Source organism: Oreochromis niloticus, linkage group LG3 (assembly GCF_001858045.2).
Source record: "Oreochromis niloticus isolate F11D_XX linkage group LG3, O_niloticus_UMD_NMBU, whole genome shotgun sequence".
In the NCBI taxonomy this organism is placed as follows: domain Eukaryota; kingdom Metazoa; phylum Chordata; class Actinopteri; order Cichliformes; family Cichlidae; genus Oreochromis; species Oreochromis niloticus.
In genome coordinates, this window is record NC_031967.2 from 67,350,338 (window position 1) to 67,422,426 (window position 72,089).

At 38.7% G+C, this 72,089-nt stretch overlaps 7 long non-coding RNA genes across 8 annotated transcripts; 2 read left to right on the forward strand and 5 right to left on the reverse strand.

Annotated features, from left to right (window-relative positions):
• Positions 1-14,468: 14,468 nt before the first annotated feature.
• Positions 14,469-15,390, reverse strand: LOC109199437 (uncharacterized). The gene is made up of 3 exons (XR_002059848.1): positions 15,344-15,390; positions 15,084-15,257; positions 14,469-15,014 (listed from the first exon to the last, which is right to left on the reverse strand). It is a non-coding gene; the product is annotated as an uncharacterized LOC109199437 (long non-coding RNA).
• Positions 15,391-17,974: 2,584 nt separating this feature from the next.
• On the reverse strand, positions 17,975-22,537 carry LOC106097122 (uncharacterized). Its single transcript, XR_001223450.3, has 3 exons — positions 22,132-22,537; positions 20,028-20,363; positions 17,975-19,789 (listed from the first exon to the last, which is right to left on the reverse strand). It is a non-coding gene; the product is annotated as an uncharacterized LOC106097122 (long non-coding RNA).
• A 4,497-nt stretch (positions 22,538-27,034) lies between these two features.
• On the reverse strand, positions 27,035-31,922 carry LOC109199436 (uncharacterized). Its single transcript, XR_002059847.1, has 3 exons — positions 30,349-31,922; positions 28,120-28,455; positions 27,035-27,515 (listed from the first exon to the last, which is right to left on the reverse strand). It is a non-coding gene; the product is annotated as an uncharacterized LOC109199436 (long non-coding RNA).
• LOC109199435 (uncharacterized) lies at positions 28,274-35,377 on the forward strand. 2 transcript variants are annotated; one of them, XR_002059846.1, is made up of 3 exons: positions 28,274-28,357; positions 28,902-29,007; positions 35,345-35,377. It is a non-coding gene; the product is annotated as an uncharacterized LOC109199435 (long non-coding RNA). The 2 variants fall into 2 exon arrangements; XR_002059845.2 differs by lacking the exon at positions 35,345-35,377 and adding an exon at positions 29,484-29,666.
• Positions 32,529-37,533, reverse strand: LOC112846107 (uncharacterized). Its single transcript, XR_003218938.1, has 3 exons — positions 37,352-37,533; positions 33,809-33,893; positions 32,529-32,555 (listed from the first exon to the last, which is right to left on the reverse strand). It is a non-coding gene; the product is annotated as an uncharacterized LOC112846107 (long non-coding RNA).
• A 3,188-nt stretch (positions 37,534-40,721) lies between these two features.
• Positions 40,722-46,210, reverse strand: LOC109199434 (uncharacterized). The gene is made up of 3 exons (XR_002059844.2): positions 45,157-46,210; positions 43,060-43,398; positions 40,722-42,928 (listed from the first exon to the last, which is right to left on the reverse strand). It is a non-coding gene; the product is annotated as an uncharacterized LOC109199434 (long non-coding RNA).
• LOC102079483 (uncharacterized) lies at positions 42,850-44,573 on the forward strand. The gene is made up of 4 exons (XR_001223449.3): positions 42,850-42,934; positions 43,217-43,300; positions 43,844-43,949; positions 44,489-44,573. It is a non-coding gene; the product is annotated as an uncharacterized LOC102079483 (long non-coding RNA).
• Positions 46,211-72,089: the final 25,879 nt, after the last annotated feature.

The following is a 72,089-nucleotide window of genomic DNA, read 5'->3' on the forward strand; positions in this document are numbered from 1 at the left end:
AAGAAACAATAAATGAGAATTTAAGTAACAGAATTCAGGCTCTCAAAACCTAAACATTAGAATCTCAGAATCAGGGTTTTAATAGTTTTGCAATTTTCATTAGTTTTTATTTTTATTTCGTTTTGACTTCAGATTTTGAATTTTATATTAGTTTTAATTAGTTTTTACCAATTGTTTGCTAGTTTAGTTTAGTTTCTATTTTTTTGAAAATCCTTAGTTTCAGTTTAGTTTTGATTAGTTTCAGTTATAGTTTTAGTTGTGTTTGCAATAATTAAGTGTAACAAAATCCCAGTTTCATCATATCAGTCATTCTCTTCTGCTTATCCTTAGGTATGTTGCTATTCCAGCTACCATACCCTGCACCCTGCACAGGTCGCCTGTCTGTCACAGGGCTAACACGCAGAGACAGACTCACATTCCCACCTATGGGTTCTTTACATAAATAAATAAATAAATTAGGGCAGATGAACAACCGTTGATACCAGGCAACTATAAAATGTATATCTTGGCCGCAATGAGACTATTAACTCTTGCAGCACCGGGTGTTCGTAGTTTTGGTTCAAGTGAATTGATATAATTTTTTGAAGGCAATTCACTCACACAGTTATGTAGATATCCCAGTCCTGTTGTCTCGGGATGCATCACGCTGCCTTGCCTGGTGTTAGCTTCTGTTTCTGGGGATGAGGGTTGGGCGCGCTCCCTTACCTTCTCCAGGTAAGCTAGGTTAGCCTTCTTGTGTGAACTTTTCAAGTGCACTTTAAGGTTTGTGGGATTTTTTTCCCTTTAGAAATGTCCCTCATAATTTGTCTCTTTCCACTACAAGACACTTGCTTTATCCAAAACACAGTCATATTCAAAGTAATCCCAAATTGGACTCTGGCGCTTTCTCCTGACTTTTCCTGACATGATTCTGCGCGTGGACGGAGCAGCGACACAGACGACTCGACTAACGTACTGCCACCTGCTGGCATAATGAGACACAGCAAGAAAAAAACCTGGAAACTAAAATTCATTTTCACCCTTGACTATTGTATGACACGCACACATCAACGAAAACTAAACGCATTTTTGCTATAAATTCAGTTAATTTTAGTTAGTTTTGTGAACACTCATTACAGTTTTAGTTAGTTTTCCTTTTTTTGTTATTATTTTTATTTCCGTTAACGAAAATGTTTTTTCACTTCTAGTTTTCGTTATTTCGTTAGTTTTCGTTAACGATAATAACCTTGCTCAGAATTCCCAAAGAATGAATAACAACAATCCAAACAAGCTTGTATCCAAAGAAGTTACCATAATCATGAAACTTTTATCATAGGTAGCGATCGTAGCTCTACATATGGAAGATAATAGAGAAAATGGAGAAGGGAGAAAATAACTCATAGATCAATAGCAATGTAAATATGTACAGAATTACCTGCAAGAACAGCTATCAGGATGGTGGAAAACAACAACGTGGTGCAAAGTCTTGCATCAGCCATTTCTCCGTTATCTGCTGAACTTTCCTTCACTTGTTTTAAATTTCCGAGGATTTTGATATTTTCAATAAGTTACAGATAACCCAAGTTAAAATCTGATGAGAATATTTGAATTTTAAAGTTTAAATGCAAGTTTTAATAAAACTCACTGACTACGAGAGCTGACAGACATCCTGGGAAAAACAGTGATTTGTGATGTGCTGTGATTTGTTGAGACGCTGAGGAGGAGTTGCATATTTACGAGTTGCTTCCGGGACGTAAGTATTTTAAACAGATTTTAAACAGAATCTTTTCTGTTTAAAATAATCTTTTCTGTTTAAAATCTATTAAATGAATGATTTGTAGGACTTTATTCCTTGTTTTAGAGGCTGGACTGTAGGGTAAAAAATAATTACATGGGCAATAAGAAAGGAGGTGGCGTATAAAGCAGGTCTGAGTGTTTCACAGGTTCTGTTCTTAAATAATGTCCACAGAACAACACAAACATAACCAAACTCATCCATCTAACTGAAGGTTCAAACCTGGTTCAGCATATCTACCATGTATGCAGATGAAATGCCATTTAATGCTTTAAACACAAACAGTGTTACTTTATCCTGGATTCTGTAACGCACAGTGAGACAGTGCAAGGCTGCTGTGATCTCTTTTTTGTCCCAGTCAGTAATCTGGCATTTGGCTAATGACTGTAGCATGCAGTGCATTGCAGGGGTCCAGTTTACATGTGAAAAGGCATGCATAACCCTTACCAAGAACATTTTCAGCCTGGTGATTGTTCTAAAGGCTGAAAGACATCACTGTTGTTCTGCAGGCATCTCTGAAACCATCAAGCACTCTTCTGCTCATCAGGAAGGAAAAAATATCCACTAAGAAAAAACAGTGTAAGGTCAGTATACACCTGTTAGCTTTTTCAGGTATTAAGAGAAAACTCATCTTTTGTTCCAGTCAAGCAAAACAATCAATAAAAAGGTAAAAAGTTCATAAATTAAAAATTAAAAAATAAAACACAAGTTTAAAATCTACTGGTAAAGTGGTCTTTACCACATTACCTTACACCCACAAATGCACCTGTACTTCCCTGTCAACCTGTTTTAATGACATGAAGCTGTGTGACATCAAAACCAGTTTTCATGGTTGTTCCACCTGTTTGGCTCTGAGCAAGTTTGACAAATGTTTCAAAGAAAGATTCATTTGATGCCAAATAAAAGAAGTGAAAACAAAGACCTGACAGAGCAGCTGCTGCCTGCAAACATTATTAATGCTCTTTTTTTATTATTGAAGCTCTCAGACACTCAGCAGTGAAAGCATAAACCTGTTTCTACTGCGACTGCTTAGTCCACTACGTCCAGTGGGCTTAAAGCAGATTTCAAAGACTTATCACAGGAGTGGGGCCGTGGTCTCTGCTGCTGTACATAACACATTATGATTAAGGCTTTATTAGAGCAGAGTGTTACTTCTTAGCCAAAAAACTATAACCTTTGTTAAAACTCATCTTTGTATATTTTTTTGGATTAACCTCATTTTGAGACTTCTTGATTTTTCTCCTGATAAATGAAACCTAATAATTGTAAAAGGTTTCTTTCTTTTGCACATGACTACAAATGAATACTTACAAGCACAAACATGCACAAGCAAGACGTTAGATTGACACATAACGGTCAGAGGATCCTGGGATTTCACCCGAGGGACTGAGTTGATTAAACACACAAACACACACAAAAGACTGCACTGCAGTCATTTTTATTTCAGGCTAGGCTAAATGTTGCATTTGTGGAACTATTAAAAAAAATCATTCACAGAACTAGCACAATAATTCTGATATCTTATTTTTGTAAGTTTGTGTGTGTGTGGTGGAAAACTTTAAAGAGACGTATGACACACAGACACACACATCTTTGCATGACTTGAACAGGTTCTTAGCTGCCAGGTTTCTGGATGAGTCAGAGTCTCCTAACATGAAGTGACATATTTGACACTGCCCCCAAACACACACACACACCAGCATCAAGGCCAAGCAACAGCTCTTTTATTTGTGGCAACACATGCACACACACTGTGATTTTTATCTTCTCAGCCCAGGACACAGACACTCCTGGATGGCTTCAGCACTCTTTTCCTGCTTGGCTCCCACTGTCACTGTGGGAAACACACAGTCAATCAATCTGGTTCCAGCCCCGCCCTGAGCCTGTCCCTGCAAGCTCACTGTGTCACCGTTTCACACCGTTTCAACGGACACTAACATGTTGGGACTGGTTAGCATCCCTTTCACCGCGTTGTTACCGTGTATAATTCTCTGCTCTGACTTACTCATACTTACTTCTGTATAAGGAGCAGCTTCAGTTCAATTTAAGCTTTGAATGAGGTGAGACAGAATTAAGGTTAAAATGCTGCAGAAACATAATAAAAGCAACAGAATGATAACACTGAAACTGCAACAAATCAAATCACTAGAAATGTGTTTGTCCATTTCTAAATGTGTTTTCATTCCCAATCATATCACTGATATGAGCTAGTGAACCTGATTATTGTGAAATGTTCCTCCAGCCCTTTCTGTTTAGTACCACTTACTTTTCTAGCCTTTTGTTTTCCACTTCTCCAACTTTTTGAGACATTTTATGACTGTTAAGTTTAAGCTTTTCTCAGTTTAAACATTTGAAATGTTTTCTATGTTCTGTAGTTCATAAAATATGGGCTTAAGTTCAAACTCAAATTCCAATTTTATTTGTCACACACACAACCATACACAGTATGACATGAGGTGAAATGCTTGTAGCTGTGCAATGCAATGCCCGACCATTAAATGACAGTTGGCAGAGAACTGCATCCTGTCTCACATTTACATTTCAGATCAGTTCAGCAGTTTGCACTTTTATGAAAGGACTGTTTTGAATGTGCAGTCTAAATATAATAAACCTCCACAAAAGTGTTGTTTTCATCTGTTGTGAATTTGGTTAAAGGACAGTAAAGGAGAGAGAGAGGAAATGAAATAAAAGGAAATAAAGCTAATTATTCCAGTGAGAGGGAAGCTCGATTAAAAACACCAAACACACTGATTCTGTTTGTATTGTTGTAGTTTATTTTCAGTTTCAGTGTGTGTGTTTAGAATATTTTTCTTGATGTTTAAATATGAAGAGAGTCATTTCAAGGACTGAGCTCTCTATACCTAAGGCTACGTTCACACTGCAGGCGGAAGCGCATCAAATAGGATTTTTTGGACCCTTTGCGACACATATCCAATCATGGTATGACACTTTGAACGGCACTAATCCAATATTTTCAAATCCGACCTAAGTCACTGTCGTATATGGTGCTGAATCCGATACATATCTGCTGTTTGAACGGTCATGTCGCATTAAATCCGTCTTTTACGTCACTGACACAAGACAGACGCCAATTATCAGCACCGGGAAGGACAAATGAGAAACCATGGCGGTGGAAACTGAAGATGGAGCAAGTCAGTGGACGGAACCTGAGGTTTTGGACTGGGGATATGGGGGGACAATTCTATTCAAGCTAAACGACTCAGTGTCCATATATACAGGTCCTTCTCAAAAAATTAGCATATTGTGATAAAGTTCATTATTTCCTGTAATGTACTGATAAACATTAGACTTTCATATACTTTAGATTCATTACACACAACTGAAGCAGTTCAAGCCTTTCATTGTTTTAATATTGATGATTTTGGCATACATAACTCATGTATACACCACACTGTAGTTACTGATGTAGTTAATGATGTATACATGTGGTGAGCACACATTCATTCACCTTCCTCATGGATGCATTCAGCTAGCAACGCACTTTTATAAATGCACAGATTTTCATTTCCACAATCAATGGTGAGCGTAATAATATTTCAGATACATTTTTCCTTAACTTTTCATTTTTAATGTAATTTTGTCCAAATTTTTACTGTCAAAAGATTTTTAAAAATAATTTATAAGAAAAAAATATTGTTTGACATGATTGAAAGTCTTATTAAATATTTTTATTTTACGTTTTACTTTTTATTTCACATTTAGATCAGTGAAGTCTTCACTGAAGACTGCTAGCCCACAAGTTTTCAAAGTGAAAGTGAGAGAGAGAAAAGAAGACAAAACCCCAAATCTGCAGCATCATAACAGGATCAGGTTTACTACCAAAACCACTGAACTCGTGTGCTCAGAGTTCAGATAGGAGCCTGTAAGACTGTACCTCAGAACAGTTTCTATTGTAAGGACTAGACAGACATCAAAATCAGAATCCTTTTATTGTCATTAAATATCAGATGTTCAGCAAACATACAAGTTAAATGCCTCATCTAATTACATGTTGTCCCGAATTCTAAAATATTGAGGGGGAAAACAAAATAACACTGGTCCCGAAGAGTCTGGTCAGACAATGATTCTATTGAACACACGCGCGGGGAGATGAATACGGCACAAACTCAGCATAGATCTCCACCCAAAAATACACAAGCAATTGCTTTTATAATGTCAGGGTTTGCACGCGTTACAAGAACATAATTTGTATCTTAAGAACATTATTTGCATCTTCTACAGACAATTTTCATGCCTCTCCAGCATCTTCTTCCAAATATGGTGATGATCTCAGGCCTTTGAGATCCCCAGAGACTCGACATCCTCTTTAGCACATCTTCTGTCACCTGTTACTAAGTAAACTCAAACGCAACAGGTTGCTGAATAGGTTCAGGCCTTTGCTCAGGCCTGTTTCTATATTATATGCACTATATGTGTTTTGTAAGCGTGTATGCAGTTTTAACCTTCTATAGCTCCAAGTCACTTACACAATAGATCATCAGGACATCACGCCGAACAAAGCTTACAACCTTTAATTAATTGACTGAGCTTCAACTCTTTAATAAGCACAAAATGCAATGTGTGTATACAATGATTATGGTTGCACCTGTAATAAAAAGGTTAATGTGAGGCCAGCAGGTTTTAATGAACCTCTTACTGCAGTATCAATGCTGTAGATTATATGATTAATGCAATGTTAATGATGCAGGATATATTGTAGCAGTAAAATAATTTCTTTAATTCCACAATGTTAAATATCTTATCTGAGATGTTTGTTCATAAAAGTTTCATCATCAGTGTCAACACTTCCTCATCTGTTTACAGTGCAACTCTTCTTCCTGCCATTGCTTAAGGACTTTGACTGAGAAAAATTGATAAATAAATAAAAGCTTTCTGTAATCATTGTTCTGACCATCTTTTGAGCACATTTTACTCTAAAGTTTGAAGGAATTTGTCTTTTCTTTAACTTTCAATACCCTAAAAGCAGACTTTAAATGTGATCCTGAACCACTCCCAGGACAGATGAGATATATAATGGCTCCTGTTTGCTGTGCTGAACCTTTGCTGCTCTGATGTAATACCCAGTTTGACCAGTGGATGGTAGCAGACTTTGAATGTGTGCGAGCTGGTTCAGAAGCTATGAGTCAGTAAGAGCCACGTGTTGATAAGTTTGTAGTTTATGAGACACTGAAACACTCAATCTCTCTGTTTTCATTATAAATTACTAAGTGTTACACTCTGAACATTATTCAGAGAGAAGAAATTTAAAATCCTTTCATCAGTCAAAGAGTAACAATCTGCTAACAGCAATATGGTTACTCTCCTCTGTCTACATATTTGATTAAACACATTTGAAAATGTTTATGACAATTTGCTGAAGTTAAAATGGATAAGTTTGAATTATGCTGGTTTTGCCTACAGCAGTTACATTTTTCAGATTGTAATTCCAAAAGATCAATACCCCCAACTAAGAACCAACAAACAGAAATAAAATGTTGTTCTGTCCTCACTAGATGTGGGCGTGATTCAGCTTATCCAGTTTGACAGACAGTGAACAGAATGAGAAGAAGAGAATGCTTTGAACTGAGATTCTTCTTTACTTCGAACTGCATCTCCAGTTTACATGCCATGTTACTAAGGCTTCTCATACATGGTATCCCTTATCCATTTTCATTGTCTCTCCTTTCTCTTTTCTTTTTTGTAAAACTAAATAAACACAAAACAGATAATTACCTTCTCATTCACTGAGCATACATAATGTACTAATTGAAACTTACTTTTAATGACAACCAGCAAAAACATAAATCTTAAGGTTGCCTAAATTAAACATAAACATCACCTTCAGTTAACTAGCATTATTGCTCATAGCAGGTTAGTAAACACATGCTAACATACAGTCGCTAGCACACAAATAGCTTAACAAATGAGTAATGACTATACAGCTGAAATAGTAGCTCAGTATACTCAATTTACACATGCATCACAAATCAGATAGTTAAGGTTATAGTATGTAATGGAAACTTACAGGCATGCGTGGGCAAAGGTTTCACCTCCACTGAGCACTTGTAGCAAACTAGCTGGGCATAACAACTTCCCAAGTACCAACTGTGGCCACAAGAGGGTGCCAAATCATACAAACAAAAGCATATTATACCAACACAAATGTAAATAACAGTTACATTACTGTTGATATAAAACATATTAAACTATATGTTTGCAGATTTTGCAGCATATGATGAGAATGAAACTGAAAAATGATTATTGAGTCATTTCAGTCTAAATAAGTAAGAAAGCCAGAACGCATAAACATCCTTTTAAGATGTGGATGTACTCTGGTCTGATGTGCTGGAAGTACCGGTTAGAGACCAACAACTGGATGACAGTCATTGGGCCTACTTCAGTAAAGAGTAATAATCTTGCTCTGGCTAAGTGAGTGAATAAGAAGAAGGTAAATAAGCAAGTGCGTTAGATTAGATGGTCTGAATCTGAAAACTACATAATACCGACTGTAGCCTCAGCAAATGTAGCATCTACATTTTCAGCTCTCTTGAGAGGCTGCTACAAGAAAATTCTCAGGATTTTTGCAATGTTAGCTGCTGCTGGTTGGTTTCTGGGTGAAAGTCTTAAATAAACACACATCCTGTACTGAATAATTTCTTTGAAGACTGCAGCAACTGTAAAAGGGTTTTAGTATGGTTTTAGTATGCACTGGGTTTTTTTTCCACTGAAAGCAGGCATCTGTCACTTCGCCGGAACGAACTCAAATTTTCTATGTGAAATTGTTGTGAAACCCACATAACCAGGTGAGAAACACAAAGTAAGATCAAAACTTTATTGATCTTCAGAAAATGAACAACAAACACAAATAAATATCACTAAACTTATTGAGGAGTTAAATACATAACTAAATATTTATATTGTTCCTGAAGGTTATGGAGGAAGATACGCTTTTGAAAATAGGATGTGGTTTTTAGTGACAAAAACACAGGAAACATATGAAAATCAAGTGGAGGTACTGTGGTCTGAGATGCTGCAGGGAGCAGTGAGAGACGAGCAGTGTGCATCAGTGGTTGGACTGGTGGTTGATGAAGTCCATCCAAAGTAGTTTTCAATTTCGCATCACTTCACTGAAGAGTAGATAACATCTGACTCTGGTTTAAAGTGTGAACACAAACACAGATCAAACGGAAGGAAACATGATTCTGTCCCTCACACAGTCCTGACTTTGCTGGAAACCACATCAGCTGCAAATCACAATGTGAATCTGTCGTGCAAATGCTGTACTTCCTTATTTGAGTTTGCTATTGTGAGTGCAAAAGTGCATTCTTCCTAAAAAGCATTGTTACACTTAATGCAAATATCTCATTGGGAGTACTCATAACTGGGACTTCAGCCAAATATTCATAAATTTGAATATTTCACACCTCGTTCACTCACAGCAGGTGGCAGCTGGCCGGATTGGACAAATGGACGAAGCTAAATAAATAAGGACCGTATTCTACTAATGAGTGCTCTTAATTTGCACTTCGGCAGGAAGAAGAGTGGAAGCATAAATAGAAACTGTAATAGGTATGTTCTTTTTCAAATTAAATGAAAGAACTATAAAACCCATCACCCTCTACCTGAGCTTTTGACTCACATGCATTGCACATGAACTGACCCCATTATTAGAAACTTGAACATGAGCTGTATGACAGGAAATGAAATGTCTGACTAAAGATGAAGATAAAGAAAAGCTGTACCTGTGGTCGTCTTTGGGCTGATGGTCGTTTTTCCATAACTGCCAGGTGTTTTTCTCACTGTTGAGTAAACTAAAGCTGAATCATCTTCTGCAAAATAAAGCAATAAAAAAAGGCAAAAAATGGTATTTATGTTTATGTAGCTTTATGAAAAGATGAAATAATGATCTTTATATAACTTTTGTAAAAAGCAGCAAGTTTTCAAAAGGTTTTTTTTTTTCACTTCTTAAGATCGTGAACCAGCAAAGAACTGGTGGGTGTTCGTGCGAAAGGAGAACATGGACGACCACAAAGCCTTTTTTTGATGCAGGCTGATGCACTTTACCACGGAGGACAAAGCAAACACTTTCTCGTAATGAACGCTGTGTCGGTCGCGAACGACCCCCCCCCCCCCCCCCCCCCCGCCACATACACACACACACACACACACACACACACACACACACACACACACACACACATATGAAGAGAGAGAGAGTATGCATAGTATGCAAACGGCTACTAAACAGACATCATAATTCGTCATACAATGAGAACAGGACAAATCAACAGTTAACACTGACTAATTAATATTATATTATTGTATATATTGTTTGGAGTTTAGTCTGTTACTGTTACTATTTTTACCATTTCTTCTTGGAGGAACTGTAACCCACATAATTTCCTTAGGGATTAATAAAGTATTCTGATTCTGATTGTTTCAGGATGACCTGCCATTATCCAATGACACATCTGCTTACCTGTATCCTTTGCTCGTTTCTCCTTCTAGGAGCCATAATTAAATGTATTGAATTTTAATGATCACTGGGTTTTTATTTGTTTGGCTGCTATGGTGATGTGTAACGAGAGTCACGTGGGACATTAAGAGGGCGTTGTCAGTCTGTCTTTCACTGGTTTGATTTTGACAGAGAGGAGGGCTGGGTAGCTGTAGTTTTTGTTGACCGCAGCACAACGAGTTTCCCCTTGTTGCATTAGAGCTGTTATGTTTTAAGAGTTTGAATCGCGAGCCGATCGCATTGCTCTGTAAACTTTTCAAGCACTTTAATAAACAAGCAAACAATTCCACCTCTCGCATTATTGCGTAAAGTTGACAGCGCGTCAGGCAAATAGGCTCAGTCCCCGGCCTCTACTGACTGTGGACGTCGCTACACTCCTCTTCTTTTCTCTTTTTTTTAAACTTTAAAAACGGGTTGGGTGTGAGACTTTAAATCAACAAAATATGATATGACAAATATACAAAATATAAATTTTAAATTATTATTGATCCCTTTACCCCGAGTCCTAAAGTGTATATTTATTTTCTTACTCTTCTTATATTTATTGTTCGTTTACTTGCACTGCTGTAACTGGAGCCTCGTCGTCTCGTCTCTCTATATACTGGACTGTATGTAGCGGAGATGACAATAAAGTTTACTTTGACTTCAGCAGCGAGCAGGCGCACCGAGGGCTCTCGCGCTCACTTTTCCCGTATAGAATTTCGAAAAAACATCGGTGCAAATTATAAGTCTGTATCATAATGTCTGGTGTTTTCGTGTTTGTTGGTTTGTTTTTATTTTGTTTTATTTTGCGAGTTGGTTATTAGATGCTGCTCCAGCCAGCCAGAGAATCCCCCGCCGCCCCGCCCTCTCCTCCCTGTGCCGCAAGCAGCAGGCGCACCTCGCAAACGGAGGGCGCCCTTACTCCCAGCAAATGGGCGATAGAAAACCGATCGGTGCCTATGCCATTCCCGATTTGCGCTGGCTGATGTCGGGGCAGCATGAGTACAAGCAATTTTTTTTTTGCCGCCCCCACCACGATGCCGCTCTGGTGTTCTGAGAAACCATCCTACTCTGACAAAACGTCCTACCCATGTTATAATTTGACCGTGACTTGCGACTAAACCTAACCCTACCCCTGACCATAACCTTAAGAAGTATTCTGGATGGGTGAGAGAAAAAGAAGTTAATTCGGCGTTGGTGTTGTGCGCATGCGCCGCGTCTGCGCAGAAACGTTGGGTAGGATGTTTGTTCAGGTAGGATGGATTCCCAGAACACCGGGCAACCGCCCGTGTCCTCCGTATCTAAAACCGCTACTGCTCTCACCCTCTCTCTTGTACGTTTTTCTCTGCTTCACTCCGCAAGCGAGCCTTGTGCTTTGCGCTGGGAAGAGGGGGGAGGGGCAGGAGTAGCAGTAGCACAGGAACAGAACAGGAGGGAGAGACAGAGAGAGCCAGGGACAACAACGTCACAGGTATAGTAATCATCCACAACTATTTTCAGTTGTGGATGATAAAGGATTCAGAAAGTTTATTCATGCAGGCCCATATGACAGAGAATATGCATCTTCTTTTTGTTTTCATATTTTAATCTATATTTAATTGTGTTGTGGTTTGCAGTGTTTTGTGTTGTTTCACTTTAAATTTGTTTAAAAGGAAAAGGCTGAAAATGTAAATAGTTAAAAGTTGAAATGTAAATAGTTGTTTTTTGTATTATATGATTTATTTATTACATTTTATGTGGAGTGAATAAATAAAAGTATATTTATGGTGGCTGCTAGAGACAAAGCACGTACAAACTCCAAAACACGTAAAAACTCAGAAGCACGTACAAAACACAACAGAATTGCTCCAGGATGCTCGGCGCAGTGTTGAGCTTTTGTTACCTAGTGACTACACAAGCCAGGAAGTACCAATGACTGGATTTGGTGTGTGGTAGTAACAGGTAAATGAAATTTGTTTTGAATTATTTGAATATATATGAGTGCTTGTGTATAAATACACAAAAAATACACATATGCTTTCAATTGTGTAATTTAAGTGATCTAGGTAGCTCTGTTTTGGAAGTTCAGTTCATGCTAGAAATGTGTTTTGGAGTTTGTATGTGCTTTGTCTCTTGGGGCCACCGTATAGATTTATATATAAACATATATAAATAAAACCACGTTTTTTTTTACATTAGTAATTTCTTTTGTGCATAATTTTATATTGTTGTTAATGATAAATTAATTAAAGCAACAAAACAACCTGAAGAGCTGGTTGGGAGCTGAAAGAGCCGCTTCTCTAAAAAGAGCCGGAAATCCCATCACTAAAAGCAGGGCACTCTGTGGTGAGAATCGGCATCAGACTGTAGCTAACTGAAATAAAAAACAGGAAGCTGCTGCTGTGGTTTTAAATGCAGACTTTTAAGAAGGCTGAAAAGAAACAAAGAACTGTGTCAAAGGAAATTTGTTCTGTTGAGTTAAACTCAAGTGTATCCTGCTAATCCTGATAAAAAGGTGGGTGTGCTCCAAGTAGCACAACAAAGCAAATTCACCTTAAGGTGACTGTTGCTGTAAATTGGCAGGTGAAATAATTCACCTGAACTTGAGTCTGTGTCTAATCTGAGCTGCATTTTGGTTTATTTAAATTTTGGACTTATTGCTCTGTTATGGCACTTCCAATGTCCTTCGGGGCCAAACATGGACTAAAAGTCACAACACGCTGTCTATAATTTTAGTTGAGACCAAATGAGTTTCAAAGAAAACTGGTGATTAGCCATATTTGAACCAAAGTCCTGAAGACTCTGGATGTTATGGGGCTGTTGTAGTTGACATACCACCTCCGTACCACTGTGTGGATATTGGGAACAGGGCCCTTGAATTGGTATCATGTGATGATGATCTCATGTTTCAATTCCAAAGGCACAAAGAGCATATTTCATTTTCAGGAGGCTCACATCTCTTAGCCGACCTAGGAATGTCAATGCCAGGAACATTGGGGATGCTTTAGCGGTATCAGTCGTGCTGTTGTGGATAGTTTTGGGGTCATTAAGCAGAAAGTAATGTATATATCATACGTTACTTATGTTCAAGGTAATGCAGTACATTAATTACTCACTTAAAAAAGTACTTCATTAAACTAGTTACTCTATGAAATGACCTGAAATTCATTGTGTAATAATTAGCAGTTAGCAATATAAACCTTAGGCTACAGTCTCAAACACTGCTGTAAATCCCCAATATCTCATGACCAGTTCTAGTCCTGGGCAATTCCAACTATGTAAAATGCTTTGCTGACATCACTACCAATGGGTCAGATTTCTCCCCTGTAGCTTCTGGCCAACACCAGCACTGTTGTTTGTAAAAGAAAAAAAAACAGAAATAATAATAATGTATACTTTATTGATCCCTGTGGTGAAATTACTCTCTTTTCATTTGACCCATTCACTCAGTGAGCAGCGACTAAGCAGGCATACTGGGGAGCAGTGTGTAGGGACAGCACCTTGCTCAGGGGTACCTCAAAGTAGCCGTTCAGTGGATTCGAACCCTATGGATGGGTTTTACACTGTGAATTATGTAGTGAAGGTGTTATTTTGTCTCTCTGTGCAGGGCAGGGCCTAGGGCTGTGCAATATGACCAAAATCTCATATCCCGATATTAAGACATCTATCGTCCGATAACGATATAAATCACAAAAATGTAACATTTTCTGTAAATTCTGTGAATCTCGGGCAGCTCGACTTGCGTGAAGTGTTTCCAGCTGGGCGTCGCGTACCTGGAGTCGAGTGTTTTAACTGATGCATGAAACGATACATTTTTAGACATAGGTTGTAACGGCCGCCGTTTTCTTCGTGAGTATTTATTACACAGCGTGCTGCGGGGAAAAGCCTGTTCTAACGTTTGAGTCTAAAGTTTATTTTTTAGCACCTGATGGCTCATTTTTGCTTCTCATCCGTAAATAATCTGCATCTTTCACGTGATTCAGTTTATTTTGAAAAGTTTCAACAGGATCTTGAGCTTTATTGTGAAAGGTTTATGTGGAAAATAAACAAGCGGACACGAGGTGGTTTTACCGTCGTTGTTGCTAACGACAACGCATAAAAACAAGCGCTTGTCCGTCTGTAGTGTGGTTATATTAAATATAAGAGAAAGAGAGAACTTTAGGAAATTAATATAGCCACTACAGTGACCATCAAAATAATGAAAAAATATTGCCGTAAACAGTTTATTTTGCAACACCACGAAACAAATGATAGCGTAAAATGAAACGATAGACGTTTTTATATCGTCATCCGATATATATCGTTATATCGAACAGCCCTAGCAGGGCCTATTATATGCCACAGCCTAAAGGCAGCGGAGATGCAGAGGCTGGAGTGACCAGTGACCACTGGTTATCTACTTGCAGGGTGGTGGGTTTCAGAGGACAAATGCTAACCCTGTTGAAGTCAACACGTCAAGTGCAACTGGCGTTGTGTCATAGCTGGCTCTGGCCTTGGGACTGTATGTTTTTTACTTGATCCGCAAATGGGACACTGGACTGTTTTATCTTTTATCTTTTGATTATTGTATCAATTAATTATCTTTTAGAATTTTATTGACTGTCATCTTTTTGCCCATGACTGAGATGGTTGGACAGACCTACAATCTTTTTGTGTGTGTTACATTATTATTACCTGTGCTTTCTTGTGTTCCTTCCGCTTGAATGTTTGGTATTTTCATTTCACTGTCTGTAATGCCATCTTCTGCTGCCATATCTTGATATACTGAAATGTAAGAGTAAAGTTATTTACTGTAAATATTCGAAACAAACATTTGAATCTAAGGAAACTGACCTTGGGGTTTCCTGTGATGACATCGTCTCACCAGCAAAACCAGTAACACAACTGGAACCACAACACAAACTGATGACAACACAGGAATTACAGGATGAAAGAGTAATTGAGGAAGAGTGATGGAGGTGGAACCAGGAGGTGTGGATGTAGGTGGAGGTGTGGTGGTGTGTTTGTCTAAAATAAAGCAAACACGGTCATTAAGTTGTCGTCACATTGTGAATGTTGAAAGCTGCAGAAACACAGACAGGTGAGTGTGTCACCTGTGACAGTGATCCAGCTGGATGGAGACTCTCCATGACCGCTGATGTCACACTTGTAGAGGCCTTCATCAGACCTGGAAACATGCTGGATGGTCATGTGACCTGTAGGCTGCTTCCTGATGAGGGAGCCATCTTTATAGAAAGCAGCTGGGAGGTTGGAGGGAGTGGTCTTTGTTTCACAGAGCAGAGTGACGTCATCTCCCTCCATCACAGGGAGGACAGGACTCTGCAGGATCACTGATCCACCTCAACACAGAGACAAACTACAGCATTTCATCCATTTACACACAGCTTCATCAGCACTAACTCCACACACTCAGCTTACCAGTGACTGTCAGGTTAACCATGTTACTGATGGGACCCTCTCTGGACTCACACCAGTAAACTCCACTGTCTGATAGGATTATGTAGCTGATGTTACAGGAAGAACCAGCTGGTTTTCCCCACCCATATCCACACTGAGTGATGTTCGGTTTGCTTGTGTTTCTCCTCAGAGTCCATCCAGCAGAGCTGTCGTCCTCCTCACAGCTCAGAGACACAAAGTCTCCTTGAAATAACTGAGATCTGCTGGGACTCACAGTCAGACAAGCTGTGAGGGTTAAAATAAAAAACTGATGACTTGTTAAACCATCAACCCAATCAGGTCATATCAGTGAGCATTTCTCAGGTTTAAACTGTGACAGAAGAAGGTTACTGACCTTGGTTTGTTGTGCAGCTCAGCAGTGAGATCAGAACTAAAGAGAAATGACACTCAGGTTGATTTGAGGTGAACATAAAGAACAACTCCACTGCACCACCTTTATCTAAAAAGCAGCTCTTTATGTGAACTGACTACACTGTTGGTATGCACCAAATATTTATTATTAAAGTGATATATTTGTGTCCACTGTGCAGCTGTGTTGATATAATGAGTGAATGATTTGATCTTTTCACTGCCTGCTGTGTTTCCTCGACTCCTGAGTAAAGATAAAGAGTCAGTTCAGACCTGCAGTTGGTCCTCGTGGTGTTTTGAACTTGAATTCAGCCTGATTTGTTTTTCATGTCTTCTCCTCCATCATCAGTTATCAGGAGAGCAGACAGTCAAAGTACAAGAATTCAAACAAACACAGAGATTCTACTTACAGAGCAGACACAGCACAGATGTTTCCTTCATCGTCCTTCTCACTCATTTGAGCTTTTTTCATTTCTGTCACTGACACCAAGTAAAGCCCGCCCTCTTCCTCTGAGCACCAGCTTTCTATTGGTTCGAATCGTAGTGATGGTGGAAGGACTGACTATTCTTCATGGAAAGATACAAGTCATCCAGTTATCCAAAACTAATAAGATAAGATAAGATAAGATGGCCTTTATTAGTCCCACAGGTGGGAAATTTGTTTTGTTACAGCAAAACTTTTAACAAACTGTTGTGTTTTTCAGTTTTTATTATTATTATTTTTTGCTCTTTTTAGAAAACCAAAAACTTGATAAAAGCTTTATACTGAAAGCTAAGAAACAGGAATCAAACCAGGGATGCACTAATGTGTTACACGTTACACAAATCATATCCTCAGACTTCGGAGCCAAAGGAAGAATGTTTCAACCTATTCTTAAACAGTAGTTTTCAGTGGCTAAGCTTAATCAAGTAGCTTTAGATAAAATTTTTATCCACAAGCAAAAGTGTAAAGATTAAATGATGCAAGTTTTTGATGAACTGCTGCGAACTGTAAAAGAACAAAGTCACCCCCTACTGGTCATTAGAAAGAACGCAGGTTTAACATTAACTGTAGCTTGTCCTTTGAAACCCATGGGTTTCCTCCATGTATGGTCTATGTGTATGACTCATTGCATAAATAGTAAAACATAATTAAAGTCTGAGATTATAAATAACAAAGAGATACATTTATTTATTCTTTTTTTTTGTTTTATTAAAAGACCAAAGTTCAAGTAAAATGATTGAAAACATGTTTACATTGTTTAAAATAAGTTATCTTTCTTTTGTTGTGACTTGCTTGAGAAAGCTGTATTTTCCTACGCGGATATGGTCTGTGAAGGTAGCACACGGAGCGCAAGAGGAGAAAAAAGAAAAAGAGCGGTGGTGTTTATGATGACGCAGAGCAGGTGGAGAAGTTAGCTTGTTTTCCAGTATTTCCAGTGAGTGAGTTTAGACTTTTCGTCAAGACAAGTTACAGTTTGTGTTTGTAAGCAAGTTGGCAAGACACGGTAAAGTCTCAGCTTGAGCTGGCAGGACCAGATGAGGCTGAGTAATACATTTTAATCAAACTAAATGATTCCACGATGGAGCTGTATCCCCTCAGCAGCCATACTTCTTCTGACCTGGTGACCTTTCAGTGCAAAGATGGCTGCAGTGTGAACAAAGCAGCATGCAGGTAAGAAAGAGCCCTGAAAAAGTGAGTGCTAATAGGATTACAACAAACAAGGGAACAGCTGGAGAGAAACAAGTGTCAGAATTTTCTATTTATGAGCCAGACAAACTCATTTAGATGGACAGAATCAGGACATTTCAACAACTCTACATCTTATCTTACAGCACAGTGTTGATCTTAGTTTGTTTGAGGTGAAGCTTTATTCATGTAAACATTACATTATTTTCTTTAATGGCTCTGTAGCAATGCCATGTCAGACCCGACAACATATTTATGCCCAGAATACTTTATTGATTTTATTCCTTACGGCTGCTGTTCACACACATGGCTGTAGCTTTCCAGCTGTTAGCCGATCACACGTCACCAATAATAACAATCATAACAGTCAGGAAGAGCTTTTTATACCGGCAAGACCTGAATGCAGATGCCGCACAGGAGCGTCCATCTCCCCTGCAGCGGCATCACACACCACGACCCCCCACAGGCTCGTTGTAGACTTTGTTTCTTGTTACAGGAACAGACTCAGATCTCAGTTTGATCTCAGTCTACTGCAGGGAGATTCTCTCAGTGAGCAGCTTTACTTTCTTTCTTCTGTTTGTTCGACATGCAGGAGGTTGGACCAGACCTGCTCAGTGGTTTGTTTGCACTGAATCCAGATAAAACCAGCTCTGAAAACTTCAGATGCAAAAAACCTCCCACAGACAGAAAACAAATGAATCAACACTGACTAAAAAATGTATTCAGTAATAATGTTTGTAAAACTTTATTAGCACTTAACAAGCATATTTATTACAGAACGTGGGCAGCTGTTTAAGAGAGCCTCGAACCAAAAACACACACAGACTGGCTGGTCATTATGAAGAATTTAAGTTTAAAACACTTCGACTTACAAACAGCTGCTGAGCCTGACAGCTAAAACAAACATACACACTGGACTTTATTCACTATTGTGTGAAGAAATGTTTTTACTCTGCTCAAAAAATAAGTTCACATCTGAAATTACAGTCAGATTTATGAGGTGTCTGCATGTTAGTGAATTAGAATCATTGCAAATCACCAGGTTTGTGCTCACTACCTGCAGTCTGCACAGTGACATTCCCACAATTTTCAGGCAAAAACAACAAAAACAAAAAACAAAACAAAAAGTGCCTCAGGAGGAAGCCAGAAAAGGCACAGCTTTCCAAAATGTTTCCACAGGAGTGTTTTTGTTAGTCCCTGTAGGAAAATTACTCCCCCACATCACTCATTCACCCAGTGAAGCAGTGTGCAGGCACCAATGCAGCACCCAGGGAGCAGTGTGTAGAGACGGTACCTTGCTCAGGGGTACCTCAGGGTAGCTGTTTAGTTGAGTCGAACCCCCGACCTTGCGATGATGGGGCAACCACTCTACCTACTGAGCTATCCCTCCCCCGACTGATGTCTTTACTTCATCTTCTGAGACATTCACAGTAAGAAGAAAACAGCTGGAGAACAAACCGAACCTGATCTGCAAATGTCAGATTTGTGTGAAACATCCATACACACAGTTTGTAAATGAGGCCCAGTGATTCTGTCATTAGACATTATTCTAATGTTAACACTAAGTTGAAATTCTGTAAATGTGTTTTTCTCCTGGTCAACAAATCCCATAAAAACCATGAAGATGAACAAACACTGTAGTTCACAGAGTCGCTGACAGACAGCACAGAGACACACTGACACAGTCTGAACAGGTTTGATGATAATCAGAGAAATTTAACATCAAACCAACTCTGGACGTGTTTGATGTCTGTCTGCTGGATGATCAGATCATCTGTCTGTACCTGAATGTTCACTGACAACACTGAGAGTCTGAACAGCAGCAGGAGACTCAGAGTTCATCTGGAAAAAAACTCTGAGACATTTCAAACAGGCTGAAGTTCAACAGGAGGTTGAAATGAATCCTGACTCTGCTGTTGTTTATGTTTTTGGTAGATCCAATACCCAACAACAGCAGCAACAAGAAGCACAGCAGAGACAGGCAGACCAACTATCAGTCCAACAGATCCAGCCTCCTTCCCTCCTGCCTCCTTCCCTCCATCCTCTGTGTCTCCTCCTGTCTGACCTGCAGGTGAGAAACAGGTGTGAGGTGTCAGCTGTCAGGTAGGTGATGAGTGAAGAACAGAACAGAATCCATTTCCTCTTCAAACTGCTGTCAGACATTATCTACTGCACTCTGATCACATCACTCAGACCAGCTGCTTTCTACAAAGTCTCATCAACAACATCTTTAGAAACAAACATCAACAACCAGGAAGCAGCTTCACCTCTGATCACACACACACTCAACTCTACTCACTCACCTGGAGGAACAACAACACTCAGGTAGATGATGCTGATGAGCTTCATAGGTTGTCTGACTCCCTCAACAATACAACATCTGTAAATTCCTGTATCATTAATCTTCACATCCTTCAGAATCAAAGACACGTCTCCATCCTTCATCTGTCTGTCCTGCAGATCCACCCGGTTCTTAAATGATGGATGCTGGTTGTCTGGAACAAACTGATCATCCCGGTACAAAAGCACATATTCATCTCCCAGGTCAGCTCTGCTCCACTCTACAACTATGATGTTGTTTGCAGCTCGACATATCAGTGTGACGTCCTGTCCAGACTCAGCTGTGATTTTTTTCTGGCCTGAAAGAGGAAACAATACAGAACAGAGAGGTTAAAGGTTAAAGTACAACTGTTCACTTATACAGCAGCCAATCAAAAACATACGCACAATATTCACTGTTAATCTTTATAAAAGTAAAGTATATTACAAACTTACTAGAGATAACTATGAAAAAACAATTTATTTTAATGGTGCTGAGCATCTGTTGAGCAAAACCTGGGATTCAGAAAGCACAACACAAAAATATAGAAAGTGCTGTTTGGACTGTACCAAGGTGTAACATTGTGTAATATGCCTTAAAATGTAGCCAGTGCCACTCAGGGGCAGATCTACAGAGGTGGCATGGAGTGGCATGTGCCACCCAGGTTCAGCTTATTTTAATAAACAGCACTGTCACATACAAAACTACGGTAGCACATGCCACCTCTGTAGATCTGTCCCTCGATATATACTGACTCCTGAAACTACAACACATCACACTGACAAACACATTACACTTCTTTGTCTCTGTGAGATCTGAAAAACACTGACATGTTAGGTGCACACAGACTCCACCCAGCCTTGTGTCTCCTTCACACAAACAGAAAAACTGAATTAATATGAAAATAATCCTTTGAGAAATATTATTATTAATTTAACCAGAGTGATACTCTGTTAGTTTTATAACAGTTAAACCTCACCTGCAGAGACAAACACGAAGAGGCCGACAAACAGCAAAGTCGAGCAGAGCGACGCCGTTACAGCAGACATGTCTGTGTTTTTGTTTCTGCTGATCTGACTCTTAGTTTGTTCGAAAAGTCTGAGTCTGTTGATATTTTCACCGAATAACTGAACCTGAGTTTAAACCTGACCACATCAGATTCAATTTAAGGTTTAAATAAAGCTAAAGCTGCTGATTCAAACTCTTCAGTGTCTTTGAGGACGTCGCGTTAGAGTGACGTTTGGTAGGTTGGACTGAGGATGAGCAGAAATAAGTGCATCGTAACAAACGAGGCGAAGTGTCAAAGTTTTAGCGTTCAGTTGCTGATCGATCTCCACAGAACAAAATCAGAACCTCTCATGTGTCGGTTGTCATGTATGAAGAGTTTGTGTTACAGTTGTTGAAGCAGAAGTACGTTTTGTTTCTGACGGCAGGTTGATTCTCATTTTATCGAGAATACTGAATCAGTATTAAAATAGGTCTCAGTGAAATATTTTTACTATGCAGCCCATACTTTATGTTTTATGTCAGTTAAATCTCACCTGACGCGACGAACAGGACAAACATCAGCGTGGAGCAGAGTGACGCAGTTACAGCAGACATGTCCATGTTCTCTGTTTCTGCTGATCTGACTCTTAGTTTGTTCTAAAAGTCTGAGTCTGTTGGCGTTTTCACTCAATAACTGAACCTGAGTTTAAAGCTGACTATATCAGATTACATTTAAGGTTTAAGCTAAAGCTGCTGGTTCAAACTCTTCCGTGTCTCTTGAGGACATTTGAAGTTCGAGACGTCACTCTACCGCTTCAAATTCAACTTCTCAAAAGGAAATTACATTAAACGACATTTGAAAATTTAAAAAAGCAAAAGAATTTTGTGGCAACGATTTCATGGTTCAAGCTTTACAGGGTCACATCAACTAAAAGGAAATTACATTTTAAATGAAGTCTCACTCTTTTTTTAAAAAAAAAAACAGTTTTTCTGTCAAAACATGTTTGTGGGTGATGTTAACTAAAATGTAACCATGACAACTGAAACTTTTTTACCTAATAGACTGAAAATGATTTTAGAAAAACACAGCAAACACTTACTGTTGTTGTATGGAGATCTGTTAAATCCTCAAACTCTCTTCTGATCATGAGGTTGATGATCGGCCATACAAAGATTTAAAAAAGGTGTGAGGTTGGTATAATCCATCTGCTCTTTCTGTAGGTCAAAAGGACGAACTCCCCAAAAGTTGATTCTGTTCATCTGGATGTAGAGTCTTCAGTATTCAACATTTCATCACTTACCCAAGTGACTTCTTAGGCCACTGAAGGCTTTAGGGGATTTCCTTAACTGGATGATTGAGCATGTGTCAAGACACTTTGATAAACCTACTTAATGTTTATTCAACATGAGCAGTTTTAAAAAAAAGTAAACAATACATTTTTAAAAATTAAGAAATGTAACAACTTCATATGTGTGAACTGAACCTGACAAAGCTGAACTAACTGACTAATTTCACTTTAACATCCTTTTTATACAAACCCATCAGAGCAGAACCGTACATCTGTTGTCAGTGAGGGACAAATAGTCTCCAGGGAGAGAGAGCATGCAGCTGCTGCAGCACTTCCAGTAAATCACATGACTGTACTCACCTAAAGGCTGAAAGCTCATTTGAAACATTTGCGGTTTTTCTGAAGGATCTCTGAAACCCTCAAACACTCCTCTGATGATCAGGGTTTAAAAACAGAGACACCTTAAATCTGTGTGACATTAGTGCTGATATCAACCACATTCCTGATTGCTCCGGCTGTAGACGCAGATATTTGACAAGCAAATATTTGACAGTTGTTGTTTCAAAGACACAGGCAGATGTGTAGAGACGACCTCACACTCCACTCTGTCTGTGTGTGAATGTAGATTTGATCCCAAAGCTGTTTATTAAACCACTCTTAAAGCTCTGCTGGTCAGGGCTCTTGGCTGAAGAAGAAGAATTAAAAATAAATAATGTAAGAAAACGCACACAAAATATTTACTGACTGCAGCTGCTGAATAAAAGGAAAGTGAGATGTATGTCATGAACTGTGATACTAAGAAACTAATTTTGGATTTTTAAAGTGCTTACATTGCTCTTATTTGTAGAGCAGCTGCCATGCCAACACGTTCTCACTCCCAACTCGTCAAATGTGTGACGCATGGTCAGGCTCCCTCTGCTTCACTTATGGACGCGCAGGGTACCCCCCTGGCGTCGAGAATTGACGTGCAGGGTCCTCCTATTGAATACTATAGCGCTCCCTAAACGTTGTTTATTGACGACAAGAGATTGCCGCGGAAGCCTGTTGTTCGTATATTTATATATTTCCGAAATCACATTGTAGTGACGTGTACTGAACACAATATATTATATAATTAAACAACTACCTGAGAAACAGCAGATACAGCAGATAAATTAATTATAGGCCATTACTTTTGTATCGTTTATTGCATTTATGGAGGGAGAGGTGTATGCTGGGTAATGGCACAGCTAGCGACACGGTGACTTTATTCACCCGCTTCGGCTGTTATCAGTCCATACAAGGGGCGTTATTAGCAGAAATCAGTCCCATAGATATGGACCATCCACCTGCTAGATTGTTCAGAAGCTTGTTCTCATCCATCCAGATGGAGGATCAGTAACAGGAGCGTGGGAAGACTCCAGAATCCACTCTGGCTGGAATCCGGTGGATACAGCAGTGTTACAGGTAAGACCATTTAAACGGACAGCATTTATAAAATGACTATTAAAAGTCAGCGAGTGTCAAAATGTTAATGTGCTTATGTTAGTAATACACCGAGTGCTAATATAACAGCTTTAAGATGCATTTGTAGATATTATTACGTGTTTTACCGTCTTTATGGTGCTAGCTTAAAGTTACGGTGTAAACGTTAGCTTATATTGTAGTAAAGCTGTTACTGTTTAAACGATGTTAGCACAGAAATATTAGCTTCTGTCATGACTGATGAAGTTACTAGTTAATAAAGTTTCCAGTAAAGTGTTTAATCGCAGCCACAGATTGACAGTAAATATCTCGATTAGCTTCAATGCATCTGTAATAAATATGTGCACGTTTCAGTGCTTCGTTTAAACTGTATGATACTTATACTGACCCAGGGTCAGTGTAAAATACAATCCTAGCTGTGTGAACAAAGCCTGGCTCCTTTAATGTCATGACTGCTGTGACACTGTGGTGACCCACTCGAGATATTTGTTTGTTAAAATATAAAACTTTCTTATTTTGTCTGCACTCATTAGCAGGTATTGGCCAGATCTTTCTTGATTTTTTTCTTTTTAAATCTCAATTAGACTTTTTACCTGGATGTGCCATAAGATCATTATTCCAGATGTTGACTTTGATGGAAAGTCTCCCGTCCTTTGTGCACAGTGCTGATGGCGGCATATTTTATCTGAGTGCACTATGCATTCACACGTACCAGTTTGTTGAATAATTTAGACACTTCAAATATGCTTGAATATATTGTGTGGTCTGTAATGACCCCAAATAAGTTTAATATGCATGTATGTTTTTCATGACTTACTTTCTGATACTTTAAATACAAATGAAACAGCAAAGTGAGCCTTTTTTTTTTTTTTGACTTTTATCTTTTAGTGCTGCATCTGGATGAGAACAGAATACGTGCTGGTCGGGCAGAAAGGCTTATAAAAGTGAACTCAAACACAGCACACAACAAAAAATAGCACATTAACATAACAAAGAGGCTAGAGTAGCCTGGTAGTGAATTATTTAGTTATTTATTTAGAATATATTAGAAAATACAGCAAAAGTTCTAATACAATATACTTAATATAGTGATTATATAGATATTCATACAAAATCACTGTAGGCAGCGCTGTGCACAATAACTCTCCTCATGAACTGTAAATGTTTAAACACTCATGGCATTTATCCACTGATTCTGCGAGAGCGTGTGGCTGACCCAACAACTACAGCACATGGATAACAGATTTTAGTTATGATAGCAAATGTAATTGCATTTTCCCAAAACAATGAATTTTCTGTGGTTTGGTTCATTTGCGTGTGAGAAAGCGTTACAGACATTTCAAATAATTAAAAAATAAAATAAGAAATAGTAAACATGTAACGTCTTTAAAAAAAATCAAATATAAACAAAAAAATTGATATCTGCTATGAAATTCGATAAACAATATCTGTTATTAAAATGCAATCTGAAGAGTCTAGTTTATGGATGGAAAAGTTAAAGCGCCGTTGATTAGACTCTGTAGGCACATGAAGCTTATTTTCTTTGGGTTTATAATAATGTAAAAACACTGATTCAGTATTATCCAATCAATCAGTCGAACACTAACAAACAGATTATCAGTTATCTGTAATCCAAAAGACATCATCTGCACTCACACAGTCTTCTACACTGTTCATGCTAACACAGTGTGAACAGGTTTGATGATAATCAGAGAAACGTGATATAACCAATGGCACCTGGAAGATTTCTGCTGTCTGTCGTGTGATTGGCAGAGAATTATTGAAATGTAGTTAGATGTGGAGGTTGGTGTCAGTTCTCTTCGGTCGAAGTTTAAAGAGGTGAAAATCATCATATGTAAATACTAGAGATGGCACGATACCACTTTTTTATGTCCGATACCGATATCATAAATTTGGATATCTGCCGATACCTATATGAATCCGATATAGTGTGTTTTTTAATCAATAAAACTGTTTTTTTAATATCTTGCTGCATTTTGTATAAGTTCATACTCAAGTTTAAATAAACAACAACACTAAAGCTATTCTGTTATACCTGTGTGTAAAAAATACACTGCACCCAAAATATTTCATAGTTCAGCAACACTAATCAATCTAATAAACTTAATCCTCCCTATTCTGGTATTTTAAAGAGTACTTAACAGAAATATTAAGCAACCTAACTAATAGGGTTGCAAACTCCCAGCAAAAAAAAATAGGGAACCACCCCCCACCCTCCACCTCATGATGCTTAATCGATCTAATCAACTTTAATTTGATGCAGGGTGAAAAAAAATGCACAGAAATAAATTATTTTTCAAGAATAATTAAATAGATTAAACATCTTTCTTCTACAGAATTGCAGACTGCACAGATGGTATCTTCCCAAAGGAAAAAGTACTATAGCTTACTAGGTTAGATTAGACTTAACAGTTACTATATACAGTAATGGACTTCTATACATTTTACATCAGATTAAAACTTTGGGTGTAAGATTCAGATAATTATTTATTAAAAACTAGACATTTTAAATGAGAATAAGAAAGAAAAGTATGTCTTTGTGCCCCCTTTTCCTTGTTAATGCACTATCGGCCCCCCTGGCTAAACTTTGCTAGATCCGCCCCTGCACAGTTACCAGCCGTCAGCTACGTTGAAAAGGATCCTGGTGTAGAAAGTAATATTAAATAAATTCTAACAACAGCTTATCAAGCTTAAACGTGCTGCTGTTGTTCAGCCGCTGGTTTCCTCTTTCTGGTGCAAAGTGGGCCAAAAACAAAGAAGAGAGACGGACTCGCGACAGAAAAGCTGATCAGCTGATCATTGATCAGTTTCATGATTGAAATAGCAGCAGGAAGGTGAGGGAGAGAGAGGCAGTCGCTCCATATATCTGTTGTTAAGCTTAACATGGGAACGCTTTACAAACATTCAGAGATGAACTTACACACTTGCTTTACTTCTCTCTGGGATAACTTCCTCGGAGATGAAATGCTGGTTTGGTAGCGAGGCTACAAATACACACAGCCGCTCTATCACGTGAGCACACTGCTCCGACATGCTACGGTTATGAGCCGAGTTACGCCGTGTCGCAAGTTTTGTGAGGTGTTTTTTTTATATATATAATGGATCGGATTACGTTTTTTATTTCTCTCCGATATCCGATCCAGTAATTTAGGTCAGTATCAGACCGATACCGATATCGGTCTGATACTGACCTAAATTACTGGATCGGATAAGTCCATCTCTAGTAAATACTAATAGAAAGATCATAAGTTTGTATTCATTTAGATTGGGTTGCTGTGTGTGACTGTAACATATAGGTTCATGCCGTTAACTGATAATTTTGTGACAATAATGTGACAGAAATACAATGATTAGTGTAATGAAGTACTTTTTCCAGTAAGTAATTCCATAAGTATTGCTGTATTACTTTTTGGAAAAGTAACAAGTAACGTGTAATACATGATTTTATCTTTGTGTAATGATACAGCTTTTATATTTATATTAGCAGAGTAAATGCTTAGCCCTTGTAGTGGAGATTAATGTGGCCATGAGAATCACTTACATTTCAAACTGCTGCTAATGAACATCAGCAAACTAGTCTGAGCTCTGTTGTTATTTACATCTTCTGTACATCAGCAAAACAACTGCAAGAAGAATCAGACCAAAAACTGAAAGACCAACGATGAGTCCAACAGATTTAACATTCTCTTCATCTCCTCCTCCTGTCTGACCTGCAGGGGAGAAACAGGATTGAAGTGTCAGCTGTCAGGTAGGAGAATGAAGACCTTATCCAGGTAACTCTTGATTTTCAATGTTATGAAAGTGTTGATCACATCTTACTGTGAGCAACACTGTGCTGGATTAGCAAGAGTGAAATTATTGCCTACTGACCAATCGTCTCCAAGAATAATGTTACCTTACTTGGAAGATTTCTCTGACCTCAGAGTGGAGATAGTAAAATTAATATTGTGTTTTTTTTTCTGTTAGTACAATCAGTAAGAAATATAGATTATTGGATGCAAATGTTATGCTTTATTATTAGATTTTATGTTTTTGATTGGTCAGATGTTGTCAACTCCACTGCTTCATCTAACTATTGATAAAATGATAATTCCTGGGTTAAGTTATCAAGCTAATAACTACTCATTGGTCGGACTGCCAGTAATGAAGCAAGTGAATATTAGAAGAATGCCCTGAGTATGTTGAATGCTTCATAGTAAAGGATACATCTGCTTTCTACAACATCAACATCAACAACATCTTTAGAAGCAAACATCAACAACCAGGAAGCAGCTTCACCTCTGATCACACACACACTCAACTCTACTCACTCACCTGGAGGATCAACACTCAGTGTGATGATGCTGATGGATTTCCACGAGCGCGTTTCTCTCATGACGACACGACACTCGTATGTTCCATTATCATTAATCGTCACATTCTTCAGAATCAAAGACACGTCTCCATCCTTCATCTGTCTGTCCTGCAGATCCACCCGGTTCTTAAAAGATGGATGCTGGTCATCTGGAACAAATTGCTCATCCCGGAACAAAAGCACATATTGTGGCTTCAGGTCAGCTCTGCTCCAATTTACAACTATGATGTTGTTGTTTGGAGCTCGACATGGCAGAGTGATGTTCTGTCCAGACTCAGCTGTGATGTTTTTCTGGTCTGAAAGAGGAAACAATACAGAGCAGAGAGGTTAAAGATTAAAGTACAATTGTTCACTTTTACAACAGTCAATCAGAATGAAGGGAAACAAAGAAAGTCCACTGAGCTCTGCACATACACACATAGGTGGATTGTTGTTTCTTTTTTCTTTTTTTGCTGTTATTTAAAATAGAATTTGTGGTGTATTAAAAATCGTAACGCTCACTGGATATAATTTTACTGTAATCAATTTTAGTATTAAGTGAACTAACAGCTGATGGAAGAAATCTTAATCACAAAAACATTTTTAATCATGAGCAAATATTTAATACTTTATAAAGTGTGATGTGCTGTGATGATGTCATTATCAGCTGGTATATTACAAAATATGATATAATTCACATGAATAACAACAGGACATTAAAATGAGGAAAGTTTGTTTTAACTTTGTTATTCCTTTAATAAAGTCTCTGTTTAGAAGACCACAGTCGTAGGAACAGCAATGATACTGTGTAGGACCCTCAAACTCCCAGGCCTCTGGTAGAGGACCCAAACATAAAGACTGCCCACAGGGTGAGTGGAGATTTATTTTTATAAATATAGTTATAGTTGCATTATTGCACATGTGGACTTCTAGGTAGCCAAATTGTGTGACTTGAGTCTTTCATGTCATTTAGTGAATCTGCTTATGTAGAAGTATAATATTAATTACTATGTTTTCTATGTGGCTAGTTCATGCTGCTAAAGCTAGCAGATATGTTACACACTGCTAAGCTAAAATACATTTGGTGTTCTGTAGCATTACTGTGTATATTTACAATTGATATCAGGCACTGAAACGTATATGGGAAGATTAACCTACATAGGAATACTGATTTGTATTTACTGAGGTCATAATGACTGACAGAAAAGGTCCGTAACTTTATAACTATGGACATACCAAATCAATAAGTCATCATACTGTTAACATGTAAAGAAGGTCAATACCTGTCCTCTTTATCTCAGAGAGAAACACTGTTTTTGTTTAAATACCTAAATCTCACCTGCAGAAATCGGCACGATGAAAACAAACACCAAAGTTGAGCAGAACAGCGTGCTTACGGAAGCCATTACGGAAGCCATTACAGAAGCCATTCGCATGTGATCTAGTTCTAGTGCGACTGGTTTAATGACACTTAGAGTGCTCTAAATGTCTGAGGATCCTGATATTTTCAGTGAATAACAGAGAATCGAAGTTTAAAACCTGACTACATGAGACTAAATTTAAATTTTAAATAAAGCTAAGACTGATCGTTGCTTTAGGGTGAGTCGCATTAGAGTGACGTGTCTGTAATGGTAAGTGGACTGGTTCTTATATAGCGCTTTTCTACTCTGTCTGAGCACTCAAAGTGCTTTATACAACTAATTCATTCACCCAATCACACCGGCACTTCTTCTAAGTTTTTAAGTGCTGAGTATCTAATATTCGTACACATTCACACTCCGATGAATGCATCTGCTCGGCATGCAGACTGGAGCAGCCTGGTATCGAACCACCGACCTTCTGGTTCTGCTCTGCCACCTGAGCTACAGCCACTATTGCATCTATTGTTAAATTCTTATTCTATATTATTCTATAAAAATCAGATCAGAGTGTTTAACAGGTTCAGTTGTTATCTCCACAGAACAACACAAATTTTGTAGACTAATAAAGTGAAGCTTTAATCCTGGATCAGCTGGATTAACATTAACAGACTTCTGTCAACCTGTTAGATTACCTAGATGTAAGTAAATAAGTAAGTTTGATTTGTGCTTCAAAAAAGTGCTTCAAATTTAAATAAAGTACAATAAATAGTTTCCTTAAAAAAATATACTTTTGAAGCTTTTAGTCTGGAGATAGTTCTGAAGGCTCAAAAACGGTATTTTAACACTTACTGTCGTTCTGATGGCATCTGTGAAACCCTCAAAGAGTCTTCTGATCATCATGATGAAAAAATTATCCACAAAGATAAAAACGTTCAAGGTCAGTATACTCCTGTCTTCTTTTTCAGTGGGTCAAAAGGAACCTCATTAAATTGTATTCCACTCAAGTAAAAAAAAAAATTAAAAGCTTAAAAGCTCATGAATTAAAAATCAGAAGTTAAAACACAAGTTAAAAATCTAAAAGTAAAAAGGACGTTACCACGTTACCTTACAGCCACATATGAGGAAATGCACCTGTATTCCCTGTTTTAATGACACAACATGGACCTGTGTGACAAGTTAGTAGCCACACCTGTTTGATCCCTGAAGGATTCTATTTTGATCCCAAACTAAAGAAGTGAAAACCAAACCAAATCTGACAGAGTGCGACTGCAAACATTATTGTTATTTTTCATTATTAGTGTTTATTTGATGCTCTCAAATGCTCAGCAGTGAAAAAATCAACCTATGGCATTACCATCAACATTGATCAAAGTCATCCTGTCAGTTTAGCTACATTTAAGGAATTTAGCTCAGAAACCTCATCTGTGTTGAGATCTATTTTGCCTTTTCACTTTTAAAAGTTTTCTTTGTGTTTCTAAAAACAGACAATAACAAAAGCAACAACATTCCATAATTACCTCTGCACACAGTTACACTGTTATAGTTTCTATATAATGGAGATTCTCATGAAGATTAAAACAATCTGTTAGTGATGTTTCATAACAACCAATAAAATGTTGGCTGGTTTTCAGAAGTAGTAACTGATTTTCAATCAGCACCATGTGGGTGGAAAAGAGGTGTGTGTGTGTATCCTGGTCAAACTGGTTCAATCTCAGTGAAGCAAAAGCATTTCAAATGCTTCTTATAGCTTCCATATCTGCAAGTCCACTAGTGTGTACTGGACTTAAAGCAGATTTCATAGTATCATAGGAAAGGTGAGTGGGGATGTGGTGTCTGCAGCTGTTTCCAGACCAGTAAACGGGTAAAACCTGTGCTTTCAAAGAAAGACTTAGACTTGCTGATGATAAGTTAACCAACTGCAATGGATTAGCAGCACTTTGCTGCTGCTTACTCCTAACAGTTTTTAAGGAAGCACTTATCTTTTCACACACTGGTTCTGCATTTTGCCTTGATTTTTGAATATGTTATATGTGTAGGTGTTTTCTATTGCACGGACAAGCACAAACATACAAACACAGCATCCATACAAATAGAGGGAATAAAGACTGTCGTTGAGTCTGAGCCATATTTTGACACATAACTCTCTACCCTCTTATTGAGTTACCATGTCATTGTGGAGGAGGGGTTTGTGAGCTTTAATTTTAGACATTTCTAAATATGAATGATAAATTTTGAACTAAGGAGCCAGTCTAGGTGGTTCGGGCATCTGACAGTGATGCCTCCTGGGTGAGGTGTTCCACGCATGTCCCACCAGGAGGAGGCCCTGGACCAGACCCAGAGATTTAACCCTCAATCTCAAATTTTTCCAGGAAACACAACCAGTATCACCAGTACATGACAGCAGACTTTACAGTTTATTCATGATTACATGAACCTTTACTGAGAAGATTTACAAGTGTGTATGCTCAGAAGATGATAATAATAATAATATGAATAATAATGACAAGACACTAAACCCAACTGTCTGTTTGTCTGTCCCAGACTCTATCTTGTATATTAATAGGTTTCCGTGTGTATAGGAAAATAAAGAAATTAAAAACTTCAGCCTCAAACTCACACATGCTGTTCTGAAGCATTTCTGTGAAGTTTATGTGTAATCTTTATTTCTTAAGCAAAGATAGGTTAGCCACAGCCAAATGCAAGCAAGTCAAACTTTCCATCTCACACTTCGGTGAAACCCACAAAACCACATGAGAAAACATTTATGAATCCTAAGTAGAATATCATCAAAGTTACTGAGGACATCAAATAATACACAAAAAAATATTTGTATTTAGTTTGTATTTTATTCACATATAAATTTCACCTTTACACTTAAGTATAAGATCTTTTTTATTTAGTTCAATTTAGCGAAAAAAAAAAATATTTTGATCATGTGGATGTCCTCTGGTCTGAGGTGCTGGGGGACCAGTTAGAGACCAGCAGCTGGACATTTGTGGTTGGACTGGTGGACTACTTCAGTGAAGAGTAGACGACGTCTGGCTCTGGTTTAAAGTCTGAACACAAACACACACAGTTCAAACAACAGGAAACATGATTACAAGCTTTGTAGTTCAATCAAGACCTCCAATCTCCACCTCTCTGCATCACAGACAGTCCCAGTGAGCTCTGAGCCATACCATATTTTCCACACCATAAGGCACACTTAAAATCCTTTTCTCAAAAGTCATCGGTGAGCCTTATAATCTGGTACACCTAATGTATGAATTCTGATTGTGCTTACTGACCTCGAACTGATTTTATGTGGTACACGAGCTCAAAAATCTGTCAAAAAATGTTTTAGTATGACTTTGGTAAGCTACAAAGCCACCTGATGGATTGTTGGAGCATTATGGCTACTGTAGTCAGGAGCCTCACAGAGTAGTCTGGGTCCAAAACTCCGTCCGCTTAAGGTCCCAAAGTCAAACAAACACTGTTAAAAATTGTCTAAATTCTTTCATCTTTAATAAAATGATCATTGTTGCTACTTTACCAGGTGTAACAATTAAGTTTAACATTCAAGCATCCATGTCAACAGAATTTATTCAATTTAACGCAGTTAGAAGTTAGCAGGAAGTTAGCTCACTAGTTTCCACCTAAACATGAGACACCAAAACGTGCAGCTCTGCTATCACTTCTAACATAAATAAAGAGAGAAAACTAAACAGCAGTGGGTTTTGCAGGGTTACTGAAGTTGGACTAGCTGGTATATAATGATGTGCTACATGATTGCTAGCGACACAGCTATGTTAGCATAACATAAACAGTGAAGCTGGAGGATGAACGCCAACTTTTTTCCACTCAATAAAAGTTAACATGAGGCTTCCCAATGGTCAGGGACAAATGCAATTGTATGGCAGGATGTTCTAAACGCACCAAACTTCACTCAGGAGAACACCTGAGATAATTCATCCACAATAGGAGGTTAGTCATTAATATACTGCAACAACATGGGAATAGAGCAGCTGGGAGAGAATTCAACATTAATGAATCAATGGTACGGAGTGGAGGAAGCAAGAAGAATGAGTATAGTAAAGTTTGACTTATTTGACTGTTTTGTTTTGCTTAATGTGCCTTATAATCCGGCGTGCCTTATGCATCAAAACAGACCTGTTCACCAACAGTGCGCCTTGTAATCTGGTGCGCTTTATGGTCTGAAAAATACGGTAGTTTCGATGTAGTTAGCTTAGTTTAGTTTAGCTTAGCATGATGGCAGTAAACACGGTGAGCAGCTAGCTTGTCTCTGTTCACAGTCAAAGAGCAGCTGTACCTGGGCCTCCTTGTTCTGATGGCTGTTTGTCCATAACTGAAGTCTTCAGTTCTCACTGTTGAGTTGACTGCAGCTGAATCCTCCTCTGTAGAATAAAACATATTAAAATTAACTGAGGAGACGATATTTTTGAGCATTAAAAAAGAGATTAAATCAAAATCAAATCAAATCAAATCAAATCACTTTTATTGTCACGTCACATGTGCAGGTACACTGGTACAGTACATGTGAGTGAAATTCTTGTGTGCGGGCTTCACAAGCAACAGAGTTGTGCAAAAAACAAGCGAAATATAAAAATGGCTAATCTAAAAAGTAATAAATATATGTACAATGTATAAGGTATATACATTACTGAACGTGTGTACTAAATATGTTTTTCTACGTGTGTGTGTGTGTGAGTGTGTATATAGTGTGTATATACATGTTTTACAAATGAAATAAGTAAACAATAAAATAAGATATGTAAAATATACAGAGGTTGGTAGTCAAAACAGTGGTATTTATGTACAGTATGGAGTGCATAATGTTGAAGTTCCAGTAGTGAGGGTGAGGTGTCTATGACATGTTCAGCAGTCTGATGGCCTGGTGGAAAAAGCTGTCTCTCAGTCTGCTGGTACGGGACCGGATGCTGCAGAACCTCCTTCCTGATGGAAGTAGTCTGAACAGTTTGTGGCTGGGGTGACTGGAGTCCTTGATGATCCTCCCCGCTTTCCTCAGGCACCGCTTCCTGTAGATGTCTTGGAGGGAGGGAAGCTCACCTCCAATTATCCGTTCAGCACACCGCACTACTCTCTGGAGAGCTTTGCGGTTGTAAGCGGTGCTGTTGCCATACCAGGTGGTGATGCATCCGGTGAGGATGCTCTCAATGGCACAGCGATAGAAGGTCCTGAGGATGAAGGGGCTCATGCCGAATCTTTTCAGTCTCCTGAGAAAGAAGAGGCGCTGCTGCGCCTTCTTCACTGTTTTGTCTATGTGTACTGACCACGTAAGATCCTCAGCCAGATGTACACCAAGGAAGCGGAAGCTGCTCACTCTCTCCACAGCGGCGCCGTTGATGGTGATGGGGGTGTGTACTCCTCTGCACCTCCGGAAGTCCACTATCAGCTCCTTTGTCTTTGCGACGTTGAGGGTGAGATGGTTGTCTTGACACCAGTGGGTCAGGGCGCTGACCTCCTCCCTGTAGGCCGTCTCATCACCGTTGGTGATAAGACCCACCACTGTAGTGTCGTCCGCAAACTTCACAATGATGTTGGAGTTGCTAGTGGCCGTGCAGTCGTAGGTGTAGAGTGAGTACAGGAGAGGGCTCAGTACACACCCCTGTGGAGCACCAGTGTTCAGTGTGGTGGGGGATGAGGTGGTGCTGCCCAGTCTGACCACTTGGCGTCTGTCAGACAGGAAGTTAAGGATCCAGCTGCAGAGGGAGCTGCTCAGTCCTAGATCCTACAGTTTCCTGTCCAGCTTCGAGGGAACGATGGTGTTGAATGCTGAGCTGTAATCTACAAACAGCATTCTCACATACGTGTCTCTCTTCTCCAGGTGTGACAGGGCAGCATGGAGTGTCAGGGCTATGGCATCATCAGTGGACCTGTTGTGACGGTATGCGAACTGTAGAGGGTCCAGTGAGTCGGGTAGTGCAGAGCAGATGAAGTCCCTGACCAGCTTCTCGAAGCATTTGCTCACGATGGGGGTCAGGGCTACAGGTCGCATAATGTTAAAAAAAAAAACGCAGCAGCTTTTCACAGTTTTCTCATCTTAGCACCTGCTGTGAAGTAAAGAATTACTGTAACCTGAGGTGCTTTTTTAAAAAAGGGGATGACACAAAAGCTGTGCAGATTAACACCAGAAATTATTCACCACAGAGCAAAAGACAAACTATTTTTAGCCAAACCACCACACACTGCAGTGGGTCTCATCAGCTTCAGACTGCAGTCAAACTAACATGATCAACAGGATGAATGTATGTCACAGACACTACTAATTTAGTAACTTTATTAAAGTCAGATTCAGATTTTCAGTATAGAGACCGACGTTACTATATTTAAAATACTGGAGTCAATTGAATATTTAAAAAGCCAAATAGGTAAATTTAAAGAAAAACAGCTAATAATAGAGGAAGACGTTGTTAGTGTAATTTATGTTGACTTTGAATACATTGATGGTCTGTGTGCAGAGTTTAGAGAAATGTTTTTCCAAATGATGTCTCCATGTTCCTTCCTGTTTGTAAATTGAACAGCTCTGTGTTGAAACAGCTGCAGCTGAAGTGTTTTCTTTCTATCAGAAACAGGATGCTGGACGACTGCAGAGCTGTTAGCTTCAGTTAACCACAGACCACAAACACACAGTCCAGCTCACAGTGAACAACACTCAGTAAGTACAGAGTTAAACACACATGACCAAAGGAAACACATGTGAAACTTAAGTATAAACTTAAATATTGTAATTTCATGTTTTGATTAAATCAAGTCAGGAAAATGTTTATTTTAGTGTTATGACAGTCCACATTTCTACATTTTTGATCATCCCTCACATGATCCATAATGTCGTCATTATTCATTTTATTGAAATTAGTCAGTCCCCCCTTAATCAGTCCTCATAAAGCTAAATCTAATTCTACCTTTATACTAAACTCAGTCTGAGACATTTGAAAAGGAAAAGATCAGAGAAAATGTTGAAACTATGATCAAGATCTACATGCCATGATTCCAGTTTCTCTTCCTCCATTCTGCAAATGTTCCAAGATTGAAAAGCTGCAATAAAATCCTTCTATAAGCAAATGTAACTCCTCAGGGCAGGAAACATGTTTCAGCTACTGATTGGCTTTTTAGGGATGGAAATGATCATATTTGTTACAGATTTCTATCCATGGTTAATTTCTTTTCACACACTTTTTTCTTTTTGTGTATGATTTTTTTCAAGATGTCCTCACATTATAAACAATAAAATTACTATTATTTTCTTTAACTTTGATGATTTGATGTTTTTATGTAGCTGTACACGGCATGAGTGATGGTATCATTTTCACCAGCTTCTTCTGGATCTGCTGAAGTGATCCACAAAAATCAATAATATAAATTAAATATCTAAACAGAGATTACATTTAAGAAAGTTATTAATGTGATCATAATGAATGTGAAGATTATTCTACTATACAGACACTAAGACCACAAAACACTTTATGAGTGAATTCAACAGTACCTCCATCCTTTAAATACAATTAGGAATAACAAAAATGAAACAATGTTTAATGCTAAAATCAGATGGAAAATTCTCATCTCTATCTTCTTAATGTCTTATCCAACTTGGGGTTGAGCAAGAGCTAAAGATTATTACAGTTGTCATACAGAGACTTTTCACTGCCTGCTGTGTTTCCTCGACTCCTGAGCAAAGATAAAGAGTCAGTTCAGACCTGCAGTTGGTCCTCGTGGTGTTTTGAACTTGAATTCAGCCTGATTTGTTTTTCATGTCTTCTCCTCCATCATCAGTTATCAGGAGAGCAGACAGTCAAAGTACAAGAATTCAAACAAACACAGAGATTCTACTTACAGAGCAGACACAGCACAGATGTTTCCTTCATCAGTACAACGGCAGAGGACAGAACTGCTCTATGTCCATGTAGTGGACGTCCCCCTCAGTGAGAGAGGCAGATATGAGCTGAAACACAGGAATCAAACCAGGGACGCTGCTGTTATGGAGCTGAACTGGAACCATTCAGACACTGAGGCTCTCTGAACACATTTTAATTACAGCTGTGCAGAGACACACTGATGACTGACTGGAACACTTGGTTCATATTTTACATTAACACCAGATGAGCCCCACTAGAAGGAGCTGTTTCACTGTAAATATTAACAATGATAAAGGCAGATCATCACACAGAGCAGCACTGAGTTTTCAGGTGTGTTTTATGGAAATAAGCAAATGTCCCGATGCCTTTGCTCACCTGCACTTCAGAGGGGAGTCGATGTACGTGCATTATCTTATCTTATCTTATCTTATCTTATCTTATGTGGATGTGGGTCTGGAGGCTGCTGTGCTTAGCCCCTGTTTGACATAGACATGGAGGGTGGAGTTACCGCTGCTGGATGCTGCTGTTCCTCCCTGTGATCAGGTTACTTGGTAGTTCTGGAGCACATTTCTGGATGTTCTGACATGGTTGTTGATCCGCTCCCTTGCGAGCGCTCTGCTGGGTGGTTCTCTGCTTGTGCCAGAGTGGCTGGCCTCTCGTCCCCTCATCCTTTGGTTGTAGGTTCTCACCAAACCCACAATGGTGGTGTCGTATGAGAACTTCTGGATATAGCAATTATCCATTTTACAACTCAAGTCTGCAGTGTACAGGGTGAAGAGGAAAGGGGCGAGTACTGTTCCTTATGGGGCCCCCGTGATACAGACTCCCACCTCAGCCTCACATACTGGGGTCTCCTGGTTAGGTAGTCAACAAACCATGTGGATAACTGATGGTCCACTCCTGCTCCCTGCAACTTCCCGCTTAGCACTGAGGGTTGGATTTTGTTGAAGGCACTGGAGAAATAAAAAAAACATGACTCTCAAAGTGCACATGGTGCTCTCCAGATGAATCAAACCAGCAATGCAGTTATGTGTTACACGTGACACAGGGGCTCCTGTCTGACTGTCCATCATGGTTTCAATTGCATTCTCAGACGTCAGGGCCAAAAGAAGAATGTTCATACCAGATCTTAAAGAGTAGAAGAGATTAAATGATGCATGTGTTTGATGAATGGCTGTGACTCATTTCTTTCACTGCAGTCACCTGTAAAAGAACAGTCACCCCCTACTGGCCATTAGAAATAATGCAGGTTTAACAGGTTTAACAGCCATCCCTTGCAGGCGCTCTGCTGGGTGGTTCTCTGCTTGTGCCGGAGTGGCTGGACTCGCGTCCCCTCATCCTTTGGCTGTAGGTTCTCACCCAACCCTCAATGGTGGTGTCGTCTGAGAACTTCTGGATATAGCGGTTATCCATTTTAGGTGGCTGTAGCTCAGGTGGCAGAGCAGATCAGCCACTAACCAGCAGGTCAGTGGTTTGATCCCAGGCTGCACCAGTCTGCATGCCGAATATCCTTGGGCAAGATACTAACCCCATGTTGCTCTCCGATGCATCCATCGGAGTGTGAATGTGTATGAATGTTAGATACTTAGCACTTAAGCTTAGAAGTGCTTGTGTGAATGGGTGAATGAAATAGTTGTATAAAGCGCTTTGAGTGCTCAGACAGAGTAGAAAAGCGCTATATAAGAACCAGTCCATAACATTAGCTTATCCTTTCAGACCCACGTACAATTTATCCATGTATGCTCTATGGTTGCAGCTCTACACATTTATAGATAGTTTTCAAAATTGGTTTTGAATGTCCTTTGTTTTACTGTCCAGGTTTTATTAACAAGGGGAAGAAGACTTACTTCACACACCCTCACTTGACTGCAGTAGCAGATTGTTACTGGCTGAGCTGTTTTACAGTCACTCAGTGTTTAAGGCTTTTTAATCTCCCCCTCTGTTGGATACTTTGATGTGTCCATCTAAAGTTTAAAGTCTTGTCAAGAAGCAACACTGTCTACTTGGATTGATTACTGTAAACACAAACTAAAATGTGTTTTGATAGATTTTTCTTAAGTATTTTACACTGACGAATATTATTCTTAAATTGTGCCACAATTTGTAAACATTTTTTTTTCAATTGGTGAACAACTAACTCTTTACTTCTCAGTATCTGTCTGTTCTTATTATACCCAGTTATATTACTGGGGCAGTGACCCAGTGTTTTGGATTTTGTTTTATTTATATCTTCTTGAAGTAAATCTCCAAAAGTTGATTCTGTTTACAAACAGAGTAACATAGTGTACGCCGTTAAGTACCAGGAGGATTGCCAGGATTTATACATCGGGGAAACCAAACAACCTCTAGCGAAACGGATGGCACAACACAGAAGAGCAACCTCATCAGGCCAGGACTCTGCAGTCTATTTACACCTACAGGCCAGTGGACACTCTTTCAAGGATGAGGATGTACACATCCTGGACAGGGAGGGACGCTGGTTTGAGCGCGGAGTCAAGGAGGCCATTTACGTGAAAAAGGAAAGACCATCTCTGAATCGAGGAGGGGGCCTAAGGGTGCATCTTTCGCCATCTTACAATGCTGTGATTGCAGCCATTCCCCAACTCTCTGTGAATGGTACTCATGGCCATTGATCAGTGGGCCTTGATCAGTGGCTGTTTATCAATGGTAATGAGAATTGACATAATTATAATGAAGGAACTGACGTCCCAGCCCATTGTTCCTTCAGTGGGCTGGTTTCAGCGTTCAAATGAAGTGATGGTATTTTATTCATTTTTGGATGAACATTCTTGTGTGTTCACAGAGGTCATGGAACTAACTGTGAGTTTATGGTGTTTGATCAGGCTGTAATACTTCTAATATAACCTGTAAAAAAACGTATTCACTAAGCACAGTCAGGAGTAAAAAGTAGTGTCTGCTTACACTCTGGACTCTGCGTGATCAACACACGCTAATGTGATGCAACTGAATGTCAGATGCGTGATCCACAATGTCAACTAATGCATCAAATAACTCACAGGGGTTCGTCCTACTACATCATCCATCAATAATAACATGACTTGATGTACCATGAGTTCATTATTCCAGATGCTGAATTTGATGGAAAGCCTCTCCTGCTTTGTGCACAGTGCTAATGGTGGCTTCATTTCTCTCAGTGCCTTTTACATATACCAGCTTGTGGCATGATCCAGACACTTTAAATGTGCTTAAAAATGTTGTTTATCCTGTAAAGAACCACTATAGGCTTATTAGTCATGCAGGGTTACCTGTTACAGTACTGCTTTTCATTATTATGTTATGCGAAGTGAGTTTTTTATTTTTAGATAAACAACATACTTTTTTTTTTTATCTTTTAGTGCTGCAGTTTATTGTCTGGATGAAAACAGAATACATGCTGGTTGTGCAGAAAGGCTTAGAAAAAGGAGCTCAAACACAGTGCACAGCAAAAAATACCAAGCACATTAACACAACATATAAGCTTTTAAATGTTTTATAACTGTCTAAATACAGCAATAGTTCTAATGCAGTATATTTAATGTAGTGATTAAATAGATAATAGATTATATAGTGATAGTAGTTTTGATAGCAAGTGAAATGACATATTATGTAAACTGTTAGAAAACAAACATATTAATAAAGACTGACATAAGAAATGGTAACAGATGCAGTATTAAGCCTTAGTCATTAATAAAAAAAAATCTAATATAAAAGATAAAAAAAGATACACAATATCCGAAAAGCGCTTGAAATGAAATAACAAACTGCAGAGTTTAGTTCATGGAAGGAAATGTTAAATCATTATGAATCAGAAATATCAGACTCTGCTGGTATATGAAACTTAGCTCTTTGGGTTTATAACACTGTAATAACACTGTATGATGAGCTAGATGTCATTTAGTGTTATCCCTTCAATGAATCAAACACTATTAAACAGATGATTGATTATCTATAATCTAAAAGGCCTTTTCTACAGTGTTTATACTGTTGGTTCAGTGAGTGTCTGTAGATATACTGTAACATCTGATCTCTACATGAGGATCAGTTTGTGCCGTCCAAACCTCACACAACAAGTTTGATCTTACAAACAGCTGCTGTTTTATAATTAGTATTACTTTTTACATACAGTACACAGAAGCAAAATTACTGAGATTATATAAAACAGATCCAAGAAAATACTGAAGACGAACAAACACTGTAATTCACAGAGAGAACAGAGAAACACTAACACAGTCTGAACAGGTTTGATGATAATCACAGAAATGTGATGTAAGTGGTGCAGATTTCTGCTCTCTGCTGTGTTCTTGGCAAACAGGTTTTGTTATTCTGTGGAAACTTCAGGAGGTGATGGTCTCACTCTGGTGGGAGTGGGTTTGATTTGTTGTGGTGGGTTTTGACTGTTTGTTCTTTTAAAGGTGGGTCCAAAAGGTGCTTTATTTAACATGTGTCTTTGGATATTTCGGTGTGTTCACATGTGCATGATATTTGTGTTACTGTTTTAGTTGTAGTTAGTGTTTTCAAAACTGTTAAATTTCTTCCTCTTATTGCTTTGAAACATCAAGACCAGCTCATCGTGCTTGATGTGGACATCAGTTCATTTTCATATGTTTTCTTGTCCGCAATTCACTCTATGTGTAAAAGCCTTTAGTAATATCATGACTCAATTTGTTTGCAGTGTGTAGATTGATTGCAGAGCTTGAAAAGATCTGCTGTGGTCATTTGCAATGGATTGAAATGTTTGTTTTAGCTTCTTGGTTATCTGTCCCTCACTTACAGCCAGTGCTCGGTGTTCCAAAGTAATGCATTAAAGTAATCACAGTGCATTTTTCTGTAAATCAGTAATGTAACATGTGACCGTACTAAATTCAGTCATTACATTATTTGTTGTTACTACAGGGGGGTCATTAATCTGCGCTCAAGTTGGACAGGCAGAAGAGAGCAAAAAAATTCATATGTTATTTTTGTTATGAGAACCTGTGATGCAATCAGCTAATTTCATCTTATCCTCATTTTATCCTCAGGTTTATATCTTTAACTGATCATTTTTAGACAATGAGTTCCAGGTCATTTTGCAGAGTAATGCAAAACAGATGTAACAAATGATTTTCTTCGGTATGAAATCAAGGAAAGATGATGACTAATGTGTAGTATATTACTTTTTTGAGTGTCCCAATACTGATTACAGGATATTAGCTGAGACTTAGGTTAGGGCTGGTAGGGGAATGAATGGTGAAGTAAATATGTCTGCTGCTGTTTGTCTTTGGTTATTCTTATTTTACAGTTGTAATGTTAATTGTGAACATGTTTGATTGATGTTTAGCATCATGCATTTTTGCCTATTGTTTCTTTGTTTCTATTCCTCCAACACAGAAAACATCACTAGATCAGATGTTTCAAAGAGCTGCTGATCAACAGCAGGCCTGTGTGAGACATGACTCTGTGTCTTTTTATGTTTTATGTAGATCAAAAAGAAACAACAGAAACAAGAAGCACAGCAGAAACACTCAGAGCAACTATCAGTCCAACAGGTCCATCCCCTGGGTGTCCTCCTGTCTGACCTGCAGGTGAGAAACAGGTGTGAGGTGTCAGCTCTACAAAGTCTCATCAACAACATCTTTAGAAACAAACATCAACAACCAGGAAGCAGCTTCACCTCTGATCACACACACACTCAACTCTACTCACTCACCTGGAGGATCAACAACGCTCAGGTAGAAGCTGGTGATGAGCTTCAAAGGTTGTTTGACTCCCTGGACGACACAACACTCGTATGTCCCATTATCAGCAGTTGTCACATTCTTCAGAATCAGAGACACGTCTCCATCCTTCATCTGTCTGTCCTGCAGATCCACCCGGTTCTTAAATGATGGATGCTGGTTTTCTGGATCAAACTGCTCATCCCGGAACAAAAGCACATATTGTGGCTTCAGGTCAGCTCTGCTCCAATTTACAACTATGATGTTGTTGTTTGGAGCTCGACATGACAGAGCGATGTTCTGTCCAGACTCAGCGGTGATGATTTTCTGGTCTGAAAGAGGAAACAACACAGAGCAGAAAGGTTAAAGATTAAAGTACAATTGTTCACTTTTACAACAGTCAATCAGAATGAAGGGAAACAAACAAAGTCCAATGAGATCTGCACATACACATATAGGTGGACTGTTTTTTCTTTTTCTTTTTTTTGCTGTTATTTAAAATAGAATTTGTGGTGTATTAAAAATCGTAACACTAGCTGGATATAATTTTACTGTAATCAATTTTAGTATAAAGTGAACTAACAGATGATGGAAGAAATCTTAATCACAAAACATTTTTAATCATGAGCAAATATTTAATACTTTATAAAGTGTGATGTGCTGTGATGATGTCATTATCAGCTGGTATATTACAAAATATGATATAATTCACATGAATAACAACAGGACATTAAAGTGAGGAAAGTTTGTTTTAACTTTGTTATTCTTTTAATAAAGTGTCTGTTCAGAAGACCACAGTCGTAGGAACAGCAGAGATACTGTGTAGGACCCTCAAACTCCCAGACCTCTGGTAGAGGACCCAAACATAAAGACTGCCCACAGGGTGAGTGGAGATTTATTTTTATAAATATAGTTATAGTTGCATTATTGCACATGGGCATGGTCCAGAGTATTAAACTAACTTATTAACAAGAGGTACTTTGCAAAGCGGCCTGACAGTGGACTTCTCCGTAGCCAAATTGTGTGACTTGAGTCTTTCATGTCATTTAGTGAATCTGCTTATGCAGAAGTATAATATTAATTACTATGTTTACTATGTGGCTAGTTCATGCTGCTAAGGCTAGCAGATATGTTACACACTGGTGAGCTAAAATACATTTGGTGTTCTGTAGCATTACTGTGTATATTTACAATTGATATCAGGCACTGAAACATATATGGAAAGATAAACCTACATAGTACATACAAATCAGTATTCCTGAGGTCATAATGACTGACAGAAAAGGTCCGTAACTTCATAACTATGGACATACCAAATCAATAAGTCATCATACTGTTAATATGTAAAGAAGGTCAATACCTGTCCTCCTTATCTCAGAGAGAAACACTGTTTTTGTTTAAATACCTAAATCTCACCTGCAGAAATCGGCACGATGAAGACAAACACCAAAGTTGAGCAGAGCAGCGTGCTTACGGAAGCCATTATGGAAGCCATTATGGAAGCATTATGGAAGCCATTCGCATGTGATCTAGTTCTAGTGCGACTGGTTTAGTGACACTTAGAGTGCTCTAAATGTCTGAGGATCCTGATATTTTCAGTGAATAACAGAAAATCCAAGTTTAAACCTGACTACATGAGACTAAATCTAAACTTTAAACTAAAATAAAGCTAAGATTGATCGTTGCCTTAGGGACATTGATGAGTCGCATTAAAATGACGTGCAGAGTGACGTGCAGAGTGACGTGCCGCATCTATTGTTAAATTCTTATTCTATATTATTCTATAAAAAATCAGATCAGAGTGTTTACCAGGTTCAGTTGTTATCTCCACAGAACAACAGAAATTTTGTAAACTAGTAAAGTGAAGCTTTAATCCTGGATCAGCTGGATTAACATTAACAGACGTTTGTCAACCTGTTAGATTACCTAGATGTAAGTAAATAAGTACATTTGATTTTTGTTGCAAATCGAAAACCAAAGTGCTTATAATTCAATTAAAATACAATAAATAGTTTCCTAAAAAATATGCTTTTGAAGCTTTTAGTCTGGAGATTGTTCTGAAGGCTCAAAAACGTCATTTTAACACTTACTGTCGTTCTGATGGCATCTGTGAAACCCTCAAAGAGTCTTCTGATCGTCATGATGAAAATTATCCACAAAGATAAAAACGTTCAAGGTCAGTATACTCCTGTCTTCTTTTTCAGTGGGTCAAATGGAACCTCATTATATTGTATTCTACTCAAGCAAAAAAAAGATTTTAAAAGGTAAAAAGTTCATGAATTAAAAGTCAAAAGATAAAACATAAGTTAAAAATCTAAAGGTAAAGTGGACGTTACCACGTTACCTTACAGCCACATATGAGGAAATGCACCTGTAGTTCCCTGTAGCCGTTTTATGTCACAACATGGACCTGTGTGACAGGTTAGTCACCACACCTGCTTGATTCCTGAATGATTCTATTTTGATCGCAAACAAAAGAAGTGAAAACCAAACCTGACAAATTGCAACAGCTTCAGACTGCAAACATTATTAATATTCTTTTTTATTATTAGTGCTCATTTGATGCTCTCAACATTCTGTTAATCCATTATTGATCAAAGTCTTCCTGTTGGTTTAGCTACATTAAAGGAATCCAGCTCAGAAATAAAACACTGAAAATCCTTACAGACCCTCATCTGTGTCCAGATCTATTTTATGTTTTCAGTTATTGAAGTTTTATGTGTGTCTCCAAAGAAGCGGATAATAACAAAGGCAACAACAATCCCTAACTACCTCTGCAGACGCTGACACTGTTGTAGTTTCTATGTAATGGAGATTCTCGTGAAGATTAAAACAGTCTGTTAGCGATGTTTCATGATAACCAATAAAATGTTGGCTGGTTTTCAGAAGTAGGAACTGATTTTCCATCAGCACCATGTGGGTGGAAAAGAAGTGTGTGTGTGTGTGTGTCTGTGTATCCTGGGAGATCCTTGATGACTTCCTCAGTGTATTTAAGCCCCGTGTTTCTCTGTGCCATTGTCGTGTTGTACCCTCAGATTGTGTCTGTGTGTTTTGGTTCGCTGTAGTCATTGTTTAGTTCATGTTTTGTGTTTTTGCCAACAATAAAGCAGATGTTTTTTGAGTTGCGTTCAGTCTCCGAGTCCTGCATTTGGATCCCTGCCTGCCTGCACACAGAGCCTTGACATTTGATGAAAGTTCTCTTCATTGCAGTAATCCTGATGAGCTACTTGCATGTTTTAATTCTGCTTGTACCAACATTATGGACTCAATTGCTCCTCTAAAATGTAGATGGCAAAAATGTAAAACTCAGCCTTGGCTTAATAAGGTCACTCATGCCGCCAGACAGGAATGCCGGAAAGCAGAACGAAAATGGAAGAAAGATGAGCTCCACATTTCTTACCAAGTGTTTAGAGATTGTTTAAATAACTATCAGCGCACCAGAAAGGTAGAAAGAGTAAATTATTTCTCCAAGATCATTATTAAGAATTCTGGTTATCCTAAAGTTCTATTCAAGACAATCAACTCTGTCCTGCATCCCACCACTTAAGCCATATCTGAGTCTGCGTCACACACTTCTGAGGATTTTCAAAAGTTCTTTACTGAAAAAACTGATAACATCAGAGCACATATCCCGCTCCCACCCCAAGACCCTTCTGAACCACCTACATGTTCATTCTTTTTCTCAGAATTTAAACCACTCTCATTATCCCTGTTTTAGACCAATCTCTAAGCTGCCATTCCTTAAGGTTCTAGAGAAAGTTGTCCTCCACCAATTATCCTCATTCTTAGACACACATAATATCCTGGATAAATATCAGTCTGGTTTCAGAGCCTTCTATAGCGCAGTCTGCTCTACTGAAGGTGTTTAATGATGTTGCTTTTATCTGCTGACTCTGGAAAAAGTACAGTTTTAATTCTTCTACACCTGAGTGCAGCATTTCACACTGTCGACCACACATCACACAGCTTTTCTGTTAAATATCTATTACACAGGAGTTAAAGATATTAAAGAAGTGGTTTGATAGAAACAAACTGTCCTTAAATTTAAATAAAACAAAATTTATGTTATTCGGAAACTATAAGAAAAACATTAACATTGAAATTTGTGTTGATAATGTATATCTAGAAAGGGTTAATACCATAAAATTTCTTGGTGTGATCATTGATCATAAGGCCTGTTGGAAATCACACATCACTTATGTGAGGGGAAAGTTAGCTCGGGGCATTGCTGTCTTGGGGAAAGTAAAACAATTTCTGGATAGGAAAACACTGTATATGTTATATTGTGCTTTACTATTACCATACATGAGTTATTGTGTAGAGGTTTGGGGAAATACATATAAAAGTAATATTCAGACTATAATCATAATGCAGAAAAGGGCCATTAGACTAATAAATCAGGAGGGGTATAGGGCTCACACAAACGCACTCTTTATTAGGACGCAAGCTATAAAATTCCAGGATCTGGGGAAGTTTAAAACAGTGCAAATAATATATAAGGCAAGGAAAGGGATGCTCCCAATCGAAATAAGTAAATGGTTCTTAGAAAGAGAAGGGAGGTATAATTTTAGAGGGAAGTGGAATTTAAAATTATAAAGAGTGAGAACAACATTGAAAAGGATGTCTATTTCAATAGAGGGAGTTAAATTCTGGAATGAGTTAAAAGAAGAAATAAAGGTCAGTAGTGATATAAACCAGTTTAAAATAAAACTCAAAAAAGGAACTTTAAATAAGTATAAGAATGAAGAAAATGCAATTAACCCAAGACAGCAGTCAAACTGGTGTTTATTTTCTTCTACAAATTAGCAAATCTAAATATAGTTTTAGTTGAACATGAGAAAATAATTTTTTGTGATGTTATGTTCTAAGTTGAAGGCATTGTATACGTTTTTGTTGTTCAAATTTAGATGATGAGGATGTAAACCTGAGGGGGTAGGGCTAAATAAGTATATACTTCTGCCTACTCCTTTTCAAACAACTGCATGGAAAGATTTTATGAAATGTTGGTGAATGTATATGTTTGAAATAAAAATGAACTGAACTAAACTGAAAATTATTAACTTGTAGGACTTGAGTTTAAATAAAGTTTTGTTACATATAAATATTATATTTTTTTGTATGGTTTTAGAGGCTGGACTGTAGGATAAAAAGAAATTACATAGGCAATAAGAAAGGAGGTGACGTATGAAGCAGGTCTGAGTGTTTCACAGGTTCTGTTCTTAAATAATGTCCACAGAACAACACAAACATAACCAAACTCATCCATCAAACTGGAGGTTCAAACCTGGTTCAACATTTCTACCATGTATGCAGATGAAATGCCATTTAATGCTTTAAACACAAACAGTGTCATTTTATCCTGCATTCTGTAACGCACAGTGAGACAGTACAAGGCTGCTGTGATCTCTCTTTTTTGTCCCAGTCAGTAATCTGGCATTTGGCTAATGACTGTAGCATGCAGTGCATTACAGGGGTCCAGTTTACATGTGAAAAGGCATGCATAACCCTTAACATTGTTCTAAAGGCTGAAAGACATCACTGTTGTTCTGCAGGTGTCTCTGAAGCCATCAAGCACTCTTCTGATCATCATGAAGGAAAAAATATCCACAAAGAACAAACAGTGTAAGGTCAGTATACAGTGTATACCCAGTTTAACTTTACTGTATAAAGAGCTAACATCTCCAAAATGCTAGGAGTAGTTATTCATTATAAGAAGTGTTTGTGAACTAAAAATCAAGAATGTGGGATGCTGTTTGTCCGCGATTTGGAGAGCCCCAACGCAGGGGAAAGTAATTCTGTCGAAGAGACCTACCTTGGCACTTGTGCAGGTGAAGACAAAGGGAAGATATGCTTCATCATATTTTCTAGTATTTGGCTTGGAAGAAAGTTGGTTTGGAAACATATTAAGCAATGCTTCATCTTCTGCTTTGCGTTTGTGTGGTAACCCCATTGAAAAGTTGTCCATTATGCTAGCAGCATCTAAGCGTTGTTTTTTAAAAATTCATACCCCCCCGCGCGAATGGCTCTACCCTAAGCCCGCAAGTTTGGCAAATGTTTCAAAGACAGATTTTCATTTGATCCCAAATAAAAGAAGTGAAAACAAAGACCTGACAGAGCAGCTGCTGACTGCAAACATTATTAATGCTCTTTTTTTAATTATTGAAGCTCTCAGACACTCGGCAGTGAAAGCATGAACCTGTTTCTACTGCTACTGCTTAGTCCACTACGTCCAGTGGGCTTAAAGCAGATTTTCAAAGACTTATCACAGTAGTGGGGCCGTGGTCTCTGCTGCTGTAAATAACACATTATGATTAAGTCTTTATTAGAGCTGAGTGTTACTTCTTAGCCAAAAAACTATAACCTCTGTTAAAACTCATCTTTGTATATTTTTTTGGATTAACCTCAATTGACACTTCTTGATTCTTTCCTGATACATGAAACCTAATAATTGTAAAAGGTTGTGCTTTCTTTTCAACATGACTGCAAATGAATACTTACAAGCACAAACATGCACAAGCAAGACGTTAGACTGACACATAACGGTCAGAGGATCCTGGGATTTCACCCGAGGGACTGAGCTGATTAAACACACAAAAGACTGCACTGCAGTCATTTTTATTTCAGGCTAGGCTAAATGTTGCATTTGTGGAACTATAAAAAAAAAAATCATTCACAGAAATAGCACAATCATTTTGATATCTTATTTTTCTACATTTTTTGTGTGTGTGGTGGAAAACTTTAAAGAGACGTATGGCACACAGACACACAGATCTTTGCATGATTTGAACAGTTGCTTAGCTGTCAGGTTTCTGGATGAGTCAGAGTCTCCTGACATGAAGTGACATATTTGACACTGCCCCCAAACACACGCGCACACCAGCATCAAGGTCAAGCGACAGCTCTTTTATTTGTGGCAACACATGCACACACACTGTGATTTTTATCTTCTCAGCCCAGGACACAGACACTCCTGGATGGCTGCCGCACTCTTTTCCTGCTCAGCTCTCACTGTCACTGTGGGAAACACACAGTCGATCAATCTGGTTCCAGCCCCGCCCTGAGCCTGTCCCTGCAAGCTCACTGTGTCACCGCTTCAGTGGACACTAACATGTTGGGACTGGTTAGCATCCCTTTCACCGCGTTGTTACATATAATTCTCTGCTCTGACTTACTCATACTTACGTCTGTATAAGGAGCAGCTTCAGTTCAATTTAAGCTTTGAATGAGGTGAGACAGAATTAAGGTTAAAATGCTGCAGAAACATAATAAAAGCAACAGAATGATAACAGTGAAACTGCAACAAATCAAATACTAGAAATGTGTTTGTCCATTTCTAAATGTGTTTTCATTCCCAATGATATCACTGATATGTAACCTGATTATTGTGAAATGTTCCTCCAGCCCTTTCTTTTTAGTACCACATACTTTTCTAGCCTACATACTTCCCCAACTTTTTGAGACATTTTATAACTGTTAAGTTAAACTTTTCTCAGTTTAAACATTTGAAATGTTTTCTATGTTCTGTAGTTCATAAAATATGGGCTTTTTAAGTTGGCAGAGAACTGCATCCTGTTTCACATTTACATTTCAAACAGTAACACATTTTACTCAGAAGTTTGAAGTTTGGAATTTGTCTTTTCTTCAACTTTCAATACCCTAAAAGCAGACTTTAAATGTGATCCTGAACCACTCCCAGGACAGATGAGATATATAATGGCTCCTGTTTGCTGTGCTGAACCTTTGCTGCCCTGATGTAATACCCAGTTTGACCAGTGGATGGTAGCAGACTTTGAATGTGTGTGTGCTGGTTCAGAAGGTATGAGTCAGTAAGAGCCACGTGTTGATAAGTTTATAGTTTATGAGACACTGAAACACTTAATCTCTCTGTTTTCATTATAACTTACTAAGTGTTACACTCTGAACATTATTCAGAGAGAAGAAAATGAAAATCCTTTCATCAGTCAAAGATTAACAATCTGCTAACAGCAATATGGTTACTCTTCTCTGTACTTGATTACACACATTTGAAAATGTTTATGACAATTTACTGAAGTTTCAATGAGTAAATTTCAGGATTTTTGCCTACAGCAGTGAAACTTTTCCAAAAGAAACCCATCAGATTTTGTGTTTCATCAGATTCGTAATGGCACCGGATATCGGTACCCATTCCTAATTGCAACATGGCATTTTGGGTCTTCTAACTAAAACAGGAAAATGGGAACATAAATAGTGTATAGTGTGTATGTGAGGAGCAGGATTTTGAATTCAATTCTGGATTTAACAGGAAGCCAATGAAGGGAAGCCAAAACAGGAGAAATCTGCTCTCTCTTTCTAGTCCCTGTCAGGACTCTTGCTGCAGCATTTTGGATCAGCTGAAGGCTTTTCAGCGAGTTTTTAGGACATCCTGATAATAAAGAATTACAGTAGTCCAGCCTGGAAGTAATAAATGCATGAACTAGTTTTTCAGCGTCACTCTGAGACAGGATATTTCTAATTTTAGAGATGTTGTGCAAATGGAAGAAAGCAGTCCTACATATTTGTTTAATATGTGCGTTGAAGGACATGTCCTGGTCAAAGATGACTCCAAGGTTCCTCACAGCATTACTGGAGGCCAAGGTAATGCCATCCAGAGTAAGAATCTGGTTAGATACCATATTTCTAAGATTTTCAGGGCCGAGTACAATAACCTCAGTTTTATCTGAATTAAGAAGCAGAAAGTTAGCGGCCATCCAGGTCTTTATGTCTTTAAGACATTCCTGCAGTTTAACAGAATTGGTCCTAGCACCGAACCCTGTGGAACCCCATAATTGACCTTAGTGTGTGAAGAGGACTCTCCATTTACATGAACAAATTGGAGTCTATTAGATAGATATGATACAAAGCACTGCAGCACAGTACCTGTAATACCTACAGCATGGTCTAATCGCTCTAATAGGATATTATGGTCAACAATATCGAACGCTGCACTAATGTCAGAGGCCATAAGAAGATCATTTGTAACCTTCACTAAAGCTGTTTCTGTGCTGTGATGAGCTCTGAAACCTGACTGAAACTCTTCAAATAAGCCATTCCTCTGCAGATCATCTGTTAGCTGTTTGACAACTACTCTTTCAAGGATGTTTGATATGAAAGGAAGGTTGGAGATTGGCCTATAATTAGCTAAGACTGCTGGGTCTAGAGATGGCTTTTTGAGTAAAGGTTTAACTACAGCCAGCTTGAAGGCCTGTGGTACATAGCCGATTATTAGAGATAGGTTGATGATATTTAAGATTGAAGCATTAATTAATGGCAGGACTTCTTTGAGCAGTTTTGTAGGAATGGGGTCTAAAAGACACGTTGATGGTTTGGAGGAAGTAATTATTGAAGTTAACTCAGAAAGATCAATTGGAGAAAAAGAGTCTAAATGACTTAGATGGTCTGAATCTGAACACTATATAATACCGACTGTAGGCTCAGCAGAGGTAGCATCTGCAGACCACAGATGGTCTAAACATCTGCAGAGGATGGAGAGTAGATATACAGGATGAAGAATTTTGAATATAAAGCTGCAAGGCAGAAGGAAAAGAGGAATATGCATAGAAAATTAATGGAAAGTAAAGGAAGGCATGCAGACGGTTGATCTGCTGTGGTGACTGCTAAAAGGAGCACCTGAAAGAAGACAAAGAAGAAGAGCATCATATAAAATCTTTATCATCATCTTCTTGTGAGTCTCTGTCGAGGTGTGGTAAGTTCCCAGATTGTGCGGTAGATGAGCAGGTTATTACAGCAGTTTGGTAACAGGTTCAAAATACATGGTGGAAATCATCAAGTGTATACCTGATGTGCTTATGGAGGATAGAGCCAAAGGCAAGGTCTAACCAAGCAGCATACAGATCTGCTTTGCTGCACTTCACTGTCTGGATTAACTCCCAGATCACTGCAGATTATTCCATGGAGCCAGGATATTCCAGGATGCCTGCTTTCTGACAGCTTGTCAGCTGGTCATACATTTATCCAAGATGGAGAAACTGAATTTTTTTCCCTACATATTCAGCAAGGAAATGCCTCTAAACTGAATAAAGTCTCTGGAGTTTTGTTCCCTTGAAATTAAGGTGTCAACCATTTTGCACCATGATTATGGTATGGTCTGAGGCTTCCACACTATCACCATAAGCCTCTATAGCGCATTCACAAGCATAAGACAGCTCTTAAACACACTTTCTTTGGGTCAGGTGCATGTTGTGTGTTCCAAGATCGCCATATTAATTTCCTCAAGAGGAACAGTTTTTTAACCAGCTAGTGGATTTCCTTTTCCCAGTTGTCTTCTGAGGCATGTCTTGGAAAGCAGCTGCTCCCCTCAGCATATATGAGACGGCTGCATGTGCTCAACTCAAAGGCTGTGTTGCCTCTCAGAGGGTTCTGCAGGGGTGCAGAGACTCTCCTTGAAGCTTCTCTAAGCAGCCCTCTCACTGACATCTGGATGTATTTTTCATTTGGTTTTCTTGTGGGCTCTGTGCTAGTGAAATGAGTCTCCCGCAGTGAGACGAGTATAGCTTTCCTATACAGCTGCAGAGTTCAGATCAATAGCACTTTTGTGCTTAACCAAGTAATCTCTTTGTCTAACCCGCTAGCGCTCGTGCAAGTTTGCATCTGTTTTTTCCACCAAACCTATACGCAGACTATGGAAAGTTGTTATTTTAGACCATTTGCAATTGATTTCTCTTATGAATCTGTTTGCTAGGTCCATCTTCTATTTTGTCTCTTGACAGACAATTGGGTTTTCTCATTGTTCTCCTTGTATTTTGTCTGGGCATCCAAGTAGTCAATGCTACATGGGTGTGTGGAATGTGTAACTACCCTTAGAATCGAACTGGGAGAGATAGTTGGGTTGCTCCGAAAAATTTCCAGGTTCTTCTGGGGGATCCTAAGATCCTCCACTTTGCTGAAGTAACTTCTGCAGATATCCACTCGATTGCCAATGAACTGTCCTCACCTATCCATTTATGAGAGTTTAATGGATTTGTCTTATTCAAATGAATATTTTATAACAGAACTGTGATAGCTTCTGAAACTCCTATTTAGGTTCTAAGTAAAATGCAACCTGACCCTAAAAACTAAGTCATACCCAACCAGCAGACAACTTAAAGAGGTCAAACTTGTCATTCACAAAGCAGATGTAACACCCATTTATACCAGTGGATGGGAGAAGACTTTAAATGTAAATCATGCCCATTCCAAGCTACACTTAGGTTATCAGACCGATCTCTTTACTGGTTTAGGGGCCATTATCCAGAGCAAGGTCCAGTCTGAGTCATTTGTTATGCATTTTATCAGAAACTGAAACATTTTCAGCTCTCTCTTGAAAAGCTGCTACAAGAAAATTTTCAGGACTTTTGCAATGTTAGCTGTGCTGGTTGGTTTCTGGGTGAAATAGTCTTAAAGACACACATCCTGTATTGAATCATTTCTTTGAAGATTACAGCTAAGGCCATGCTCGTTTTAGTCTGCATTGTTTTTTTCCACTGAAGGCAGCCATCTGTCACTTAGCCAGAATGAAGTCAACTTTTTCATGTGAAATTTTCGTGAAACCCACATAACCAGGTGAGAAAACCAAAGTAAGATCAAAACTTTATTGATCTTCATAAAACTGAACATCAAACACAAATAAATATAAATATCACTAAACTTATTGTGGACTTAAATAGATATCTAAATATTTATATTGTTCCTGAAGATTATGGAGGAAGATACAATTTTGAAAATATGATGTGGTTTTAAAGTGACAAAAACACAGGAAACATATGAAAATCAAGTGGAGGTACTGTGGTCTGAGGTGCTGCAGGGAGCAGTGAGAGACGAGCAGTGTGCATCAGTGGTTGGACTGGTGGTTGATGATGTCCATCCAAAGTAGTTTTCAATTTCACATCACTTCACTGAAGCGTAGATAACATCTGACTCTGGTTTAAAGTGTGAACACAAACACAGATCAAACAGAAGGAAACATGATTCTGTCCCTCACACACAGTCCTGACTTTGCTGGAAACCACATCAGCTGCAAATCACAATGTGAATCTGTCGTGCAAATGCTGTACTTCCTTATTTGAGTTTGCTATTGTGAGTGCAAAAGTGCATTCTTCCTAAAAAGCATTGTTACACTTAATTCAAATATCTCAATGGTACTCATAACTGGGACTTCAGCCAAATATTCATGAATGTGGATGTTTCACACGCCGTTCACTCACAGCAGGTGGCAGCTGGCCGGATTGGACAAATGGACGAAGCTAAATAAATAAGGACCGTATTCTACTAATGAGTGCTCTTAATTTGCACTTCGGCTGGAAGAAGAGTGGAAGCATAAATAGAAACTGTAATGTTCTTTTTCAAATTAAATGAAAGAACTATAAAAACCATCACCCTCTACCTGAGCTTTTGACTCACATGTATTGCACATGAACTGATGCCATTATTAGAAACTTTGGTCGTTTTCAGTGTGAACATTTACCTCTGGAACATGAGCTGTATGACAGGAAATGAAATGTCTGCCTAAAGATGAAGATAAAGAAAAGCTGTACCTGTGGTTGTCTTTGGGCTGATGGTTGTTTGTCCATAACTGCCAGGTTTTTTTCTCACTATTGAGTAAACTAAAGCTGAATCATCCTCTGCAAAATAAAGAAAAAAAAAAGAAAAAAAAAGGAAAAAATGTTATTGATGCTTATGTAGCTTTATGAAAATATTAAATAATGATCTTTGTATAACTTTTATAAATAGCAGCAGGTTTTCAAAAGGGTTTTTTTTCCACTTCTTAAGATCATAGCTGTGAACCAGCAAAGGACTGGTGGGTGTTCGTGTGAAAGGAGAACATGGACGACCACAAAGCCTTTTTCGATGCAGGCTGATGCACTTTACCACGGAGGACAAAGCAAACACTTTCTCATCATGAACGCTATTGTTAGCTAAAGCAGGGCACTCTGTGGTGAGAATCGGCATCAGACTGTAGCTAACTGAAATCAAAAACAGGAAGCTGCTGCTGTGGTTTTAAATGCAGAACTTTAAGAAGTCTGAAAAGACACAAAGAACTGTGTCAAAGGAAGTTTGTTCTGTTGATTTAAACTCTCAAGTGTATCCTGCTAATCCTGCTAAAAAGTTGTGCGTGCACTGAGGAGCACAAGGTAGCAAACTGACCTTGAAGTGACTTTTGCTGTAAATTGGCTGTGGTATAAATTATTCACCTGAAACTGAATCTGTGTCTAATCTGAGCTGCATTTTGGATTTATTGAAATTTTGGAGTTATTGCTCCTCTACAGCACTGCCGATGTTCTCTGGGCCAAAAATGGACTAAAAGTCTGTAAATTTTGTTAAGGCCAAATGAGGTTAAAAGAAAACTGGTGATTTGAACCAAAGTCCTCGGGAACAGTTGAATTAGCAGCATTAGGTGATGATCTCATGTTTCAAATCCAAAGACACAGAGTGTATTTTATTTTCAGGAGGCTCACATTCCTTACCCTCCCTAAGAAGATCAATGCTAGGAATACTGACAAGTCCACCCATTAATCAAACCTTGGATAAAACAAAAAACAGTTCAGCCTACATCCTGGTCATGGAAAACTGGACAGGCTCTACATCCTCTGGGATAAAAGTGTGCAAGATAGTTAGCCCAGTTAGTTTATGTATTTTTTTTTTTGGTATTTGGAGAATACTTTCAGCCAAGACGGATGTCCTGTTGGTGGCACTTCAGAGGTCTCAGACCTGCTGTTGTGGATACTTTTTGGGTCAATCAGAAAGTAATTTATTACATATCCTACATTACTTATGTTCAAGGTAGTGTACTAGGTTACTTAAGTGCTCACTGAAGAAAGTACTTCATTAAACTACTTGGTACTCCCTAAAATAACCTGAAATGCATTGTCTAATAATTAGAAGTTAGCAATATAAACCTACAGTCCCAAACATTGATGTAAATCCCTATTATCCCATGACAAGCTCTGGTCCTTTGCTGCTTTGCTGGCATCACAACCAATGGGTCACATCAGGGCTGTTGTTTGCAAAAGAAAAAAACCCAACAGAAACGAGCATCATTATTACCTGTGCTTTCTTGTGTTCCTTCTGCTTGACTGTTTGATATTTTGATTTCACTCTCTGTGATGCCATCTTCTACTGCCATATCGTGATATGCTGAAATGCAACAGTGAAGTTATTTACTGTAAATATTATAGAAAAAAAATTAATCTAAAGAAACTGACCTTCAGGTTTCCTGTGACGACATAGTCTTACCAGCAGAACCAGTAACACCAGTAGAACCACAACACAAACTGATGACAACACAGGAATTACAGGATAAAAGAGTGATGTAGGAAGAGTGATGGAGGTGGAACCAGGAGGAGAGGTGGATGTAGGTGGAGGTGTGGTGGTGTGTTTGTCTAAAATAAAGCAAACACAGTCATTAAGTTGTCGTCACATTGTGAATGTTGAAACCTGCAGAAACACAGACAGGTGAGTGTGTCACCTGTGACAGTGATCCAGCTGGATGGAGACTCTCCATGACCGCTGATGTCACACTTGTAGAGGCCTTCATCAGACCTGGAAACATGCTGGATGGTCATGTGACCTGTAGGCTGCTTCCTGATGAGGGAGCCATCTTTATAGAAAGCAGCTGGGAGGTTGGAGGGAGTGGTCTTTGTTTTACAGAGCAGAGTGACGTCATCTCCCTCCATCACAGGGAGGACAGGACTCTGCAGGATCACTGATCCACCTCAACACAGAGACAAACTACAGCATTTCATCCATTTACACACAGCTTCATCAACACTAACTCCACACACTCAGCTTACCAGTGACTGTCAGGTTAACCATGTTACTGATGGGACCCTCTCTGGACTCACACCAGTAAACTCCACTGTCTCGTTCAACGATGTAGCTGATGTCACAGGAAGAGTTAACTGATGTTCCCCACCCATCTCCACACTGAGTCCTCTGTTGTTTGCTTGTGTTTCTCCTCAGAGTCCATCCAGCAGAGCTGTCGTCCTCCTCACAGCTCAGAGACACAAAGTCTCCTTTAAAAAACTGGGATCTGCTGGGGCTCACAGTCAGACGAGCTGTGAGGGTTAAAATGAAAAATGATGATTTTTTACAAATATGATGCCAAATTGAAATAATTGCTTTGCAGAATAATTCATTCATATATAAAGCTGAGATCCATTGTGAAACATGAACCCAATCAGGTCACATCAGTGAGCATTTATCAGGTTTAAACTGTGACAGAAGAAGGTTACTGACCTTGGTTTGTTGTGCAGCTCAGCAGTGAGATCAGAACTAAAGAGAAATGACACTCAGGTTGATTTGAGGTGAACATAAAGAACAACTCCACACAAACTGACAAACACACAAACTCGTCTGTCTTTTGGTATATCTGCACATTTGCTACCAAAAACATGTTTCTATATCATTTGGACATGCGACTCTCTTTGATACATCTCGGATGAAATCTACACAGCAAGCATGCTGGAAAATCAGCTGTATCCACTGCAGATTAAACTTCTGGCTGCTCCTTTATTCAGAAGAGGTCACCACAGCAGGCACCTCCACATTTTTTATTTGGTAAAGATGTCCTTCCTAATGAAAGCTCAAAGAATTTTTTTAACTTCCCAGGGAGCTAGGAATTATTCACTTGTCAAGCCAATCTGTTAAATACCACAATGTAAAACTATCACCTATACAACTAATGGCAAACCTTTGAGCACAGAAAGCTCAGAAGGTAGAGTGCTTGCCCCATGATCCGAAGGTTGGGGTTCACTGAACAGCTACCCTGAGGTATCCCTGAGCAAGGTATCGTCTGTACCCACTGCTCCCCATGTGCTGTATTGGTGGCTGCCCACTTCTTCACTGTTTGAATGGATTAAATGCAGAGGCCTAATTGCAGAATTTGCAACTAACTACACTATGAGTAAACACAAAATATCCACTTTTTAAAAATAACCCAGTAAAGTCATGTGTCCACTGTGCAGCTGTGTTGATATAATGAGTGAATGATTTGATCTTTTCACTGCCTGCTGTGTTTCCTCGACTCCTGAGCAAAGATAAAGAGTCAGTTCAGACCTGCAGTTGGTCCTCGTGGTGTTTTGAACTTGAATTCAGCCTGATTTGTTTTTCATGTCTTCTCCTCCATCATCAGTTATCAGGAGAGCAGACAGTCAAAGTACAAGAATTCAAACAAACACAGAGATTCTACTTACAGAGCAGACACAGCACAGATGTTTCCTTCATCGTCCTTCTCACTCATTTCAGCTTTTTTTCATTTCTCTCACTGACACCAAGTAAAGCCCGCCCTCTTCCTCTGAGCAGGGGTTTTTTGTAGTGGCTCAAAGACAGTGGTGGAGAACTACCATTTTTGGATTGTCCAAAGATAACATCATTTGAAAATATAACTACAAACACACTCTAGTGAACATTGTCTTACAATGCTTTCAATAAAAACAGTTACTGAAAGCTGCTTCACATACAAGACCAGAAATTCAGAAAAAGTGAGTACAGAAAAAGGCCTCTGTGGTGAGTAAGCAAAGACAGAAATGCTAGTGGCATGCGGTGACCTTTACAGGCCCACACACACAAAACATTTACCTCGACTATTTAACAAGACAAAATGAACCAGACTAAAAATGTACCTATTTTGTATACACTGACAGCCTCCCACAACATATCTTCACCTGAAGATATGTAAAATATTGGCTTTATATACAATATTACCAAACATACCAAAAACACATTTACCACTACCTAAAAGTATTTAGAATCTTTTCCTAGAGAAAAAGTAAATAAAACACAATGACAACACAGAACCACACTAAAAGCTGCATCATTGTATGTATGCCATTTGTTGGTGGCTTCTAATTGTCCCAGTGAAATAGATTTTTCAATTTGATAGTATCAATATTCAATATCAGTTCAATTTTATTTTATTTATATAGCACCAAATCACTACAACAATCACTTCAAGGCATCCAGTGTTGGGGAGTACCAGAATACCAGTACCAGCATTACGTATTTAAAATACAAAATATGAGTAACTGTATTCTGTTACAGTTACCATTTAAAAAAGGTGATCATCAGAATACAGTTACTTTGTTGAAATAAATGGAATACACAGCGGTCATTACCTGTTTCGTATGTTAGACATTCTCCTCTCTATTCCTTCTCCAATTTTGGTAATTAAGTGCATTTGAGCGCAAGTTTAGCTCGGTTGTATGAGCAGCCAACCATAAGGTGCATGGGTGAAAGCGGCTGATTTGAGTCCGGGTCTGACCTGTGATCTCCCCCCCCCCTTATTTTTAAATGGGCTTTGGAGCGTGATGTCACAGGAGGGGGCGTGGCCGCCGAGGCGCCCTTTTAGCAGGCCAAACAAAGGGCTAAAGAAGCGAAAGCATCAGCAATGGTTCGCACTTGCTGTGTTGTCGGTTGTAATGTTAGATCGCACGATCGGGAAGGGAATAAGGTGGAAAATGGGCTCCCTTTTTATTCTCATGGGACTTCATGTAGCGGATGTTACCAAAAGAAGGCATCTAGCCTGGATAGCAGCTGTGAGACGAGCTGATATCCAGTTCTCTACCATCCCCAGATATCTGTTGGTGTGCTCCAGACATTTTCATTCAGGCAATTCAGAGTTGCTAATTGTTTTTCATTATTGCAGCAAACCAGCCGATGAAATGAATGAAACAAATCATGACTGGGTTCTAACACTACACATGGGGCGCTATGAAATCCCTGCTTCAAACTACATGCTACATATCACCACGCCAATCAGATTACTTCTTCCATGTGAGGGTGAAGAGGTGACCCTCCTGGATAAGATGGTGAAGGTTTGCTGTATTATGGTGAACATTTGCCCCAGTGTTGTAGTTAAACCGGGGAAAATGCTCTTGTTAAATAGTCTTAAAAGTCTTGTGCTGTATAATGTAGCAAAAGAGACAGTAAATTACAGAATGCTAGTAGTGGGTGATATTATTTAAATGCTGTCATGATTTTATGTGAACATTTTGTCATTTGTAAATTATAAACGACATGGATTCTACATTGTAACTGATGTGATGTTCTACAAAGTGGTTTTATTTTAAAAAAAAGACAAACATTTGTTTGTTTCTTTATTCAACTTTTGAACAGTGGTACTTAGTAAGTACCAGAGATGGGCAGTAACGCGTTACTTGTAACGCGTTACTGTAATCTGATTACTTTTTTCAAGTAACGAGTAATGTAAGGGATTACTATTGCAAAAACGGTAATTAGATTACCGTTACTTTCACGTAGGAACGCTGCATTACTGCGTTACTAAAACCGTGATTTTTTTGCGAGAACGTCTCATGACAGTGACGTAAGCGAGTGCGACGTTCGTGACAACAGCTGTCTGCAGATCATAATATATCGAGTGCGGGACAGAGTGTAGCATGCAGCGTTTAAAGCGTGGAAGTACTGACCTTACTTTGAGTTTGATTCCATAAAAAGTGACAAAAACATTAGTGTCCGTTGTGCGTGGGAAGAAAACTTCTTTTTACAGCGAAAAAACCCCTAAACTTCCAAGCAAGCACCGAGTGTACTACGACGTAATGTGAAATTCACAGAGAAACTCGCGGATTCTTCCACTGACCGCTGCGGCACACCTGCACCAGGGTAAACCTCCTCCGCCTACCCCAGTCCTGCTTTACAGGTGAAAATAGAGCAACAGGACCGCTGAGTCTTTGATTTTATTTATTTTCTGCTGTGTTTTACTTTCATCTATTTGAAAGAGTGAGTGTAAACACAAAAAAATATTTTATTTTATGTGCTGGAATGTGCAGAAAATAGGTTTAAATGTTAAACAAGTTTCTTCCAGTCAGAGAATGTTGCATATAATTTAATTTTTGCTTGATGCATAAAGTTAAAAGATTAAAACTAATAAAACAAGTTTTAAAAAGAGACTTTTCCATTTGATTACATTTTGTATGATGAATTATGCAGAAAAAGTAGAATTGGGCTGAAAGATCTATCGTTTTATCACCTATTCAGGTTGTAAATCGTCTTTTTAAAAAGTAACTAAGTAACTAAGTAATCGATTACTTTTGAAAATAAGTAATCAGTAAAGTAACGGGATTACTTTTTGGGGGAAGTAATCAGTAATTAGTAACTGATTACTTTTTTCAAGTAACTTGACCAACACTGGTAAGTACATATTCAGTAAATGTAAATTATTTACATGGCCCACTAAATAAAACATTATGGGTTATTCAGAACAGAACTATGCTTGGAGAAATATTTTCCTATCAGTTGAGATAACTCCACAGTAGCAGGTGGAATTTTTCTTTTTTGAGGACGGCTTCTTTTACCTGTCACTACGAATGGTCTGTTTATGTTTTGATCAAGAGCCTTTTTTTAGGCAGCTGAAGAGGAGAAGTCTATCTTATGGCCAACCTCTGGCTGTATCTTGGTCATATTACCAGGCAAAACCCAGTATGCAGGTTCATCTGTAACAGTCCTCATGCCACAGATCAACACTGTTGCTTCTACTTTGAACAGAAGAGCAGCGACATGGCTGCAGGTCTCCACGACTCCGGTTATACAGCTGCAGTGGGCGGCTTCAACCTTCCCTGTGATGCTCACAATGACCCTGCAATGCTGGTTCATTCAGTCTTTGAGAGTGCAGCACCTGAAATACACACGAAGTTCATTTAATGACAAGAACTATAAGCCAAGGCCGACACAGATGTGTTTTATCTACTTTCAAATCCATTTATCATAAATGTAACAAATAAAGTGTTTAGAAAGTTAGCACATACATGTAATTTTTTATCTTTTTATGTATCCATCTATAGAACACTGCATGTTATATTCTAAATCTGCCTGTTTTTTTTGTTTTTGTTTTTTTGAGTAACAATTTTTGCATCCGGACGCAATCTGTCTCTATAACGTCCTTTTTCTTTTGAGCTGCTTTTAAGTATGGTTCATAGCAATCTTCCTTCCAACACAGTGTGTTTGTTCTGATTCGTGGCCTGCTAAAATGGTGCCGTGCTCCCACAATGCATTGCGGCATGACGTCAACTCCAAAGCCCTATACTCACTTTCCCTCTGGGATTAAGTTTCTCTGATTCTGATTCTGACCCAAAGAAAACACACAATAAGAGGCTCTAATGTGAGCATCCTTTTAATGTTGGTGGCATCAATTACACAATGGACCTGGAGCCAGCACATCAGAGCCAGTAGTAAACAGGCAGCAATGCATTTCTTACTTGGAAATTCTGACACTACTTCACATTTAAAGGGCAAAATCTGCCCGTGCAATGCAAACTATGTTTGCCATCAACCAAGCTGCTCTCAGAAACATCTGAAAGTAAGTTCTATACTTCCAGATTAGCCTACTGCAACTACCTTTTTTGAGTTGTGGTAGCTACCTGAGTTATGTCCCACTTCAGTACCTTCGATGTACTATTGCTGTGTAATTTATTACTATTTCTGAAGGCTAACACCTTATCTTATGTTAACATCTTATGTTAACTTACGTTAACATAAGTCTTTGCTCCTCTACAGTAAATATATTGTCTGTTCAAAGAGATTTGGGCTTAAAAGCCAAATGGTAGAGAAAAATAAACAACAATTTGCAGGATGTGATTGCTACATTCATGTAGTTGTAAAAAGCATGACAATATAATAAGGAATCCAAAGTATTCAGAATACGTTACTCTCATTGAGTAACGTAACAGAATATGTTACAAAATACATTTTGGTGCATGTATTCAGTAATCTGTAGTGGAATACATTTTAGAAGTAATTTAAAGTTTACAACTAAAGAGCAATATCAGAAAATTACATATCTATTTTTTTAAATAAACAGGTAAAAATGTGAACTTAATTGTAAATGAACACTGATGGTAAAAAATAACATGACTGTTGCTGTTTTATTATCACATTATAATTTTGACAGTGTCATGAAACTCCATGAAACTCCATTTTAAAAATGAGCACTATTCAAGTGAACATTTTAAAAACATCACACATGGTGTCACACTGAACAAATGAAATAAAAACTGCTGAATTATATGTAGCACACACTAATAATCTGTCGTGGTCCCTGTGTCACTCATGACGGCTACAGGTTTTGTTTATGTTTTGCTCTCTCTCCCTCGTCGTGTCCAAATTCATGGGCTGCATCTTCCTGAGGATCCGGCCTTCTACATGGGTCTACGTGGGCCGGGTCCTCAGAAGGTCGGGTAGGCTGGAAGCAAACGGCTGTCTAGCCTTCAGATTTGCGTCACCGCTGTCTCGGTGGAGTTTAATAAACTCGGCCGTCTGCTCCTTGCTATCTAAAATATAACAGGACACTGGTGTAAATTCTCGACCATCTCACACTTCTGTTTAATCAGTTTTCTGTTTGACGTTTATTCAGCTGTGTGAAAACTAGAACTTTAATCTGAGCCAAACCGATTTACTCACGAACAAATACAGGGAGTTGCAGAATTATTAGGCAAGTTGTATTTTTGAGGAATAATTTTATTATTGAACAACAACCATGTTCTCAATGAACCCAAAAAACTCATTAATATCAAAGCTGAATGTTTTTGGAAGTAGTTTTTAGTTTGTTTTTAGTTTTAGCTATTTTAGGGGGATATCTGTGTGTGCAGGTGACTATTACTGTGCATAATTATTAGGCAACTTAACAAAAAACAAATATATACCCATTTCAATTATTTATTTTTACCAGTGAAACCAATATAACATCTCCACATTCACAAATATACATTTCTGACATTCAAAAACAAAACAAAAACAAATCAGCGACCAATATAGCCACCTTTCTTTGCAAGGACACTCAAAAGCCTGCCATCCATGGATTCTGTCAGTATTTTGATCTGTTCACCATTAACATTGCGTGCAGCAGCAACCACAGCCTCCCAGACACTGTTCAGAGAGGTGTACTGTTTTCCCTCCTTGTAAATCTCACATTTGATGATGGACCACAGGTTGTCAATGGGGTTCAGATCAGGTGAACAAGGAGGCCATGTCATTAGTTTTTCTTCTTTTATACCCTTTCTTGCCAGCCACGCTGTGGAGTACTTGGACGCGTGTGATGGAGCATTGTCCTGCATGAAAATCATGTTTTTCTTGAAGGATGCAAACTTCTTCCTGTACCACTGCTTGAAGAAGGTGTCTTCCAGAAACTGGCAGTAGGACTGGGAGTTGAGCTTGACTCCATCCTCAACCCGAAAAGGCCTCACAAGCTCATCTTTGATGATACCAGCCCAAACCAGTACTCCACCTCCACCTTGCTGGCGTCTCAGTCGGACTGGAGCTCTCTGCCCTTTACCAATCCAGCCACGGGCCCATCCATCTGGCCCATCAAGACCCACTCTCATTTCATCAGTCCATAAAACCTTAGAAAAATCAGTCTTGAGATATTTCTTGGCCCAGTCTTGACGTTTCAGCTTGTGTGTCTTGTTCAGTGGTGGTCGTCTTTCAGCCTTTCTTACCTTGGCCATGTCTCTGAGTATTGCACACCTTGTGCTTTTGGGCACTCCAGTGATGTTGCAGCTCTGAAATATGGCCAAACTGGTGGCAAGTGGCATCTTGGCAGCTGCACGCTTGACTTTTCTCAGTTCATGGGCAGTTATTTTGCGCCTTGGTTTTTCCACACGCTTCTTGCGACCCTGTTGACTATTTTGAATGAAACGCTTGATTGTTCGATGATCACGCTTCAGAAGCTTTGCAATTTTAAGACTGCTGCATCCCTCTGCAAGATATCTCACTATTTTTGACTTTTCTGAGCCTGTCAAGTCCTTCTTTTCACCCATTTTGCCAAAGGAAAGGAAGTTGCCTAATAATTATGCACACCTGATATAGGGTGTTGATGTCATTAGACCACACCCCTTCTCATTACAGAGATGCACATCACCTAATATGCTTAATTGGTAGTAGGCTTTCGAGCCTATACAGCTTGGAGTAAGACAACATGCATGAAGAGGATGATGTGGACAAAATACTCATTTGCCTAATAATTCTGCACTCCCTGTAAAACACTGAAAAAAGCCAAACAATAACATTTTTAGGTTGTCTAAGTGACATATATATTATGTTTAACCTGAGTAGCGAAAGACTGCGGTGATCTGAAAATGATGTGCCGGGAGTTGTGCCATTCTCGGCGGTTCTAGTGACCCTCGAGCTCCCTGCTAGCTATCGAGCTGGTGGGTAACGGACGTCTCCGAAAACGTCGAAGCACTTTTACAAATATGTGATGTCTTGATAAACCGAGCAGATATTTGAAGTTTACACAGCTACATTCTTGCCTGAAAATATGTTAAAAGTTTATTTTGTGACCCAGAAAGATTAATAAGAGTAATATTAAAAACCTATTAGTAGCCACCATTGTTGAAAACTGGAATTGGCTGGGCCACGCTATGAATTCTGGGATATGGTGGGCCACGAAGGACACACCCGACCCATCCTTCAAATTTGGGGAAAAGGAAGACGCATTTGTCGGCTGCATTCGGAGGAGTCTACGAATTTGGACAGCCTTCGGCGTGTCGCTGTGACGTAATCAGCCTACAAATACGCCCTCAGGAGGAGGCAGCCAATTAATTTGGACACTCCCCCTCTCTCCTGCCTGCCTGGGCGGAACTCGTTATGGGCTCTCACTCTTGGCCCACGCACCTGTGATTGCCACCACCTGTTGCTGATCTACCTGGGGTTCTCTGTAACTATTTAACATTGCGGCACAGAGCACTTTGTTGCTGGAATGTTGAACCTCTCGTGTTCCTACTCTATGCTCTTGGAAATCTTTCTTTGTGCACTCGCCTGTTGGATTAACCTGTGTTCTCTGTGTGTAGATTTTCCCAGACCTGGTTAAAGACCCTTCCCTGTGATTCCTGTGTGTGGCAACTTGAGTGGAGATCAGGAAGAGAGTGGCTGAAGAGGAGTGAGTGTAGCTGCCCACTTGGAATTACCACACGTGATGCAGAGAGCTTCGACTGATGCAACTTTATTCTCTCCTCTTTAAACCACCGACAATATGGCACCGTGAAAACTATAAAGATGCACAAACAAATACCATTAAACATTTAAGTAGAAAGTGCAGAAATGTTCACATTTTACTATAGAAAATTATTTTGATTAACTCAAATAGTGACATTGACATAAATCAATAGTTTTTAAACTATTTATGTTACAGCATTTAATAAAATGAATTAACGACAACCTTTCTGTCTCTTAGATACATAAACAATCATTCACAATCATTAAACCAACCTCTTTCTGCTTCCAAGGGTGCTAATCATGCTGAACCAGCTAGCCAACCTCCTCCATGCGCATCTCTTAGCCAGTCTTTCCACACCACAAACAAATGACATGCATACACAATAAAAAACGAATTCAACCACATTGTGTAAACTTTCAAAGTTATTGCATGTGACAGATATATAAAATACATAGTTTTGCATGAGTATTTTCAAAAAATAAACTTTTTTACTCACTCTGAAGCAACGTGTTTGTGTCGTTTCACTGAGAACAGAACAGGAAGTATGACACAATAAAAGAGGAAGTGCTAAGGTACTTTTCAAAATAAAAGCGCAAAGTAAAGTGGCTTTGCTGGCATTTATAGTGAGTGTGTGCAGAAGAGGAGTGGCAGTGATTTTACTGAAGAGGAGAGTGTGTGTGGATTCCCTTCCCTCTTACCCCTCTGGAGCCCTGGACCATTTCCAAACTCTCTGTACATGTTAGTAGCACTGTGCTTCACCTTCTTGTAAATAAACTGTCACCTTTTTCCCTGACCAGAACACAGTCTGCCCATGAGTCTGTCTGTGAGCCATGACATAATCAATAATAACTGAATTAATTGTAGATAACTGTTGGTCCTCGTGGTGTTTTGAACTTGAATTCAGCCTGATTTGTTTTTCATGTCTTCTCCTCCATCATCAGTTATCAGGAGAGCAGACAGTCAAAGTACAAGAATTCAAACAAACACAGAGATTCTACTTACAGAGCAGACACAGCACAGATGTTTCCTTCATCGTCCTTCTCACTCATTTCAGCTTTTTTTCATTTCTGTCACTGACACCAAGTAAAGCCCGCCCTCTTCCTCTGAGCACCAGCTTTGCTATTGGTTCAAACACAGGTGGGGGGACTGATACATACAAGCTGATACATAAACACAAACAGTCAAAGATGAGTGTGTGATGAATTATGATGAGACAAAAAGTCTCTGTTCTGATTCAGTAGATATGATCTACAACTACAGTCTGAGTCCCATATTCACGGGTTTGTAATTTATGAGACACCAAAACACTAAAGCTTTTCATCTTAAACTACTGTGTGATGCTAATGTTTTCCAGATAAAGGAGTAATAATTGAAATATGATGCTTTGTGAAAAATAAACATTTAAACTTTGATGACCAATTCACAGGAGTTTGTAAAATGTCAAATACTAAAAAATCTACCATCTGATCTAAGCCACACCAACAGTGCTCCTTGAAATGCTTAGCTACTAGATGAACAGCCACAAGGTTGGATGGAGAAGGAGATTGGAGGTCACAATCAAGGCAGCAGGGAAGGATGTTTGCAAACTATCAAATCTGCAGAAAGGTGTGATGAAGAAAGTACAGCAAGCTGTCTGTGCTTGAAACTGCCAAGCAAGGACTCACAGCTTGAAGAGACATACCAGAGCCAGGAGAATAAACTGGATATTTTCCACAGAACCATCCATGGTGTACTCTCTGTGGGATATGCACAATCAGCTGTTGTTTATCACGAGACTGCTATCATTTCTGTCAAATTTTCACTCTTAGGTTAAAAAGGTTCCGTCTGGTGTCCTGGATAAAATGCAGATGTTAGAAAAATTGAATAAAGCATATGTTTAAAGACTAACAGTGAACATCTGCAGACTGCTCAGTGATTATCAGGTTGATTCACAGAAATGTGACTGAACACAAATGTTCTAGACCGACTCTGAATCTGGATGTGTCAGGGGCTGGGTCTGTGAGCCAGCATTTTGAGTTCATTTTGTATTTTTGTATTTTTGATTTCTTATATTATCTTGAAAACATGTTAAGTTTTGTATTATTAGTTAGGATTTAGTTGAGTGTTATTCTAGTTTAGGTTTTCATCTATGTCCCCTTGTGTGAGTCTGTTCTTGTCCTCTGTGTCAGTATGACTTGTATTTCTTGTCTGTGTGTTTCATGTTGTCAAATCTGTGTTATTCCTGCATCTCTCCATGTTTCCTGTCTTATTTTGAAAGTCTTCCGTTCTTTGTTCAATGTGTTTAGTTTTACTCTCCCCCTGTGACGTTGTTATGTTCATTTGTGTCAGCTGTTTCCCCCTGTCTCCCACTTCCCCTGATCACTTCCTGTGTATTTAGTCTCTGTGTTTCGTTCAGTCTTTGTCAGGTCGTCTGTGTAATTTCCTTCCACGGTATGTCAGATTAAGAGTTTTCATGGTTTTGCTCAGGTCATGGTCATGTAATGTTCATGTTCTTTCATCATACTCAGAATCATGTTCCTGTCAGTAGTTATCACAGTTTAATCATAGTAACCACAGTTTAGTTTCCCCTGTTTAGATTTTAGTTTAGTTTTTGGCCCGTTTGCCTTATTTTGTTTTTTCATGTTATCAGTCTGTTTCATTAAACACACCGGCTACTCAGCCGTGACAGGATGTTTATCAGATGAGACCGAGTACTCTTCTACTTCAAACTCATTTATATTGATTGTCCTTCCAGATACACATCAATAACTTATTTATAACTCCATTCACCCACATGGTTTTATATGGCCAATAGAGGGCGATATTTAACTGTAAATAATACATAGACACATGCAGCTCTGCAGTAATGCTTCTGTGGTTATAAATAAAATTAACTTGTGCGTGTCTTTAGATGACTATATTTTAGTAGTTGTGAAACAGACTGCGCAGGCTGAGAATTCAAAGATGTGTGTATCCTGATAGACTGTAAAACTTCTAATACAAACTAGAGTAAACATACATGCACACCGCTGAAAAAAAGAGAGGCAAAGATTCACTTTTAGGTAAGTGCCATTGGACACTGATTTTCCTTTTTGCTTAAAAATAAATTAATAATTAATAAAAATGACTTAAAACCAAATGTTAAAAAGAGATTTTTAAAAAGTTCTCTACTTAAATATTTCTAAGCAGTTGGCGTCTAATGATTTGTCTTCATTTTCTGAGATGAAGAAAGAAGTTTATATATTAGCTACAACCAGACAGGAAAAAGTCAGATTTTCCACTGACACCTTTTCTAAACCCACAGAACCACTCAAGGAAAACAAATGAGCACAACTTAAAAAAACTGTACAGAAACAAAACTGTTGTAGTTGTAATAACACCCAGCAAACGTAATAATAATAATAATCTTTTATGTGGATGTCCTGTGGTCTATGGGGACCAGTTAGAGACCAGCAGCTGGACCTCAGTGGTTGGACTGGTGGACTACTTCAGTGAAGAGTAGACGACGTCTGGCTCTGGTTTAAAGTCTGAACACAAACACACACAGTTCAAACAACAGGAAACATGATTACACGCTTTGTAGTTCAATAAAGACCTCCATTCCCCACCTCTCTGCATCACACACAGTCCCAGTTCAGACTTCCTCTAAAAAACACACAAAACTCTGCATCTGTTTTTACTACACCTGCTATTTGGTAGTTTTTGCTCAAATGTAGCTTAAACCTCTTTCTCCCAGGGCACTGCTATTCTCCAACTCATGTAGAACATCCCCCAAAAAATCTGTCCAATTGGGACCCCCCCCCAAAAGAAAAAACACAAAACAAAACAAAACAAAAAACTGAAGTGTGAAACACAGAGATCATTTGGCAGACAGAGAGGGACAACCTATAGATTTTAGACAGTGGTGGATATACTGTCAGTGATTCCAATGATGCCTAACTAATAGCTTATCCAGTAAATCCATGACTACCTTTGATTGAGGGTGCTTGACCCTGTTAAAATCCATGCACTATAAGTATGTTTAAATTGTCTACTAGTGGGAAGTGTACTAAGAGTGTGAACTGAGACACAGTTTTTTGCTTTTTATTTGGTTGATTTTTATTAATTCTGGCAACAATTTGTGTTACATTCAGAAGAGAATGTACTTAATTACTTACTTACTTGTGCATGCACTGACCTCATTATTAGAAACTTTGGCCATGGTTCACATGAACATTCACCACTGGAACTGGTGATATAAGACAGGAAATGAGCAAAAGCAAATCGGTTGACTTTAGCAATGGAAAGAAGCATTATTGGCTTTTAACTGGTTGTTACTGAAAGGAAATCTCACAACTTTCAGTTCTGTTTCCAGTTTGCAGGATTTTTCTTGAGGCAAATTTATAGTTGAACATATAATCAGTTGTTCATATGCTTCACATCCTTCAGTCTGGATGTTAAATATTAAAGACAGAGAGCAGCTGTACCTGAGCCTCCTCGGTCTCATGGCTGTTTGTCCGTTACTGACGTCTTCTGTTCTCACTACTGAGTAGATCGCAAGTGAGTCTGTTACTGTAGATTAAAAACAAATTTTAAATACAGCATTACAAGACTGCTTTGGAAATATTTTTTTCATTTTGTTTTAAATGATGTTAGTTTGTCCAGTTAGTTTTGATCATTCATAAAAATGGTTCTAATTCCTAAACATAAAAATCCACTGAATTAAAATCAAAACTCTGCCCTTTATTCATGTCTTCACTGTTTGATTTAAAATCTACTGACGTGGTGTAAAGTGGCAAAACTGCAAATTGTGCACCTAACTATTTTTGGTTATGAATCTTTATGCAGAAATTAAGTGATAACATTTATAAATAGCACCAGATTATTTTCCTCTCCTGACTTCTTAACACAACTGCTGTGAAACAACTGACCACAGAGTAATGGGGGACGTTTCTGAGAAAATGAAGGCAGATGACCACCAAGCTGGCATCCACTTTAAATGCACGCTCATGCGCTTCACCACAGAGCAGAAGACAAACACCTTCTAACTCGTTATCTAAACCAGGGCACTCTGTGGTGAGACCTCTCACCAGCATCAGACTGCAG